This window comes from Bos indicus x Bos taurus, chromosome 24 (assembly GCF_003369695.1).
Source record: "Bos indicus x Bos taurus breed Angus x Brahman F1 hybrid chromosome 24, Bos_hybrid_MaternalHap_v2.0, whole genome shotgun sequence".
Taxonomy (NCBI): domain Eukaryota; kingdom Metazoa; phylum Chordata; class Mammalia; order Artiodactyla; family Bovidae; genus Bos; species Bos indicus x Bos taurus.
In genome coordinates this window covers 3,136,770-3,208,858 of record NC_040099.1, presented here as the reverse complement: position 1 = coordinate 3,208,858, position 72,089 = coordinate 3,136,770, and the positions used below count along the sequence as shown (strand labels likewise).

Sequence of the window (72,089 nt, the reverse complement as noted above, 5' to 3'; positions counted from 1 at the left end):
TGGCCCACACTGAAGCGTGGGGTGAAGTTGGATCACGGGGCACCACCCGCCCCGAGAGCGCCACCACCTGCTCACTCCTGCATCTCTGCTCTGGAGCCAAGCCTTTGCAAAAGTTCACCACATCCACCAGGGAACTTGTTTTTGAAATAACAGGAAGCCTTGGTTTTTCTTTGATAGCTTTTAAGTAGCTATATGCCGAGGTCTTTACTGTGTAATCAAAAAACTAGGAAAATGTTCCCCCCAATTTATAAACCGTTCCTCAGTCTTGTGCCTAAGAGGAGACAGTTGATTCTGGCTGGAAGGAACTTACTGGGCCGGGACTGGGGATGTTCTGGGAACCCGGGCAGCAGTGTTGTCTATCCGGCCACACATCTGCCCGCTGCCCTGCACGCCTGCCAGCCCGAGCTCCCAGGACTGACACGCAGACCCGTGACTACCGTGTGTGGCCTTCACAGCCGTGCCAGGCGGTGGGCGGGGGTGCTGGAGCGCATGCCTGTGTGTGCAGAGTGCCAGGTGTGGCTGGCGGCAGAGAGGGCCCCGGGTCTGAACCTGAGCTTGCCGGCCACATCTGCACGTCGCAGCCTTGAGTGACAGGTGTACATGGACGCCGCATCGGCTGCCAATATGTTATGAGACCATGGTAACAATCGCTCATCTCCAGGGAGCTGTGCTGCCTCGTTCTTCAGTATCAGACATGAAAGAAATAATTTCAGGTGCCAGAAAAGGATCTCCGATAACAGAAAACATTTCAGCTTTCATGCACTGGAGTCTGCCCTGAAGCAACAGCTCTGATATGGTTTTCTTCAGTCTCCTTCTTCATGTTTGCAATTAATCCATGATTATCTGCAATCTTTTGGCCGATAGGGTGCTGGTAGAAAAGAAAGAATTGGTTTGTTTCTTTAAAAAACAGTGTCTTCTTATTTACTTGAATATTCTATATACACAGATAGTAGTGTCTTCTTATTTACTTGAACATCCTGTGTACAAACATAACAGTGTGATCTTATTTACTTGAATAGCCTATATACAAACATTTGCACAGTGCCTTACCATTTCCTTTCACACAGAGAACCTGCTTTTAGTTCACTTAATCCTTACAACAAACATGTGAGGTGAGGATCAGAAGATTATCTCTGCTCTGTAATGAATAACATTAAGCTCCATTCAAGGGGACTGCTGAACACACAACTATCCCTTGAAACTTTCCTGACACCCTTTTGATGAAATTTTCCTGCCACCAAACCTGTCGATTGAAACTGCTAAACAGAATGGGAGGCTAGCAGGAAATGACCGAGGTGTCTGAAGCTGCTTCCTGCGTTTTGATGAAGTTCTGTCCACAGAAATAAGGACAATGGTAGAAAGTGGAGTTCACTTCCTGCTGTGTTCTCCTCCAAGTTTTCTCTTTCTCTTAGAATCTGCTTTGTGTCTAAGAATCCATGGCAAATAGAAAGCAAATTTACACAAATGAAGCATCAGTTTTGGGTCACAATTCCCCACTTGGTAGGGTTTGAAATGTACAAATATTGTAAGTGCATAAGTATGCTTATTTATATATACATCATGGGCTTCCCAGGGGGCTCAGTGTTAAAGAATCTGCCTAGCAATGCAGAAACCACAGGAAACGTGAGTTCAATCCCTGGGTCAGGAAGATTGCCTAGAGGAGGAAATGGCAAACCACTCCAGTATTCTTGACTTCTATGGTCAGAAAAGCTTGGCAGGCTACAGTCCACGGGATCACAAACAGTTGGATGTGACTGAGAACTAACACCCCCAAAAGATGTCCTTTTTTATTATAGGAGACTAATATACAAAAGTAGGAAGTCAAGAAAAACCTGCAAATTTGGCCTTGGAGTAGAGAATGAGGCAGGGCAAAGGCTAATAGAGTTTTGCCAAGAAAATGCAGTGGTCATAGCAAACACCCTCGTCCAACAACACAAGAGAAGACTCTGCACATGGACATCACCAGATGGTCAACACCGAAAGCAGATGATTATATTCTTTGAAGCCAAAGATTGAGAAGCTCTATACAGTCAGCAAAAACAAGACTGGGAGCTGACTGTGGCTCAGATCATGAACTCCTTATTGCCAAATTCAGGCTTAAGTTGAAGAAAGTGGGGAAAACCACTAGGCCATTCAGGTATGACCTAAATCAAATCCCTTATGATTATACAGTGGAAGTGAGAAATAGATTTAAGGGACTAGATCTGATAGAGTGCCTGATGAACTATGGATGGAGGTTCGTGACATTGTACAGGAGACAGGGATCAAGACCATCCCCAAGGAAAAGAAATGCAAAAAAGCAAAATGGCTGTCTGGGGAGGCCTTACAAAGAGCTGTGAAAAGAAGAGAAGCAAAAAGCAAAGGAGAAAAGGAAAGCTATATCCATTTGAATGCAGAGTTCCAAAGACTAACAAGGAGAAATAAGAAAGCCTTTCTCAGCAATCAATGCAAAGAAATAGAGGAAAACAACAGAATGGGAAAGACTAGAAATCTCTTCAAGAAAATTAGAGATACCAAGGGAACATTTATGCAAAGATGGGCTCAATAAAGGACAGAAATGGTGTGGACCTAACAGAAGCAGAAGATATTAAGAAGAGGTGGCAAGAATACACAGAAGAACTGTACAAAAATGATCTTCATGACCCAGATAATCATAATGCTGTGATCACTCACCTAGAGCCAGACATCCTGGAAAGTGAAGTCAGGTGGGCCTTAGGAAGCATCACTACAAACAAAGCTAGTGGAGATGATGGAATTCCAGTTGAGCTATTTCAAATCCTGAAAGATGATGCTGTGTAAGTGCTACACTCAATATGCCAGCAAATTTGGAAAACTCAGCAGTGGCCACAGGACTGGGAAAGGTCAGTTTTCATTCCAATCCCAAAGAAAGGCAATGCCAAAGAATGTTCAAACTACCGCACAACTGCACTCATCTCACACACTAGTAAAGTAATGCTCAAAATTCTCCAAGCCAGGCTTCAGCTGTACGTGAACCGTGAATTTCCAGATGTTCAAGCTGGTTTTAGAAAAGGCAGAGGAACAAGAGATCAAATTGCGAACATCTACTGGATCATGGGAAAAGCAAGAGAGTTCCAGAAAAACATCCATTTATGCTTTATTGACTAGCCAAAGCCTTTGACTGTGTGGATCACAATAAACTGTGGAAAATTCTGAAAGAGATGGAAACACCAGACCACCTGCCTTGCCTCTTGAGAAACCTGTATGCAGGTCAGGAAGCAACAGTTAAAACTGGACATGGAACAACAGACTGGTTCCAAATAGGAAAAGGAGTTCGTCAAGGCTGTATATTGTCACCCTGCTTATTTAACTTATATGCAGAGTACATCATGAGAAACACCAGGCTGGATGAAGCACAAGCTGGAATCAAGTTTGCCAGGAGAAATATCAATAACCTCAGATATGCAAATGACACCACCCTCATGGAAGAAAGTGAAGAAGAACTAAAGAGCCTCTTGATGAAAGTGAAAGACGAGAGTGAAAAAGTTGGCTTAAAGCTCAACATTCAGAAAACTAAGATCATGGTATCCGGTTCCATCACTTCACAGCAAATGGATGGGCAAACAGTGGAAATAGTGGTTGACTTTATTTTCTGGGGTTCCAAAATCACTGCAGATGGTCATTACAGCCATGAAATTAAAAGATGCTTACTCCTTGGAAGGAAAGTTATGACCCACCTAGACAGCATATTCAAAAGCAGAGACATTACTTTGTCAACAAAGGTCCGTCTAGCCAACACTATGGTTTTTCCAGTAGTCATGTATGGATGTGAGAGTTGGACTATAAAGAAAGCTGACTGCCAACGAATGGATGCTTTTGAACTGTGGTGCTGGAAAAGTCTCTTGAGAGTCCCTTGGACTACAAGGAGATCCAACCAGTCCATCCTAAAGGAGATCAGTCCTGGGTGTTCATTGAAAGGACTGATGCTGAAGCTGAAACTCTAACACTTTGGCCACGTGATGTGAAGAGCTGACTCATTTGAAAAGACCCTGATGCTGGGAAAGATTGAAGGCAGGAGGAGAAGGGGACAACAGAGGATGAGGTGGTTGGATGGCATCACCAACTCAGTGGACATGGGTTTGGGTGGACTCCGGGAGCTTATGATGGACAGGGAGGCCTGGCGTGCTGCAGCTCATGGGGTCGCAAAGAGTCAGACACGACTGAGAGACTTAACTGAAGTGAACTGAACTGAGCACCCATGTATGTACATATATTACACCTTCATTTTACCATGCCCTTGTCTTCCTTAATTAAAAATAAAAGCCTCAAACTGTGGTCGCAAAGAAACTCGGAGTCATTGCCCAGGAGCACCTTGGATTCCAGACATCCTGGAGTCTGCCACTACCCAGTGACCAGGTCAGTGATCAGGCCACTTCCAGGAAGCAGCTCGTAGCTCAGAGTCCCGTTGGCTTCAGCATCCCCAGGCCTGTGATAACAGCTCTCCTCCGGCACCCCCCAAGATCGCAGGAGCTTGCAGTCCAGCAGAGAAGGATGCTGTGTGCCCTGTGGGTCCACACACTGGTGGACCGACCTCTGGGCCTTCCCGGGAAGAGGCAGCCAGAAGTTGGGAAGTGGGGGTGCAGTTATTTCAGGTGCCCGGGGAGCTGGCTACTGCACTTGGACAGTGGATGGGAAAGAAGTACAGCAGACTGGAATTCAGGAGGGTGAGGGAGGAGCTCAGATGAACTCAACCACTCTCCTAATGGCCAAACTTTATTCCAAACAGTAGAGTGGGCCTGTAACAAGTTTACAATTCTGGGGATTCTTACTTTGATGATGATTTATCAGTGGAAAGGTGGAGAACAGTGTGTGATGAATGGGGGTGAATACTACCCCCCACCGCCTGCACCTCCAGGCACAGAGGCCTGCGAAGCTGAGCGCACAAAACTGGTATTGCCTCAGGGTGCTCCTTGCAAGGCGTGTGACAATCTTTTTCATTAGGGCCATGGAGGAATGAGCTTAGCTGGCTCCTGAGAGAATGTCTTTAAGACTTGCTCCTAGCAGGACGAGGCCTGGTCCTTCGCCGCGAGGCTGGGCCGGTGAGACCGCACTTGGAGTGGGGGGTGGAAGTGGTCACATTGAGTAGCCTCCCCGCCGGCCCAGGAAGACAGGGGCTCTTCCTTCTGTGTGTTGTGAAACATTTTGTCAAGCTTGTTATAGTGCATTTATCCCAAGATCAATTCCAATTAGACCTCGTGGCCGGCACTTCTGCGGTTGTAATGAGCAGCCAGAGCTGGGCGGTTTTCACATCATGGGAGGCAGGACAGGACAAGGCCACTGTCAAGGACAAGGTCTAGGTCCTGTCGGGGTGGCCCCACAGCTGGTCTCTCAGAAGACGAGGTGCCCTTGCCGGGGTCCTGGAGCGGCCACCCCCTCCAACCCCTGACCCCGAGTTTCCTGCTTCTCCCTCCAGGCTGCTAAAGTGAAAACACGTGTACCCTCTTTTCTTCCTTCCTTTCTGCCTCCTCATCATTCCTTCCTGGGACTCTCACAATTACCTTCTCTTTAATTTTAAGCCAACTTTCATTCAGTCTTATCATTATTGGAGGGAGGAAGGACTTAGAACATTAATGAGTAGTTAATACAAATTACATAAAATTTAATTATCAGCACAATTGGTAACATTTCAAATCAGTTTTGCTTGGAAAAACCTTATGGCAGGAGATCAGTATGGGATGGTGAAGAAGAGCCGTCTGTTAGGGAGCAGCCTGCTCCAGGACCAGGAGAAACTGTCCTAGCTCCTCCGATTGCAAGCTGGGGACAGCAGCAGTGTTCCCCTTGTGGGGCCGGGGGACAGCTCAAAGCCACACCCACCAGGGCACTTGCAACACGCCCTGGGTGCTGGGAGGGCTCCATGGATGTTTGCTCCCATTATGTCAGATGCAGAGTCTTATAATCATTGCCCCCCCGAGAATGAGCAGCAGGAGCAGAGTGGACCAAACTCAGGTCAAGACTCAGATGGCGCCCCACCCCCATCTAAAGCTGGAGTCCACACCTAAGATTTTGTATATTGTGTGAGAAGACTGTGTATAGATTCAAAAGGTGATTATACCAAGTAAACACTTCCCTTGGAGGGGAAACATTTCTAATCCTAAATGGTACACTCTCCATAGTTTTAGATTTTTGCAACTTGACATCATGCTCCCTTCAGGTTGAGTAATATGGCACAAATCCAGTTTTGCACACTCGGCTGCTTTTATTTAATTAAAAGGAACAGAAACCATAAAGTGAAAGTGATCCTTTCTTTCTTTCTTTATTTCCTCTCACTGGAAACTTCCTCTCGCCAAGGTCCACTTGGGAAATTTCCATTAAGGAATTTTTTATGAAGTTATGAGAGACAAATTAGGTGATCTGAATACGTTAACACTGTGTCCGCCGCTTTGAAGATCACAGCACATGGCAGAAGTGATATGTGCTGTTTGCCTTGTGGGGGATGCAAAACTTCATTAGTTGAGATTTTGTAAAGCGTTTACAGATCCTTCATCAAGAGGCCTTTCTGGAAGAATGGGCATTGTGGTAGGAACCCTTGACTGCTGATAGACATGGATATTGAAACCACACTCTGGGTTAGTTTGTGCAGTGACACCACACCCCATAATATTTAAGAAAAGGGCAACAGAGCACGTGCTGTGAAAGTAAGTAGCATCACTCCGGGACCATTTGCAAACCCAGACTTGTTACCTCAGAGTAGCTCATTCAGACATAAATAGCACCAGACTGATTTTCAAGGTCGAGAGTACTGTTCATTCATTCATATTTGCCAGTGTGGCCACCCTGATCACTGCCGGCCACCGAGGGGTTTTCTTCTTTCTGAGAACCAGAAGCAGTAATGCAGTCTCTTGGTTAGGACTCCTTACCTCCATGAGTGTCTGTCTCCCTCCTGGTTGACAATCAGCCTGCCCCTACACAGACATTTACTGTTTCATGGATATTGGGACCCACTGTACTTAGAAGGGAGATGATTTCAGGAGAACACTTTCCTCCAGGATGTGTTAAACAAACAAGATTTTCTCCCCACATTGGGGTTGCTTAAAAATCCTAGCCCGGTATGCCTCCTTCATCTAAGTAGTGACCCTCCACGGTCAGCAGCTCTGGAGTGGACTGGCAGCTGATGCCCTCCAGGCCAGGGCAATGGACTTCTCTGCCCTCCTCATCTAGCAGAGCATGAAAGCGGCAGTCCACAGAAACACATGGGCCACACCCCCGGGTACCAGGATGAGACGGAGTGCCTGGTGGGAGCCCAGCCTTTGGTTTCTATGGCAACAATGGGAGCCATCGGCGTAGGAAGACCTCAGCACCCAGTTGCTGCCCTCTCATAGCCTCCGCATTGCCAAAAACTACAGTCTTGGAGGAAGAGGCACTGTGTGCTATCGGGCGGGGACCACAAACCAGAGACCAGGTCAGGAGAGGAGGCGGAAAAATCATCAGGATGTGTCATCTGCTGACCTGCCATGGGTGTCTATAAGACAGCTGGACAGAAGGATCAAATGACCTGAACACCCTAAAACATTCCAATGTAACTCATGAGAGAATCCAAGTGCAAACCAGCCCTCTCCCCTGCTACATGCTAAGAGCTCATGTGTAGATCACAAACTACTTTGGAGGCTGTGTTGATGTGAGTCTCCCTTTTTCTTATCTTGGGGCTGTTGGTTTTCAGATCCCGCCCCAGCCCCTTGTGGAAGAGGCACCTTCTATTCCCACTCCATTCTGGCAGCTGGACGCCTCCCGGACACAGCTGGGTCCTGGTGCACTTGATTGGGCGACTCAAGGCAACACAAGGGCGGTGGCAAAAGCTGCAGAGACAGTCTTCAAATCTAGGGACAAAAGGCTGGAGGGCTTTCCCATTCTCACCTCCATTCTTCCTCTCCCCTTATCGTCCATCGACCCAGGGGGCTGAGGGGGTGCTTTCTGTGTTTCCTCCCCACCTCCCTCCTTGTGTATCCACGCGCCTCCCTCCTGTCCAGTTTTATGTCACTGTCTCCCAGCTAACCAAGCAGCGATGCTTTTAAGGATGGGCTGATTTATGGAAGGAAATAAAAACAATCCAAAGGATAATAACAAACAGATTGGAGAGATGAAGGAATTATTAAACACCCAGCCCAGGCAGGGTTCTGTGCCATTATACACGGATCGCTCCCCTGTCTGAAAGTCACAAATGTTGGGGGCTCTTCTGCTTTCTCTTTCCCTCCCTCCTCTTTCTTTTTTTTTTCTTTATTGTTTTTCAAAACCAAGATGGAAAGAAAGTAATGCACAAAACAGAGCTTCGATGTATAGGTTTGTTCATGTTTTAGAGGGGAAAAAAAAAAGCAACAAAAAACCCAGGGCATTGTGCGCTCGAGAAGGGCTCGGCGGCGGATCGGTGCGGGTTTATTATTCTGAGCGGCACTCCATCAAATGTGGCCCTACGAACAGACAGAATGCTGGGGAATCGTCCCGGGGGCTCTTTTTCTGTGTGTGAGTGGTATCCATCTGTCAGCTGTCAATGCCAGTGAGAGATATACAGGGCTGTCACTTCTCGTCAGCCAGCGTTTGTGAAGTCTTTTGCAGCTGCTACACAGCACATACTGTCCTTATTGAAGGCCAGCGAGGAGTCGGAGACGATCGTGCTGGCCGGGTGAGAGGCGGGAAAGAGATGTTGGGCTGTACTGGGACAACAGCATCAACTCATCCAAGACACAAGTACAAGCTGCGCTTGTTTCCCTGAAAACAACGACAACCAAAAAGGGGATCGCATTAAAAGAAAGCCTCCAGGCTCAGGGGGTCATGGGGCTCCACTTTGTCCCCAGGGGTCCTAGGCAGGTTGGGGCTCTTAGGGCCTGTGAAACCCATAACAGCGAACAAAATTTATACCCCAGTAAATGAATACATTCAACGTAGAGATGGGGATACACATTTTTTAAATCAGTGGGATATAAGTTTTTTATGGTTCCCCTAAATAAATTAAATTACTGCAAAGATTATACACATGCGTAAAAGTTTGCATAATGGAATGTACGTTTAATATGTGTTTGTAAAGCAAAAATGAGCATGGTGAGCCACGGACATGCCCACACTCTAATAATGCAGATGTTAAAAACTGGGTTAATTTTGATATGGAAACACTCTATTAATCATTACTCTGGTTTTCCATTGGACGTTTCAATATGTTTATTTATAGGGTGACTTCCGCTTAATTGAATTATTTTAAACGGATGGTGGTTCTGGTGTTGCAGTCCTTCATCTGCAGGAAGTTCTTTGTCCAACACCTGCCTTTAAAAGCAAAACTGCCTTTATGGACCCTTAATGCACTCACTGATACGCAGCTACAAATGAAATGGGGAATTTCAATGCACTCTCTTGTTTGATGCTCGTTTTAAGATACTGCGAAATTTAATTATATTTTGGTTTTATGTGGGTTTGGCAGGACTTGAGTTTAAAAAAAAAAAGAAATCCAATATGCTTAAATTCTTATTTAAAAAAAGAAAAAGGAAAGGGATTTACTGGAAAAATGAAGAATTAATTGATAGGATAGAAGAGTCACTGAAACAGTGAAAAGAAGAAATGCAAATAGTCAGAACTCGGAGTATTTTGGAAAATCCTAGTGATGCTGATTCCCTGTTTAGAGAAGAGAAAGGTAAGCCTGTAGCCAGTGAAATAAGTGTATTGGCTCAAATATCTTGGGCTTAAAACCTGGGATGCAAAGGTTATATTCTTACCATGTCAAAACACACTCTTCCTGTGTCAGCTGGCCGATGGTGTGATTGAGGCACTAGAAGAGCAATTGATGGATCACGCCTATTAAGGTCTTGGGTATGCTTCTAGGGGAACCAGCAGGGTAAAATTAAATTCAGACTTTCTGTCTTCAAAGAGGCTATAATCAAGTTGCGAAGCCCACATAAATATGGAAAAGTTGAATAAACCAACTACTTACAGAAGTGTTCATGTATAGGCCGAGAGAGAGTGATACAGTGCGATTTTTGCTTTACCTGAACGTAACCGAGGCAATAATCGTTCCGGTCAAAGAGGGAGGTCTACCCCTTCAGAGGGGAGACACAAAGAAGTGCTGCAACCAGCAGAAAGAGGAGGGCAAGGAGGAGAAGGAAGACAGGATGGCATTTCAGCGTCTCTTTGCTCCCTCTGGCTGCAGTAACAAATTACTATAAATGACAGGTTTAAGAAACCATGACTTTATTTTCTCTGGGGGCCAGAAGTTCTAGAACCAATGCACCTGCAAGGTTGGTTCCTTCCAAAAGTTTCTAGGGGAGGACCTTCTGCCTTGCCTTTTCTAGCTTCTGTAGGCCGCCTGCTTGCTTTGGCTCCGGGCCCCTCCCAGCGCAGGCCAGCAGCTCAGCCTCAATCTCTCTCTTACCTTGGCTTCTGCCTGTACAGCTCCTCCCTCAGCTTCCGCTCTCAGCCCCACTTCTCTGACTCTGACCCTCCTGCCTCCTTCTTATGAAGACCCTTGGGATTAATCATGACCATTTGGATCATTCAGGATAATCTTCCCATCTCAAGGTCCTTAATTCCCGACATCAGCAAAGCCCTTTCTGCCATGTGAAGTGAGATATAGCTTTCAAGGATGAGGACGCAGTGGTGTTTGCAGGGGACCAGCCAGCCACAGACAGCAAATACGATGGAGTAAAGCTTGGGGATTGCAGGCCAGGAGCGCTATTGTGGACTCCAAGTTGGAAGCAGTTCACCTGGAGCTAATGGGTGGGAAGAAAAGTGAGTTCAGACAAGCACTGAGGAATACTGGGACCAAATTACAGAGACTGTCGGATTCCAGACACAGAATGTGGGGACTACTGGGGGGTGGATATGAGTCCAGCATGAGGAGATGTTTTCTAATAAAGGAAAGAAGGCAGGGATGGGAAGGAAGGAATGGGCTCTCTGATGCCAGAGATGTAGAGACAGACACGGATGACAGGAATGAGCAGAGTTTTAAGATACTCCCAGTTCTGAGAATCGAAGGTCCCGTTTCCACAAAACGGACTGCTCATGAGTAGGTTGGACTCAGAAGCAGGTGTTTTACAGGACTGGGAGAAATCTGCTGCTCTCTGCCTTAAACTCTTCAGAATGCTGAAATACATGATAAACAGTAACGTTGCACGTGTTCACATTGTGGTAAAGAATGGAAAACCAGAATCTTTTTTTTTTTTTTTAGATTTAGAAGGATCTGAGCACCCTTTGAAGCAGACTGAGAACTCTGGGTCTTCTCACTGTCAGTAAGCCTCAAACAAGGAGGATGCAGCAGTTAGTTAAAACTTCTGGTATTTCGGCTGTTACTCTGATCAGTTTTTCAAACGCAAAATGAGTCAAGAAAGAATTCAGAGAAAGGAATGAAGGCACCTGAGGGGCTGTTTGTGTCCTGTGCGTGTTATTGGTGATGCCTTCTGAACTGGGCTGTACACAGTATCAGCCCTCTGGTTTGCAGTCTGCATTACAGGAGCGCATGAAAGCCTTGCTCTGCAGGAATAAATCGTTCAGAGTGACCCTTGAAGATGCACTACTCTGGCCTCCATTCACAAAGGAAAATTGACGGGATGACAACAGATTGCCTTGTAAAAGTTATTCTATCCTGGGGGGCACGAAAGAAATGGACTTTGGTGGAGGTGGGGAGGAGTGGGGAGAGGTGAAGGCACCAGTTATCATGATTAAGACGCCCAGGAGGCAAGAGGATCTTTATAAACTTAGTTATTCTCCAGGATAGAAAGCGACAAGCCTGAAGTAAATTGGATCTAGAGAAGCCTGTTCACCAGGTAGAGAAGAGAGCATGCTTTGGACCAGAGAAGCAAGAGTTATGGCTTCTCTCTTACTATTTGAAGTCGCCAGATCATATAGTGTTTAAATGACTCATCACCACTTAACCCTGTTTTTATTTTCCTTTATTCCCTTCCCTCCTTCCTTCTTCTTTTCTCCCTGCCCTTTATATTGTAGCTTCCTGGAGACAGACGTGCCCCTTAAATCACATCTCTTCTTGTGTCTCTGACGCTTATGTGTCCAACTTGCTAAGATTCAGGATGGACGCAGTAAACGGTAAGAGATGGGTCTAGGAACACACGGGAGCCATCAGACGGGTCCCACAGGCAGGGGACTGTATTCTAAAACTTTTGAGTTTGGTGTCATTGATGTGCACACGATATCTAGATTCACTGGCATCTGGACGCTTACAATACATTGTGTGGAAAATATAAAGCGCTAAATGCTTTTGGCATACAATGGAACCAAATTTTAAAATTAGCAGAATATATAGAGTGAAGTAAGTCAGAAAGAGAAACACAAATATATTAATACTTATATGTAGCAGAAATAGAGACACAGATGTAGAGAACAAACATATGCACACCAAGGGAGGGAGAGTGGGATAAACCAGGAGACTGGCATTGACATACATACATTGCTATGTATAAAACACGACTAACGAGAACCTGCTGTACAGCACAGGGAACTCTACTCAGAGCTCTATAGTGCTCTATGGCCTTAATGAGATATCCCTTCTTTTTGGATTTCCTTGGACTGAAGAGACTTAGCACACACACAATATATATATATATGCGTGCTAAGTCGCTTCAGTGGTGTCCGACTCTTCGCGACCCCATGGACTGTAGCCCCCCAGGCTCTTGTCTCCTTGGGGTTCTACAGGCAAGAATACTGGAGTGGGTGCCATTCCCTTCCTGCACAGCCAATTCACTTTGCTGTACAGCAGAAACTAACAGTGTTATGCAGCTACACTCCAATAAAAATTTAAAATAAAATAAAATTAGCAAGACGCATATTGTGGGTATTCTTTGATTCTGAGGGACTTTTAAGCATGAGAGGATACTCAGCAAGTTGCAAATCTTTAGCAGAAATAGTCATAAATTATGATGAGATAGATGCAAGCTTGGTTTGGAAAAAAAAAGGCAACAGAATGTGTTTTGTGTATTGACATTTTTATTAGCAAAATATAACTAAAGGAACAAAATTGACAGGGATAAAATTTTCCAACCAGCAGTGGTACAATTATAGCTTGGAGATCTTGTCAAACATCAGGATACCATTAAGAAGCAATCCCAGTCATCACACACCAAAGAAAACAAATTCACAAAAAAATACCTTGTCAGGGTAAATTCCTTTCTGCTCCAGATACCAAGCATCTAACAATTTTCTCCCCGGGAGAGGTAATAAAGTGAATACATTATAATAATAATAATAATTGCTATGGTTGTAAATTATTTCAGCTTTTTCCCAATTTCCAAATTTCCAGTTTTCCACAAGAAATCATAGGAGAGGACACAAAGAAGTCCAGTCAGGATTGATTGTTGCCTTTTCTGCTTCTCTTCTTCATGAGAATGCTTCTTTGGGGAGGGAGGGCAGAAAAGAACTGCCTCCATTATTTCTGCCTACATTCTGTGGCTTATCTCAATCCACCCTCTCCCCATGGCAGTGTGTGTGTGTGTGTGTGTGCGCACGTGTACAGATATTCTTACAAGGGTAAGAATGGGAAGGTTTTTTATTGTTACCTGGCCTTCTTGGGTTTCTTTTATGGTTCCATATTCTTAGGGTTGAAAAATGGAGAAATTTTTTATTAAGGCAATAGGAGCAGTATTAAGAGAGAGAGTGAAGATAGCTGAGCATCACCAAGTCAAAGATCAAGAGGAAGCTCAGAGGACCACTTAAGGGTCGGACACGGGGATCAAGTCTGATAGGGGCAGAAGCCAAAGGCATCCATTGCACTTCCAAGGTGATCCAGTCACCTTGCCTCGGGCTGTCAACTTTTACACGTTCTTGTCTTAACCTCATCTTCTCCTCTAGTGTTAGGATTCAATCGCTCTAGTCTGCTTCTAAAACATATCCTACTTATTTCCACCCAGAATCTTCCCTTTGGCAGCTTTGTTCTTTCTGGACCAGGAATAAGTTCTTCTTGCATTTTACCTCTCAGCCTCCACTTAGACTTCAGAAGGCTGTGCACCTTCTGCCATTCAGATCTCACCCAGTGTCAGCTCTGTGGTGGGACTTCACTTCTGTCCGAGATGGATTTATTTACAGAGACTGGATTTATCTTCCAACATGGAACAAAATAGTAACAATAAATTAGAGAATAGAAATATATATTTTAAACTGTTTTAAATAAGCTGGACACCAGGCAACAAAGGACAGAGATTCTTGAGAGACAGAAAACAAATGAACTGTACTCTCTGCATCCACAGCTTACTGACTAGAGAGGTTCCAGACCACAGTGCAGAGAGGAGGAACCTAGGAAGAACCAGCAAATACCCTAAGTTGAGGAGATAAGGTGAGATTCAGGAGAGAATACAACTGGCCCACAAAGCCAAGTTTCAGAGAAGAGGTCTGCAGAGGCTCCCCCTCAGTATTATCACAGTGCTGATTAGCACACGCAAGTGAAGAGATGAGCTGAGCTTGAGAGAAACCATCAGCAAGTATTAAAGAGATGGGTAAACTGAAGCTCAGCAAAAATTCAATATGTTTGTGCTTTGAATAGTATTATTAAGAAAATGAAGACAATTAACTGGACTGGATTTGCAAAACACAAATCTAACAAGAGACTTGTATCCAGACTATACAAAACAAAAGCCTAAAAAAAAATTCTCTGAAACAATGTGAAGGTAAGCAACTGAATCAAAAAAAAAAAAAAACACAAATGCTTTCTGTAAGCATTTTATTAAAGAAAACATATGAATGACCAATAAATACAAGATCAACATTGCAGTAGGGAAATGTGAATTAGAAATGCAATGTAATACCATTCCACACCTACTAGAATGGCTCTAGTGAGAAAAAAAAAGACATACAATAAAAGTATTGGCAAGGATAGGGAGAAACAGGAATCCTCATACATTCCTTATAAGAAATACAGCTACATTGGAAAGCCATTTGGTGATTTCTCCAAACATTAAATATAAATCTCTGCTATGAGTCAGCAATTCCATTCAAGTATCTATTCAAGAAACGTGAAAACATACATCCACACAAAGACTTACACAGGCGTGATCTTAGCAGTTATGGACAGGAAAATAACTTAGTCATTTCTTGGAGCAGGGAACAAGGATTAACAACAGCAAATGGCCAAGAAGAATCCTGGCCGTTTGAAACATGAAAGATGAAAATATTCTACAATTGATTTATGAAAATGGTTTTACAACTTGGCATATTTACTAAAAATAATTGAGTTATACACTAGAAAAGGGGAACTACATAACATATTAAAAATATATATTAGAGGGAACAATATCATTACTCACACAGGACCAAGTGGAGTGTCTCTTCCTACACTCTTCACCACTGAGCCACTAAATACATATGAAAGGACAGCGTATCCTCAGAGAGGTCTGTCCTAATCATTCAGGCTAAAGAAGCTACTTGATCATTCTCTATCAATCCGCTAATTTGAATTCCCTGTTTAGTATCTCCTTACACCTGACGTTTTGACATTACCTGATCATTGTGTGTCTTCCACTTTTAGAATCAAGATTCCATGTAAGTAGAACATTCTCTGTCTTGTTCATCACTGTATCCTCAGAACAGTATCTGGAACCTTCTACAGTTCTGTAAATATTTTGCTGAATGGGTAAATGAAGAGGAACAAAGCATTAGGAAAAAGTAAGGACTGGGAGCAGAAAGAGGGAAGGAAGAGGAAAAGGTATGTTTTTAATGAACCAAACTGAAGATAGGATGGGAGTGTGCCTTGCCAGAGAAGAAGAAGGCTGGCAGGAAAGTCCTCCGGAAATCTCACCTAGTAAACACAGATCTTTGAATCTGTCTGACCGTTTTTATAGCTGCCTTTATGATGCTTTGGCAAAGAGAACTTGAGTACTGCTTTCCTGCAGCAGTACCAATTCTGACAATGGGGTTCCGAACTGCAAAGCCCAGGTCTCTACAGACCTGCTCCCTGCTGCAAGAAAGCCTACCTGCACACTTTTTCGCATCTGGCACCTGCCTTTTCTTTGCTTCGAAAGAGCAATGATTTCATTGCACCACAGCTTCAACAACCACCATCTAGGAAATTTTTATCTGCATGGGATACAGGTGCTGTGGTGATAAACACAACATGAATAAAATTAAAATATTACGAAGTGAATTAAGTCACAAGTAAATCTCTCAAGGGTTTATACAAATCTCATAAATAAGCAGTAGTTGAACAGAGGGCTGGGATTAATATATTTAAATTAATCTCAAACAGATACAACTCAGACTGTGTATAGGTAAGATAGTTCTGGATGACCTACTGTCAGAAAAGTGGAAAGAGGCAGGATGGGAGCAATTGCAGGGGTCAGTTGCTGTTGTTGCTGCAAATCTTAAAGACTATTTGATTTTTTTTCCTGTTTTATTGAGATGTAATTGACATAAACTGTATAGTTTTTAAGGTTGCAGCTTAATGATTTGACTGCCATATACGGATACTTTGTGAAATGATTACCACAGAAAGTTTAGTTGACATGCGTCACCTCATATAGATTTAAAAAAGAAATAAAGAAAAATAAATGATTTTTCCCTTGTGATGAGAACTCTTGGTATTTATTCTCTTAACAACTTTCCAATATATCATGTGTCACTTTAAAAATTTATTAATTAAAAAATGAGATACTATTGTACCAAATAATAAAAGAAAATCTCAAAGCATGTGAGTATTCTAAGTTCCTTGATATATGTCTCCCCAGTGTTCAGGCGCTCAGTCATTTTATACTCATAAAGACTGTTATAATCACATTGACATGCATGGTGAGCATTATTAAATTTTTAGAATTTAATAGACAAAAAGTAGGAGTTTCTAAAAATTCATGTTTTTGAGATCTAGCGAAGACAAACAATCTTACATGTCCATTCACCAGCTGATGTCTTGTTTTGGCTGTACCAGGTCTTGGTTGCGGCATGGGGAACATGGGATCTTAGTTCCACGACCAGGATGGAACCTGGGCCTCCTGTATTGGGAGCACGGAGTCGTAATCACTGGACCACCAGGGAAATCCTATCAATTGACGACTTTTTCTGTGAACTGTCTGTTCCACTCTTTTGACTACTGGGTTTTTCATGTACTACTCATTGACCAAAAAAAGTCTTTTTGCATGTTAAGATGAATGGCTTGTTTGCCAGTTTTCAGCAGGTACTTTTTTTAGCTTACATTTTCATACTTGAAGGGCTTACCTAGTGGCTCAGATGGCAAACAATTTGCCTGCAATGCAGGAGACCAGGTTCGATCCCTGGGTTGGAAAGATCCCCTGGAGAAGGGCATGGCAACCCACTCCAGTGTTCCTGCCTGGAGAATTCCATGGACAGAGGAGCCCACGGGTTCGCAAAGAGTCGGACATGACTGAGAAACTGACATACTTTTCATACTTGAAAACATTTTTATGAGACCAAAACCTTTTTGGGGGTAGTTTCTTCACTTATGTGAAGTGCTGTTTTGAGAGAGTAAATGAACATGCACTTCAAAACCAAAAGAAGCAGGAACAACTAAGCAGCCGGTTTCTGATGGTGTTCAAGTGGTATTATTCGGAAAAGGACTCTGGCTCGGTGCAAAGAGTGCTCTCAGGACATGTGACTCTAATGAATGCAGGATGACATAGGCAAACTCAGAGTCACTGGGCCCAGTTACTGGAGTGAACCTTCCCAGCCAAACCACGAGGATTCAGAAACTAGAATAATGGTAATAACTCACTAATGCTGATTGAGCCTTCATTAAATTCCAGGCAGTAATCCAAGAGATTTACATGCGTTATCTCATCAGTATGGAAAGGACTGGAGCTCTGAGTCTGTACTCCAAGTACAGAGCTCCACAACTGATGTACCCGGGAAAGTGCTGGAAGGGGTCAGGATGGGGTCAAGTCATGGTGTGTGACTTTTAAATAAAAGCACAAACTATTGATCATTCTCTGTGAGACAAAAATAATAATCTTTCAAACATTGCAATCAAAATAAGGCATTATTTGTATTTTTCCATGATACCCCTTTCCAAAAAAAACAACCCACATTTTTGGAAGACATTGCCATGAAATAGATGGAGGTTGATGCAGTTCTGAGGTGTGTTGTCCTCTGCCATGTACCTTTGTTTTCTTCTTTGGGATTTGTTTCCTCCTTCACAAATCATAAACGTCACAGCCCCCTGCTTTGTGGACCCAGAGTGAAGCAGAATGATGCTCCCTGGCCTCTTTCTGGTCAATGAATAGTACATGAAGACCCTGACAGGCAAAAGGTACTGCCAGTGGTGCCACAGGTTTTCTGTGGATAATTAGTAAGTTCAAGGTCACACTTAACACAGTGATGAAAAGATGAGGAACTGGGGAGAACGTACTTCTCTCTGTGAGTGTGTGCAGAGAATCCAGGCAGCTCCTGGAGATGCCAGCAGGACCAGCCCCTCATATGGGCTGTATACTCGGGGCATCCCTGTATCCCTCCGCACACCAGCTCCTCTATGGCATACCGAGGTGTCCTGCTCCTTCTCCTAAAGCCCCTGCCTCCTCTCTGCCCTCGCTTTCCCATCTCTGACCTCGGGGTTCACCACGGCCCCATTTGTCCACCTTGGGCCACGAGTCCAACAGCCGCTTAGCCCTTGCCGCTCCGTCTCCGGCTCCCCGAGGGCCCTGCTGGTGGGCCAGGTCCTATCCACTGTCAGGGGATAAGGGTGCAGTTGGTTATTCTAGCCACACATTTGCACTTCAGCAGGTGGGTTCAGAAGGTGGAACCTGGCAGCTCACCTCTGTGGAGAAGGGACAACCTCTGCCTGATGACCACACGTTCAAAGGGGGCCATACCCTCTCCTTGGGCGTCTCACAGCCAATAGAGAGCTGAGGGGGCAGAGGGTATGTCATGGCCCTGACATGTGCCACCCAGAGCTGCCAACAGAGATGGACTCTGAGTGGCGGGACACCTCCTGCTCCCCTTTCAGCTGGAGAACAAGACTGTCTGGAAGGGTGGACTCAGAGGAAAAGCCTCACACCTCACACACACACAGCCCTCCCGAGGCTTGAGGGCTCCAGGGCCTGCTGGAATTGAGGGTCATGGCTCGTATTAGCATTACTCAAGTTTTTAAACTAGAAAGCAATATACAGCTATTAATCTTTAGAAAATATTGCTACTATAGACAATGGCTTTATTTTAACACATAAATTATCAATGCCTTACATTAACATATATAACTATCATATTAATTATAATCACTAAATTTAGCACATTAATTAATAAAATGATTATATAATAATGACATGGTTGTTAATGTGATTTTAATGATTAAATTATTTCATAGTATATAATTGTATTATATAATTGATAGTATGCAATACACACTATTACATAATTAATTAATGCATTTGACATAATTAGTTACCCATCTATATGATAAATCAGTGCACATTATTACAAAAATATCCACTTCTATAAACACAGATGCAGCTATAGGACATATAGATTTTCTCTAAAATGATGCCTACCTCATGTAACTTCTTTTAAAGTCTTTATTGAATTTGTTTCAATATTTCTTTCTGTTTCATGTTTTAGTGTTTTGGCCCTGAGTGTATGGGATCTTAGCTTCCTGACCAGGGATTGCACCCACATCAACCGCACTGGAAGGTGAAGTCTTAACCACTGGACCGCCAGGGAAAAGAGTCACATGTAGCATTTCAATGAAGTACATGGTGTAAACCTGCTTTTGCTAGAACTCTTTGCCCACACGTGATTCGATTCCTTGGCCTACTTGATTGATCACACTGCAGAAATGTTAGACGAGTTGACTGACTTGACTCCTAAAAATCAAACGAGGCTGTCACATTGTTCAGCGGGGGGCCGGCTTCCAGGAGCGGCAGTGTTCCGACGCCTGGGGACAGCCGCTTTCAGATGGCTGTGGGGCTGGGCCGCCCGACCCGCGTGTGACTCTGCAGGGACCGCAGCCCCTGGCTGGCCTTGCTTCAGGCGACCAGCTGACCCTCTCTGCCACAGTCACGCAGCACAAATCGCACGCAGATTGTGAAACCTAGTTAATATTTAAAACATTTTCATGCTAGATAAAAGGGGATTCAAGTTGTCACCAATTAGTAGGAAAAGACTAATTATTATACAGACCTATGATCTTTTATAAGTAGAAACATTAAAAGAATCTAAGAGCAATCACTTTCCATGAAAGAGCAGATGGCCTGAATTAGACCTTAAAATATAGTGTGTGTCTCTGTACAGAGATAGACACACATCATGAAACAGCAAGCTTTCAAAGGGCTATTGGAAGGTGGGTGACAGATAATCAGAAAAGAGAATTCTGTTGTATCTGGTACTGTCTATGGAAATTTATCTAGAAAAAACAAAAAAACACTCTCTACTGTTGCAGCGGCTTCCCCGGGTGCTGAACAGTAGAGAATCTGCCTACCAATGCAGGAGACCCAAGTTTGATCTCCAGGTCGGGAAGATCCCCTGGAGAAGGAAATGGTAACCTACTCCAATATTCTTGCCTGGGAAATCCTAAGGACAGAGGAGCCTTGCAGGCTATAGTCTACGGGGTCACAAAGAGTCAGACATGACTTAGTGACTAAACAACAATTGTTCCAGACTTTTAATGATTTGCAACACACTGAAATTCTCATATTTCAACAAAATTCATAGTTTAGGCAACAATTACTGAATTCCTACTATGGGCCAGGGTCTCAAATAATACAATAAACAGACTGCAGGGCTTGTTCTTAAAGAACTCACACCCTAGGGGAAGAAGACAGTTGAACACATTGAACGCGAGCAGATGTCCTTTCAGCCTGATTTCTGTCTGGTCACACCACCGCCTCCGAAACTCCTGGGAAGAAGTGATTTGTTTCATATCAGCTCCTGTGTTTGCCCCTCAGCCCGTCACGGCCCTCCCCAGGCATCCTAGCTGGGCTGAAGGCCACTGTTGCCTTGGCTACTGATCATCTCTTGAACCCCAGGACGGGCTCCACATGCAGCCACAGACGCCCGGCACAGGCTCGCACCGGTCAGCGCGGACCTTGGTCAACAGCCTGCGAGTCACCGCCACACAGAAAGGTCTCGGGTCCTTTGACTGCCTGGGCCTCACCTCTTCACATCGTGGGATTTCATCGACTCTGCTCCACATTTGGGCAGCAACTAAAGGAACTGGCCAGTGAGAAACATGGCAGACCAAGTGTGATGCTTCCCAAAGACCAGAGGAACGTTTTGCACAGAGTTCCAACCTTCACAGCCTCCCACGCGTTTCCCCAAGAAAGAAACCAGAAGGACATGCACATCCTTCCTGAAAGTGAGGTCACGCCAAGTGGGGGTGGAGATGTTGTGGGGAGAGGCGCCTCCCTCCAAGGAAGCTGGATGCTGAGCCATCACTTGAGGCAGATCTCTGAGTCTCCAGGCCAGTGTCAAGTGGGAAGTTCCCCCCATCCTTTCATGTCTTCTGATGGAAACCACTGGCCTAAGCACACACACGTGCATATGCACACACATTCACACGCACACATGTTCACATGTAAACACACATACACATGCGCATGTGTGCACACCTCTGACTCTACCCTCAGATCCTAAAGATGGTGTCAATACCTGTTTTCCCAGCATGAACCCCAAGACTGGATCAGTGAGGGGAGTAGGTAAGTCTTCCAAACAAAGCAGGAACGAGTGACAACCTCCACAGGACCTTGGCCTTTGGGGAGGGAACCCAACTGAACTGTTTTCAAAATAGATTCTTATATTGAATGACATAAGGTTTTTGTTTTTTTTTTTTCAAATGTGGCTTGCAAATTAGTTAGGAGCATTTTGTTTGACATTTATTCCACAATCTCAGGAGCCACAGAATACTTAACAAACAGATTTAGAATTTGGGGACCAAAGGTTTCGGGTAATAAAGAGTCTTTTCATTGAGTGTAAAATAATCTCTAGGTAAAGTGTGCTAAAATGATGAAATGATTGAATGCGGCGAGTGATAGAGAAACTCTTGCAAACCTGACGATCTTTTCTCAACTCAGCAAAAGACCTGGTGTCCTAACACATATCCAGCAGCTACTAATGTGTCATTATAAGATAACAACTGAGGTTGATCGTTTCATCAGGCATGAATTTCTGTGTGTGGAGGCAGCTGCATTTGTGTGATGGAGCCAGTATCACCCATAACACAGTGAAGGTGCTACTTGGTTGGGAGATGGGTGTGGCTGGACTGACTCCTTGAACCACACATTCATTTATTGAGCTTTTACTCAGCGTTACTCTTCCACTAATTTGACTTTTCTCCATGAGAGCATCCCAATCTCTCTCTCTCGTCCAAGCCTGTTAACTCTCCCCTCAGTGGGTGGATGGCAGATGCTGTGTGTGAGGGGGTCCATTCAGGACGTCCCAGCTGTGAGCACAGGTCTCTCCCAGTCAGAGGGGAACTCCTCCACTTTCCTTTCATTTTCTTCTCTATTTTCATTCCTTTAGAGAATTTTGTCCAGTTACCTCTTTTTGCTCCTGACCTTCTGTGATGAATCCATTGACTGCACATCTCAGCTTTAAGACAATCAGTGGGATTTGTTCATCCAAATTTTTTGGTTTAAACAAAAAAGAAAAGAAAATGAAAGAAAGTTCCATCAGAAATGGAAGAGAAGATGAGACCCCAAGCTCATAACCATTCCAGTTCAATGCAGGCTTGGTCAGTGACCTGGGAAGGAACATTCTAGCAGTGAAAGGTATTTTTAGGCCACTTGAAATAAAAGCTACAGACAAAATCTCATAGAAACAGGAAAAGTAGAGTTTTGATTCTTGAATACACTGTGGCTCTTGAAATATGAGTAAAATTACTTCCTGAAAGAGCTCAAAAAAGGTATTAACCGTTCCCTTTTCAGTCATGATATTGAACAGGGTCCCCAGAGCCCCCCTACAGCTGGTCCCACTAGCTTGAATGATCTAAGCCAGCATAAATCCTGGCACACTTCCACCATGTTAAGTGGCCAGTGCTTGGCACTGAAGCTTAAACATCCTGCAACCGGAGGTAGAATTGAAGGCGTCATTGACTTGCTGGTGCTCCTCCATTCCTCCTTCCTCATTCTCTTTCTTCCGTGCTTTCTGTTTCATTGCATGTTGCAGGTTTTCCCTGCAATCTTCACAACTCTAATTATCTTGGGCTCAAATGTTACAGAAACCAGGATCCTGAGTGTAGGTCAAAAAATAGTTGAAAAAGTCCAAGAAAGGCTCTTCAAGGAAAGCGGTGAGTCCAAGTTAACTTTGATCTCACCAGACTGTCTCTTCACCCTTGAGAGAAGAAAGAGGATACCCTGAATGACAAATACGAACCATGTGCCATCCTACAATATGACAAAGTCAACTTTAGACAGATCAAGTTGAAGTAGTCTGTGAATATGTAGAGCATCAGTTCATTTGTCTCGCCTTTGGATTAGCATTCATGATGTACCTTCTGTGTGATTGGAAAAGGGAACGGCTACCCACTCCAGTGTTCTGGCCTGGAGATTCCCATGGACAGAGGAGCCTGGCGGGCTACAGTCCATGGGGTTGCAAAGAATTGGACATGACTGAGTGACTTTCACTTTCACTTCCTGTGTGATGATCATTGTATTTATGGGGCTACATGAGAGAAAGAAGCTGTGTGTCACTACATACCTTCTAAGTATTTTAGTCATGGTAACAAATTATGGACTAAAATAACATTACACCGTAGCATATTAATGCCCCCATAGAAATATGAGTGAAGCTCTTGAGCATTTTTAGGAGAAAACGGTAGGCTCTAACTACAGGAATGTGAAGTCTTCCAGAAGGAATGGATTTTCCCCCAGAAGATATTTCAAGAATTATTAAGGACTCAATAAGAGTTTGTTTCAAAGCCATGGAAATACTGCCTATAAAGCCCATAAAGAGGTGAGGTTTGGGTGTATGTGGGAAACATTCAGTCACGTCACTGAGATAGTTCACGTATAGAGTGATGATGAGAAGGACACAGATTCTGTCCATGGAGCATTCGAGGCTGATACCACAAATGAGGAATTAAAAAAAATGTTTAATACAGTGTTCAAAGTGCTATATTAGAGATATTCACAAAGGGTACAGAACAGTGGGTCAGAAAAAGCCATAAAGACCGATCATGAAAAATACACATGATTTTTACCAACCCAGAAGTGATTACAGGCATAGCAAGAGTTTATACAAAGATTGAGAGCTGGGAAACACACATCCTGTTGAGCAAATCACAGGTTTTGTTGTCCAGAGCACTGAGGACAGGAGACTGCCAGGAGGGCCCAGATGCCTGGGAGCCTGGGAAATCAGGTCAAGGTCAGACTGGGAAGGACCTTTAACGCCAAAAACAAAGAGAACCTGAATTTATTTACTAGACAACAAAGCCTTCTAAGCAAGGAAAACAAAGAATCACAAAAAAATTCACAAGCAAATACCTTTCTTCTTCAGCCAAAATGAAACACAGAACCTTCTTTTACTACCCTGATGGCTCAGATGGTAAAGAATCCACCTGCAATGTGGGAGATCTGGGTTTGATCCCTGAGTGGGAAAGGTCCCCTGGAGAAAGGAATGGCTACCCACTCCAGTATTCTTGCCTGGAAAACCCCACGAATGGAGGAGCCTGGTGAGCTACAGTCCACGGGGTCACAGAGTTGGACGTGACTCAGTGACTTTGCTTTCACTTTCTTCACCTTCATGGTGACTGCAGCCATGAAATTAAAAGATGCTTGCTCCTTGGAATGAAAGCTAAGACAAACATAGATAGCATATTAAAAAGCAGAGACATCACTTTGCCAATAAAAGTCCATATAGTCAAAACGATGGTTTTCCCAGTAGTCATGTGCAGATATGAGAGTGGACCACAAAGAAGGCTGAGCACCAAACGATCGATGCTTTCCAACTGTGGTGCTGGGGAAGACTCTTGAGACTCCCCTGGACTGCAAGGAGATCAAACCAGTCAATCCTAAAGGAAATGAATCCTGGATATTCACTATAAGGACTGATGCTGAAGCTGAAGCTCCAATACTTTGGCCACCTGATGCAAAGAGCTGACTGATTGGAAAAGACCCTATTGCTGGGAAAGAATGAAAGCAGGAGGAGAAGGGGAGCAACAGAGGATGGATAGAACCACCAACTCAATGGACACGACTTTGAGCAAATTCCGGGAGATAATGGAGGACATAGGAGCCTGGCATGCTGCATGGGGCTGTAAAGAATGGGACAAGACTTAGCAACTGAAAAACAAGATAACCACAAATAGACAAAAAATGAATCTCAGTAATTTGGTTTATAAAGTAACTTTGAAGTTTTTGATCATAATCAAGTACAGGATCTTAAGAGTTTTAAGATCCACAAGGGCATGGATGTCTGTGTTTGTATATCATCAGGCCTCAGCAATTTAATGGATATTTGTGGGGAAAGTGAGGAATATATCTGATAAGTAAATGAAACAATGAAAATGACCCCAAAATAATTCTAATATTTACGAAAGGTGGAACAACTGTGGGGAAGATCAGTGCTCTTCTGGATGGACAGCCTCTGAATGCAAAGATAGCATGGCATGGTCTTCTAGAGAAGGAGGGGGCAGCAGTTCTACAAGCTGCTTCTCCCTCTGGGGAGCTCAGTAACTAGCAATACTATTAATAAAAGGAAAACATCCGGAAGTCAGAGAAAAACAACAGATGCTATTCCTAGTGAATACACGTCTTGAGGACTTTAAACAAGTCTACGCATCTTCACTGGCTTCCCTGGTGGCTCAGACGGTAAAGAATCCACCTGCAATGCAGGAGACCCAGGTTTGGGAAGATTGGGAAGATCCGCTGGAGAAGGAAAGGGCAACCCACTCCGGTACTCTTGCCTGGAGAATTCCATGGACAGAGGAGCCTGGCGAGCTACAGTCCAAGGGGTCACAAAGAATCAGACATAACTGAATGACCAACACTTTCACAACACTCTCACACAGCAAGTAGGTGAGAGTGATGTTGTAACTGACGAAAATAAGAACACTGAATGTATTCATCTGGGTTCCCTGATAAGAAGGGCGCTAGAAGAGATAACCCAAACGCTCCACAGCAGAATATATACAGAGTAGCTAATGAATACCTTCAGCAGAAGCAATATGTAAATACACATAATTCTTGCAAAGAACAATGTAGGGTCTCCTATTCTCTGCTTAAACATATCAGTGACCTCTTTGAAGCTAGGACGACCTACTCGGTGTCTTAGCACAATGACCTAGGAGGCTCATAGGCACTTGATGCGTGAATGACACAAGCAGATGAATGAATTTATACAGATGCATCTTCTGGGGTCTGCAACCATACCTGCCTCCAGGGATGAAGGTGTTGCAGTTCACCTGACCACCTGCTTCTGTCACCTGGGGAGCCTCAGGAGGCTGTCCTTTCTTGGAACCCATCTTACATGTCACCATTAGGACAGTAATTTGGTGGTTTTTTTTTTTTAATTTTTCCATTATGATTTTTTTTTCTTTTTTACTGTTTGTGGTTTGCCAGGGTGCCCGTAAAAACAAGAGCCACGTAGTTTTGGGGGGAATCAGCAAGAGTGACAGGGCCGACTGCACCAGCCCGTCCCTGAGCACTCCACCAGGGCCGTGTGTTGTGTGGGCCACACCTTAAGGCTGCTCCGCGATGGGCTCCGCCCCCAGCATGTGGACTGCTGGCTGGGGCGACAGGCCAAAGCCGCCCTCGGTGCGAGGAGGTGAGCCTGTGTCCACGCTGCTTCTGGATGAGGTCACGGAGGCGATGCTGATCAACACTGAGCTGGCTCTCACCCCACTGGGTAAAGCCACAAGGCGGCCCTGGGCCCAGTGGTTCGAACACCTGAGAGGGCCCAGCGGTCTGCACACTTAAGAACAAATGTCATGCTGGTAAACCCTGCCCTTTGGTATCGGAAGCGTGGTCCAACTCTCGAGGCCGCTCTGCCTCCGGCCTTTCCCCTGCTGAGAAAGCAAAGCCGGCTTGGGTCCTGCACGTCCTGGTGGCCAATCCACTGTGTGCCACGAGCACTCTCTAACCTGAAACTTTCCTCTTACTATTTCCAGGACAGAATCATTTCATCTGCAATAATTTTCCATCGGAGGCTGGGGAGAAGAGGCTGCTGGAGCTTTACCTGCTGTTCCAACCAGGCACGGTCGAGAGAGACCATTTTTCTTTGTGTTTGAAACCAACAGGAGGACGAAAAGGCCCCATAAATACAGCCAATCAGGAGTATTTTATATCTCTTGCTGCAATGAGAAAACCCACCTGTAACAAAATAGAAGAGGGATGCAAGGAAAGCGGGAGAGGAAAAAAAAGAAGACAAAAAGGAAGAAAGATTTAGGGAAAAAAGGCAGCAAGTTTCATCCTTCATGTTGAAATGCTCCCGTGGTTTATAGCAAAATAGTGCTTTCGAGTGTCAGGGCTATTAGTCAGGGGTTAAATGTCGCTCCGATCACAGCCGTCATGAACAGGGAAGTGCGTGCATGTATGTGTGTGTTTGTGTGTCTGTGTGTGTGTGTGTGCACAGACTGGAATGCTGCTTTTCTGTGCATTTCAAACGGAGCCAGGCTGGCCAGGAGATGCCCTGACACTCTGTCGCTCCGATTACAGCCATCATGAACAGGGAAGTGTGTGCGTGTGTTTGTGTGTGTGTGTGTGTGCGTGTGTGTATGTGCACAGACCAGAATGCTGCTTTCTTATGCATTTCAAACGGAGCCAGGCTGGCCAGGAGATGGCCTGCCGCACGATTTTTAAATTATCTCCGTGCGCGCTCTGCTTGTTTTGGAAACGCTCTAAATAAAAATAATGGACTGTCTTTTAATAAGTCTCATTGTGAGGATTCCACATATCAAACCACGCCGAGCAGCTTGGAGGCAAACATCGGGCGTGTGTGATCTCGCTGGAAGAGAGACAAATGGGGCTGCGGGCAGCTCCATCCAGGGGCCACTGACAGGGGAACGGCATCCGCCAACCGGCACATCTGTCAGGACGCGGGGTATTGGCACCTGTCACGCAATTTCAGCCATGACTTTTAATAAAGCCGCCTTCCCTTAGGTAAAATTGGAACTTGACTGTAATATTAGCTGCAAGCCCATCTTGTTTTCCCCTTCAGAGCGCTTTTGTACGTGAGGCGCTTCAAATGGATCTCAAAGCTGAAGTATGGTGTTTACCAGCACCTCCCCTGCGCCCCAGAACTCAGGGTTTGAAAACGATGTTGCATCGAGTTTTTTCCTTCCTTTCTTTCTTTTGCAAAATGTCTGCTTTGGCCAAGGGATGCTGGTTTCCCTATTTATTTTCATATCACTCTCCCTCCTCCCGCCTCCATCTCCTTCGCCAACCCTCTCTGGGCTGTTGTTTGAGTGAATTTAGCCCGGGGACGTATGTATATCATAAAAACCGGGTTGGGATTTGTTGGCTGTCAGTCAATAAATCAGTCAGAGTTTAATTACCAAGCAAGTGATGGGCTGCGGTGACAGGCACCAGCACTGGTGGAGAGCCTTTCTTTGGGAGCAATCGCTATGAAAAACCCTAAAAATGAGGTTACTCTGTGAGTGTGTGTGTGTGTATGTGGAGAGAGAGAGACAGACAGACAGACACACAGACAGAAGTCTAAGAGGCAAGGTAGTGAAGCAAAAACTTAAGAGTATATAAACCAAAATGAAATGAAAAGAAAGGACTCTGTAATTGCAATCAACCCTGCAAACTTTGTGTTCTAAAACAGTCAAAGTATTAGGAGTCATTTTAATACAGTGTTCTTCAGGAAAAGCTTTCCGTGTTGTGCCGGAAACATTGCTAGTTGAGTGTTACATGATTTCTGTGCTAACACATGCTAATTTTACTTCTTAGTGCAGTTCACAGACATGTTTTCTTTGTGATCTGTTGAATTTTAAAACTCCTTCAAACAGAAAATCTCAAATTCCCCCCCCCCTCCACAATAAATCAGAAAATAATGTCTTAAATGCTGTTTCACAAAGTGGAAGTCAACTGGGTTTTCTCCTTTTTTTAACACTGGTCTTATTTAACATCCCCTAATTAACAATTTGTTCCTCTCCTTCACCTTTCACCCCGATTGTAGGCTGGGTGACCCTGAAACACAGACTCCAGATTGTTTTTATTCTTTTTTTTCCCCAAAGGCAATTCACTCTCAACCTGGATTTTATTTTTGACAAGTTCTAAGAAATGCCATTTTATATTTGTCATGTGTCACGAGACTGTACGTGGAGACACCGTGGGATGCTATGACTGAAAAAATATCTATTTTTTTCTAACTGTTCACCAGCGGTATGTCTGCAATCCTTTGGCCAGTTTTGGGAAGTGTAGGAACCTGTGAGTATAGGTAATATATCCAAGACTCAGAGGAAGAACTCCTTGACTGGGAGCAGGGGAGGAAGGGAGAAGTCAAGCCGTCCCAGCAACCCAGGGCGGCAGAGGAGGCCTGGCACATGGGGCTCCCCTCCAGAATTTACTTTACATTGGATTTTCCCAAGCTGGCCTGGATCTTATCCTCCTTCCTCGAATTCTTTTAGAATTATATCATTAGAAGGATGCGGCAATCATCAACCAAAGACAACAGGCTGGGATTCTGATAAGCTTATCACTAAGATTGAAGACAAAAGGCCAGGCAGGACCAACCGGGAAGCTATGAAAAAAATCATACACGCAACCAAAGCAAAATCAGCAGGCTTCTGGCTTTTGCCCATTCTTCTTTGTGAAGAAAATGTCTGGCAGTGTGCCTAAAATCTTAGCAGCAACAGCAGCCACTCCAGCTTAAATTGCTATTCTAAAAGACAAAACCAAAAAAGCCAAACAAAACAAAAACCTGTACCACCTGGCCAGAAAGTGGCCTGTGGCCGGAGCTCTGGAGACTTAAAAGCTAGAGCCCGACACCCCTGCCCCCACCTGCTCTGTGTTGAGTGCCTCCCAGGCCTCGGTTTACCTGGCAAGTGGCTCAAGTGCCAGCCCTCTCGGGGCTCAATAAATTTCTCTATGGTTCCAGTCTAGGTAGCGAGTGATCAATTTCAATAACCTTAAGAATGAGCAGGCTTTGTTTAAATGTCTGTTAAAACAAAGTTTATGGCTGCGTCAGGGTTGTATCAGATAGCTCGCCATGTTCACATAGCCCATAAAACAAGTCACCAGGCTCCCCGAATATGTTGGGTTAAGAGAACCAGAATCTTTCCCAGTCCTGCTCCTTGTTTTGAATGTCTCACCCCATTTTAAACAACCTTTAAGTTCCCAACTTAATAGGCCATTTTAACCAGAAAAAGTAGAGTCAGAAGAAATAATAGTGGTATTGTCTAAGAGCAGAAAGGAAGATGTAACATCATAAAGTAGAAAAAAATAAACCAAATGCTGTTTTAAATGAGCCGGAAGGAGCTTCAATCCATACGGTCTGACATTTTGCAGTGTCAAAAAGCTGCCTGTGTTTTTGCCCCGACAGGATCCTTACCTGCTGCAAAACAGTATTTAAAGCTAAGTCATGGAAAGCTAAAGCATGCAAACCCTATTAAGACAAATCTAAATACGTCCTCAACAGTGAAAAGACGGGCTGATCCTCATTTAATCCCACCATTTCTGTTGAGTGCTATTTCCTTACAGTCTTCAAGTAAAAGAGAAAAACACTGAAATAGTTATTAAAGTGTATAGCTTTCCTCTGGTTCCAAGCAATCAATATTGCACAGAGATGTGGGATGGTGACTTTCTGAGCAACCTCTCATGGCTGTGATTGTTAACATCACCACTGCATTTCAGAACAGAGTAAAAATTAAACTCCATCTTGATGGTATCCCATTTTTAAAGGTCTCCAGGAAGGAGACTTTCACAAATAGAAGAGTATTCTATTATCATGCTCTGAAATTCTTCACCACTTTCATTCCAAAGTGCGGCTCCAGAAGCTCATTTCCTCTTAAAATCTTTTAAGAGAAAGAGGAAAGACCTCACTTACGTGCCATACGTCTAATTTTTACAGAACCGATCACCAAGGCAGGATCAGAGAATTCAGAGACTCATCCCTGAATTGTCAATGCTTCTGCACAGACATGATGCCAATCATCTCTGCCCACATTGTCAAGGACAGCTCACTGGGTCAATTTGAGCACAGAGGTGGCCAGGAAAGCCGCTGGACCACATCCCTGATGGTTGCTGCTCCTCGGTCGCCTGGCGCCCCTGGGCTCGTGGTCAGCACACGTGTGTTCTTTCCCTCACATGCAGAGCCACTCCCTCAAGCATGAGAGCTACACGTTTTGACTTCAGATCTCCTTCTGCTTTAGGAAATACAGTTGTGAACAAGCAAGGCAAGGCCCCTGCTTCAGATGGGCTCGCATCCTCATGGGGATAGACTGAAAACAAGCAAACACGTAAGCAAGAAAAACATCAGATGGCGATGAGTGCTCTGCAGAAAATTAACACGTGTGGGGAGAGAAAGCTCCTGGGGTGTTCTGGTCAGGAGAGATCTCTCTGAAGAGGTGACATTTCAGAGAAGGACTTAGATGAGTGAAGGTCGAGGCAAGCACATTCCCGGCAAAGGCGGTAGCTTGGAGTGTGGGGACTTGAAATAAAGGCTGGAGTAATGAACAAGGGTGACGTGGCCAGAGGTGAGGACAGGTGGGTGGGAGGAAGAGGTGGGCTCTTGGCCCCGTGGGGACCCTGGGCAGCAGTACATCTTCGAGGTCTAATGGGAAGCCAGGGGAGGGTTTCAGGATGGAGACTGTGCGGCTTGATTTGAGCTGAACTATAAAAGGATCATTCTAATATCTATTTAAGTGACCAAAAGTCGAAACAGGGAGGCCAGAGAGAAAGAGGACCCATGGCAAAAGAGGGCTGGGTGGATAGAGGTGTACAGTGAGAAGGGTAGGGACATAGCACGTACCTGGAAGCAGCATCAGCAGGAACAGCTGAGGGACTGCACAGCGCTGGGACATGGAGGAGCCTCAGCTCAGGGTGACCCGGCTGCATCATGGGGCAAAGAGCACCAACATCCTGACAGTTTAGAAGTTCTTAGAGCAACTCCACCTTCAAGTTCCACATTCACAGCAAGTCAGCAGCAAGTCAGTCTCCAGGCTGATGGAGACTCTCCACTTGGAAGCTGGCTGACAGCTGAATTAGGGCTATGAGAATTCAGAGACTCGTTCCTGAGTTAGACATGACACCAGTCATCTCTGCCTACAGCTCATGGTCAAGGATGGGTCACTGAGTCGAGGGGATGGAGAAGTGGAACTAGTCTCTATGGGAAAGAAAGAGGGAAACAGCTGACACCAAGCATTGGAGGTGTCAAGGACAACCCCCAGCACTCTGGTTCTAGGGAAGGACTCTCTCCTGCTTCATAGATGGTGCTGCCGTTCTCGGCTGTGGGAAACTGCTGATGGGCACCCTTTGCTGTGCTTATAGACATTCATCACCCACCTCACCAGGGCATGTTCCTTCCTCTCCAGACCACAGCTGCCCTAGCTTGTCCTCTGGACCCAGACTGGCAAATATAACCCATACTCGGTGACATTACGACTGAGTGAATGAACCAAGAATAAGAATAAATCATTAAGCCATTTGGTTGACTTCCCAAGGGTGGCAAACAATTGCACTTTCATGCTTCCTGTCTGATGTCATCCACATTTGAGTATCTATTTGCAAGGGAGCTCCCCCGCTCAGGGGCTGACTCACGCCTGAGTCCCTGCAGCTGTGTATCTCCCCAGGCCATCATTTGTCTGTCGTGAATTTCTGGGCTCCAACTCCTAACACCTTCCCAGGTTTTGGCAGCCTATTTGATTACCTACCCGGATGCCAGCTAAATTTTCCATGTTTGAGTAAGTTGCACTTCCAACTCCTGCTAAGGGACACTTTGGTCAGCTAAGGCATTTGGACTTTGTCCAACCAGCCGTGGCAGGCACTAACCGCTTTTGGAGTGGTAGACTAGCAGGAACGGCGCCCTAACTGAAAACTCCTGAGGGCAAGCATTGTATCTTGGGATCTAAACCTTCTCAGCACTGATGAGAGTAATGGACATGCATACACACACGATAGAAGTGTGATGCACAAACTGCCATATGATGGCCAAGTGGATGATTGAATGAGGTTTAAGAAGATGAATGTTGTGGTGGGAGCAGGTTGAATTGGGGGAGGTACAAACTTGGGGCAAACAAATGCAGACAATGTTGGAAAAGTCTAGAGGAGAATTTATAAGACTCTCATAAGCGCTGACAAATGCCCAGATACTGGCTGTCTCAGCTCAGTGAGTTCCTGGCTAAAGATGAGCGATATTTAAAATTGCAACTCAATATTCCTTCTGGTGCAATGTCATTGCAACGTGTTATAAAGACACAGTGCAAGATTTAAAGAAATATCTTGTAAAATTTGCATAGAGAGATAAATAAAATTCTCTCATCAGAATGACTAAAGCCTTGACTGCCTCTCCAAGAGTAACCTTGAATACCAAGGCAATATAATTTGATTTCAGGTAAACATTCATTGAGTATAATGTTAAGTCAACAAAGCATATAGTTTTCAAAACCTTTTTTAATCTGTGATATAAATTTAGGTACCTGCTAAAAGGGACCCCAACACCACTTTTGGTACATAGGAATGCTAAAATGTTGTTCATTTTCTAGTACTGTATTAATATGGAGTTTACCTGCAAGAACAGAAATTCAGACTAGCTTAGGGGAATTTGTGTGCTGAAATGAACAAGCCATTAGGCAGGAAGGGGATTCCCAGGTGGTGCTAGTCATAAAGAATCCCCCTGTCAATGCAGGAGATGCAAAAGACTTGGGTTCAGTCCCTGAGTCAGAAAGATCCCCTGGTGTAGGAAATGGCAACCCACTTTAGTATTCTTGCCTGGAAAAAATCAATGGGCAGAGGAGCCTGGCCAGCTACTGTCCACGGAGTCACAAAGAGTCAGGCGCGACTGAGTTACCTAGCACACACATAAGGCAGGAATGCGATATCGTTGGGAAGATGGTGTGCACTTGACCTTGAGGGCCATTGAAATCAGGGATTCAAACACCACCAAGCTTCCCTTCCCTCCCACTTCAGTCTGGTTATTTCTCTATGTTACCTCTGTTTCTTTATACTGTTGCTAGCTTCTCTCACACTAAGGAAGATATGGTAGCCAGCAGCCCTAGACTCACCTCTCCAGCCCAGTTCAGTTCAGTCTCTCAGTCATGTCCAACTCTTTGCGACCCCATGAGCTGCAGCACGCCAGGCCTCCCTGTCTATCACCAACTCCCAGAGTTTACTCAAACTCATGTCCATTGAGTCAGTGATGCCATCCAACCATCTCATCCTCTGTCGTCCCCTTTTCCTCTTGCCTTCAATCTTTCCCAGTATCAGGGTCTTTTCAAATGAGCCAGTTCTTTGCATCAGGTGGCCAAAGTATTGGAGTTTCAGCTTCAGCAGCAGTTCTTCCAATGAATATTCAGGACTGATTTTCCATTAGGATGGACTGGTTGGATCTCCTGGCAGTCCAAGGGACTCTCAAGAGTCTTCTCCAACACCACAGTTCAAAACCATCAATTCTTCGGTGCTCAGCTTTCTTTATAGTCCAACTCTCACATCCATACACAACTACTGGAAAAACCATAGCTTTGACTAGACGGATCTTTGTTGGCAAAGTAATATCTCTGCTTTTTAATATGCTGTCTAAGTTGGTCATAACTTTCCTTCCAAGGAGTGTCTTTTAGTTGCATGGCTGCAGTCACCATCTGCAGTGACTTTGGACCCCAAGAAAATAAAGTCTGTCACTGTTTCCACTGTTTACCCATCTATTTGCCATGAAGTGATGGGACCAGATGCCATGATCTTAGTTTTCTGAATGTTGAGTTTTAAGCCAACATTTTTCCTCTCCCCTTTCACTTTCATCAAGAGGTTCTTTAGTTCTTCACTTTCTGCCATAAGGGTGGTGTCATCTGCCTATCTGAGGTTATTGATATTTCTCACGGCAATCTTGATTCCAGCTTGTGCTTCATCCAGCCCAGCGTTTCTCATGATGTACTCTGCATAGAAGTTAAATAAGCAGGGTGACAATATACAACCTTGACATACTCCTTTTCCTATTTGGAACCAGTGTGTTGTTCCATGTCCAGTTCTAACTGTTGCTTCCTGACCTGCAAACAGATTGCTCAAGAGGCAGGTCAGGTGGTCTGGTATTCCCATCTCTTTAAGAACTTTCCACAGTTTGTCATGATCCACACAGCCAAAGGCTTTGGCATAGTCAATAAAGCAGAAGTAGATGTTTTTTTCCTGGAACTCTCTTGCTTTTTTGGTGATCCACCTGAGTTCCTCCACCCCAAGAGGAACTCAGTTTCTTCTCCATGCTCTGACTGGGTGACAAAGTAAGATGCCAGTCCTGCGTTGCCTCAAAAGGTAATGGAATATGACTGACAGGTTTCCCAAAAACTGCAGGGTGGAGGTCTCAGTCAGCGGGTGAGAACAGGAGGGGGTATTAGTATGCTCACCAACTGGGCAGCTTAACCGACAGGGATGTATGCAGTCATGGTTTTGGAGTCTGGAAGTCCAAGGTCTAGTGATTCTCCAGGAGAATTTATTCCAGGTCCCTCTCTCTCCTGCTTACTTCTGGTTTTCTGGCAATTTCTGGTATTCCTTGGCTTGTAGAGGCATAGTCTTCTCCATGTGTGCAACCCCATCCAATTCTCCCCTTCTTTTAAGGACACCAGTCGTGTTGGACAGGGCTTCCCAGGTGGCATGAGTAGTGAAGAACCTGCTTGCCAATGCAGGAGACACAAGAGATGTGGGTTCAGTCCTTGAGTTGGGAAGATCCTCTGGAGGAGGGCACAGCAATCTACTCTAACATTCTTGCCTGGATAATTCCATGGCCAGAAGAGCCTGGTGGGCTACAGTCCATAGGGTTGCAAAGAATCAGACATGACTGAAGGGACTTTGCACACACCCATGTTGGATTAGGGCCACCCATATGACCTTTTTTAAACTTGATGACCTTAAAGACTTGTCTTCAAATAAAGTCCCACTGTGAGGTACTGGGAGTTAGGCCCCCACCATATTCTTTTCAGGGGACATAATTCAACCCATTACACAGGGTGATGGACAATCCTGCTAAACAAAATAAGTCAACTTGTTGAGAATTAATACCACTCAAGTTACTTTGTTTTATAAAACCCTCTTTCAGTTATTAATTTCTTATGTCTTCTTCACATTGTTACTTATATCTCAGGACTTTTTTTAACCAAAGTTAAACCTGTCAATTTGCATTTAAATCTAGCAACACAAGTATAAGCAACCTTACTTTTGTTGACTCCTCCCAAATACTAAGTCATTACCCATTTTTGGCAAACCTATGAAAAATCAACATATATTATAAAAGTATGTTATTTAGAACTTTTTCAATTGAGTTAGTTTTTCATGAGAGTATTTCTCAAATTTCCATTTGAGAAACTGGTTGTTTCCCCTTCTACCTACAAAAGCAATTCTCAATAAATGTTTTATCGACTGTATAAATCTGTAGTATGCCAGGTTAAAGCTGCTTTATAAATTGTGGTTATCCAATACTGAATCACCTTTCCAACATTAGCCTTCCACATTATAGCACAATTCGTATAAAGAAAGAGGTATCATTCATCATTATCATTTGTGAAGGGCGGAAAATTTTCTTTTCCTATGAAAAGTTATCACAATCAAGAACTGATCTAAAATTTTGTCTTAAAGTGAAAGTGTTAGTCACTCTGTTGTGTCTGACTCTTTGTGATCCCATGAACTGTAGCCCACCAGGCTCCTCTGTCCATGGATTCTCCAGGCAAGACTGGAGTGGGTTGTCATTCCCTTTTCCAGGGGATCTTGCTGACCCAGGGGTCGAACCTGGGTCTCCTGCATTGCAGGCAGATTGGTTACCAACTGAGCCACATAGTTATGGTTAATAATGGTAAATGAAAAGTAACCTTTAACACTTAACATGAATTTGTTTTTTTAATTTAAATAAAAATATGCAAAAAAAAATCAAAGAAATACACAAATAATGTCACGTGCTGGCCCTCATGTGAGCCGTTGGGAAGACCTGCTGGGTCCGGGAAGAGAAGGAACTCCTGGAGACCCCGCTCACCTGTTCTGTCCTCTCAGGAAAGTCGGTATCAAGGGGCCTCTATTTTGGGAAGGCTGTGATGGCCTCCAGCGGCGTCTGCTGCTGGCACGCAGGTAAACATGGATATGTCTTGCCTTTCTTCTGTGAGTGACAGAGGAAGAAAGTGCGTTCTGGATGTGCTGACATCAATATATTGTTACAATATGAGTAACAAGACAGCCCACTGACAGATGGGCACTTCCATTTATAACACTGGCTCAGGGTCCTCTTCTTTCCACACTCGGAGGATGAGGTGCACGCCGTGTGCTGGGGGAAACCTGGGGAACTGAGGCTTTAGCAGGGACACGTGATGACCTCGGATGTTCCCCAAGCTTGTGCCCGCCTGGTCCGGTCCCAGCATCGGGACCGGCGGCTCACTCCATCCTGCAGGCTTGGCCAGTCTTACCTCCCACTGGAACCAGGGCAAACCCGCCCCTCCCACGTCCTCATGGCACTGATGCTCACAGAGAAATGCCACCAACTTAAGAGGAGGCTGCCAGGTCCCTGAGAAACCAGGCCCAAAGATGTGGAACTTAAGCTTTTCTAACAGTTCATTTCTTCCTTCCTTTTCCTGTCTGTTTTGCTTCCACCTCAGTGTCAGACAAAAACCCACCTCTTGTTTCACGTCACTTCAGCTGGAATTTCATCGGATCCAGCGCTGGATATGAGCACGGGCTTTCCGCTCCTCCCGTTCCCTCCTGCAGGTGCATAAACATCAAAGTGGGTTCAGTGGGTGGTGGGGAGGTCCACCAGGTTCTCCTGATCCACACATACAATCACCCTGCACCTGGAAGAAGCAGCTCTTCCAAGCAGCAAAGCACCCCTGACCTGGGAGCACACAAAGTCAGATGTTTTCGCAACAGTTTTCCCAGCAACAATCCACAGATCAAAAGGTCAGAGTCTGGCAGCCCCACTCTGGCACAGGCAAGCCTGTTTATGAGGACACTTAGTGTGGATTTAGTAAGTTCACTGCAAAGCTCCAGGGGTGCCTGTCTCTTTAAATCCATCTTCTCCCAAGTGAAATTTGTGGCCCTGATGAATGGCAGAGCAGAGTCATCCATAAAAGGGCAGAGGAAAATCACATTCATTTGCATACAGTAATTATTCTGTGAATCAGGCCACCTTTATCGCCGGCAGAAAATCTACTGTCAGCATCACTCGATAGATCACGTTTGAAAATCTAACAGCTGAGGAAAGTAATTGTTTGGGATCCAGGCGGTCCAGCATTCCTGTCGCCAGCACGTCAATGATCATGCTTCTAGGGAGAGAGCAAAGTTTGTGGGTGCCAGTCAAGCAGCTCCCTGCTTTCTGCAATACCTGTGTCCCTGTGCAGGGAGGGTCCCCTGCTGACTAGGCTCCACCCCAGACGGCTGCAGAGGAGCATGAGAACGCATGTAGTCAAAGGGCTGTGCAGGGCCCCCAGACTGGACCTACGGGAGCTGCCAGCTGTCGATCATGGTTGAGTCCTGCCTTCTCTAGAATCTGACTCCGCCCACATCTACCCACCAACGCACACACAGGGGTACACACACACATGTGTGCACACACACTCACACACCACCACCACCACCTTCTACCAGCTCTGGCTGAATCCACCTTCTCCCAGGCCCTGAAGTGAGTCCCAGGGCTCGCCCACTGTAGTCTTTCCCCGACATCACGGAGAGGACAAATGAAAGCCTGAGTTTTCTGTGGATCTTCATTTTGGGGGGAAATGAGTGGTGTTTGCAGTTGAATGGGAGAGATACTGTGAGATGAAATAAGTGCATTATTAAAATATAGGCTAGGAAGAGGGCACATGGCACTTATTTCCATCTCCATGGGGACGCTGGGAGGGAATGCTTCCGTTAAGAATAATTTGTGTTGGATATAGTTAAAAGACCAAGACTCGTACCAGGCTTAATTCAAAGAGTTAGCAAGAATAAGGCAAAGCAGAAAGGCCTCACTGGGTGGCCATCAGGAGTAAGGCACACGGGTAATAGAACTGAAACAGGTGAGCTTTGATTTTCCCCATTTCTGTTGTTGCCTGTAATATACAGTTTCTTCTCAGGAGCCAGATCTTAAGGTGCACATTGTAACTGGGACAAAGACTAAACAGAGCCTGAGAAACAGCTCTGTGAACCAATGACTTTCCTTGACACTTTGATGTATCCTTTCTATACCCTGGCCCAAATGCCTCTTGTAAAAACAAAGTAAAGATGTATGTATATCAAACATTCAAATAAGGCCCTTGATGCAGAAAAGGCAACATTTGAAATACCATGAGCTGGAGGGCTGTGTCAAGCTGCTTCACTGCCACCAGGAATTCACAGAGAAAGTTGGAAGCAAAAAAGTCAGTTGGGGCCTCACTGTGATGCTCGTCTGGTTGGGAGAAGGGCTGTGAGCAGAGGTCTGAAACACACGGCATTCCAGCCTCAGAGTTCCCACAGGCTGAGATGTGGTTTGGATCAGTTACTTGAACATAAATGTTTATAAGAGAGGATTTAAATTCTCCATGACTCTGGATTTTCCTTCTTTTCCTTTCACTTTTCTTCCCATTAAAAGAATGCTTTTCACAACACAGATAAAAGTCGAAGACAGGATGCTGAGTGAAATAAGTCAGGCGCAAAAGGAAAATACTGTAGGATTCCACTTAATACTTGAGGTTCCTAGAGAAGCCAAATTCATAGAGATGGAAGTAGAAGGGGGGTGGTGTGCCCAGGGTTGGGGAAGGTAGGAGGGGTTGTTTAAGGGGGGCAGAGTTTCAGTTTGGAAGATGAATGAGTTCTGGAAATGGATGGCCGTGACGGTTGCACAGCACTGTGACTCATTTAATGCCACCGAACTGCACACGTGTAAATTTGGGGTTATGTACATTTTACCACAATAAAGAATAATATCCACCTGAAAAGATGTTTCTCTTTTTGGCCCATAGGAGGAATCCAAAGGGAAAAAGTTATTAAAATTATAAAAATGTCAACATACCAAGATTTTTGATCAGAGACAACATCCACAATGGATTCATTTTCTCTCTTCTTGGAAATGTTTTGGGACAACACATGAGCTGTGATACGAACTCGTCTCTGCCAAGCAAGGGAAGGGTCTGAAGTGTCCAAGACCCAACCACAACCTCAGAGAGCAAACGCATGTATCAGCTGCTGTTGTTGTTCAGTCGCTCAGTCGTGTCCAACTCTTTGTGACCCCACGGCCTGCAGCACGCCAGGCTTCCCCGTCCTTTGCCATCTCCCAGAGTTGCTCAGACTCATGTCCACTGAGTTGATGATGCCATCCAACCATCTCATCCTCTGTCATCCCCTTCTCCTCCTGCACTCAATCTTTCCCAGTATCAGGGTCTTTACCAATGAGTCATCTCTTTACATCGGGTGGCCAAAATATTGGAGCCTCACCTTCAGCATCAGTCCTTCCAGTGAATATTCAGGCTTGATTTTCTTTAGGACTGACTGGTTTGATTTCCTTGCTGTCCAAGAGTCTTCTCCAGCACTTGTTTAAGTAAACATTGTAAATCCCCTAATCTATATGATTTTATAGTATAGGATCCTTTAATAATATAAAAATAATAAGTATGTTACTACTTCAACAACAATCTCTGTCATGATATAGAACTTAAAAAGATGACAACAGTTCATAAAATTGTATATGTTACCATTCCTGGGTTATTTAATAAATACAGTATTGCTCTCACCAGTGTAAGAACATTGATGTCAGGTAACTAACCTGACATAGAATAGTTCAGTAATTTACCAAACTCACAAAATCATGTAATGTTAGAAAAAGGCATTATATAACAAAACAGAACCCTAACTCAATACTTTTACGATCACAGCATTTCTGCTGAATTTGTCTCCTAATTCTTAAATTCCAGAACAAATTTAAGGAAATGTGCAACAAGTCGATACCATCTGTATCACCACAGCTGACATGAGACAATCCTGAAAGGGTTGCATATATATATATATATATATATATATATAGTACTTAAACTTCCAAAATAGTAACATAAGTCCCAAATCAAGAGTCAAAAACACACCGTTTAACCAGTGATCTATCCTAATCCTAGGATTGAGCTGGGGGCCCTGAGCTCTGGGTCCAGACTCTCTGATGAAACATCTGCAGAACTTTGGGAAAGGTATAGACCTTGTCTGAAAATGGTGATGAAATCTGCCTGTTTATTCAATTAAAAACATGTACTGGTGACTCAGATGGTAAAGAGTACCTGCAATGCAAGAGGCCCAGGCTTGATCCCTGGGTCAGGAAGATTCCCTGGAGAAGCGAATGACCACCCCCTCCAGTATTCTTGGGTTTTCCAGGTGGCCCTAGTGGTTAAGAACCCACTTGCCAATGTAGGAGATATAAGAGATGTGGGTTCGATCCCTGGGTAGGGAAGATCTTCTGGAGGAAGGCACCACAACCCACTCCAGTATTCTTGCCTGGAGAATCCCATAGACAGAGGAGCCCGATGGGCTACAGTCCACGTGGTCACACAGAGCTGGTCACGACTGAGGTGACTTAGCACAGCACTGATATTGGTTATGTTCCGATCTCTGTTGCTCTTCCTTTGGGAGCCTCTCATTCCTGAATGGTCTTCATCAGAAGACAGTTTAGCGGAGGGCGTTTGTTCACCAGCACTCAGGGACCAGTTAGGGACACTGCAGTGGGCAGCCGCCCAGCCCAAAGGAGTTGCAGAGTTACCCTTTGAGGACAAAAGGTAAAGCTTCTTGCATTTGGTTGAGAACCCTAGAGTTTGCTGGAGTGACTCTGAGCTCCAGCAGTCAACAGGAGGGGCTGGAGGGCTTGGGTGCTGAGGGGCTGAGCCAGGCTAGGGTAACAAACTGCACGGATTGTCTTGTTTTCTGAGATGATTCATACAGTAAGAGTTGATTTCCAAACAGGCTGAAATCAACCCAAAATGAGGTGTGGTTGGATTGGAGGAGTCAGCTTGCTGTCACTCAAGGACACAAGAATTTTCTTACTACTTCAACTGAGACTCCCTAAAAAGGTATAATCTGCTGAGGTCATGGGCATGAAGAGAAAGGGGAACCCATCAATTGGTTGCCAAATGCTATGAGTATCAGGTCAACAGCCACAAAGCCTCACACCCAACTAGGGATTCTGACCTAAGTGCTCTGAGGTCAGAATGGCTGACATGGTTAGAGATTCTGGTTCAAGGGCAGAGACCACTTCCCATCCAGATTTTTCTTCCCTCCTAATGGATTCAAACAGTTTACTCTGTACACGGTGGGCACTTAATAAATATTTGCTGATTCATTAAATAAAGGGGACTTTCCAGATAGCTCAGCAGTAAAGAATCGACCTGCAATACAGGAGATGCAAGAGATGCCAGTTTGATCCCTGGGCTGGGAAGATCTCCTGGAGGAGGAAATGGTTACCCACTCCAGTATTCTTGCCCGGAGAATCCCATGGACAGAGGAGCTTGGAAGGCTGCAATCCATGGGGTCGCAAAAGAGTCGGACTTGACTGAAAGCAGAGTACAGTGGAGCATTAAATAAAAACTCTAATGTAAGTGACTGATGTGGAGGGTGGTGAGAAAAGAAAAGGCCATCCCACCAAGGAAGTAAATATCAAAGATTTCAGTGTATTTTACACTGAAACTATTATACAAAAACAGGTTTTTTAAGATGGTGCTATTAATTAAATTTATTTGTTTATTTTTGGCATCACCTCGCAGACATGCAGGATCTTAATTCCGCAACCAGGGATCAAGCCCATGTCCCCTGCAGTGGAAGTGCAGATTCTCAACCACTGGACCAAAAAGGAAGTCCCCAAAATCGTTTTTAGAAGTTTAGTTTACATTTCCCATTGTTCTGATGGCCCTATTAACTCAGGCTTTATTGTGGATTTAGAATTTAAGTTTTCTCTAGGGAACTTGATATGCAAGCCACAGTCAGAAATTGCTAACAAGTAATTTTTTTTTCAAATTTCCTTCCAGCACATGAATTTTAATGCAAAAAAAGAAAAGAAAAAAGAATCAGTTTAAAATATTGCCATATACTGTGGTCTACTCCTTACTGTTCAGGGCCTTGGTGTGTCCTCGCTCTGGAGCAACTTCACCCTCCTTGTCTCCCATGCTGTGGTCTCCAGGCCTCTGGAGACCCGTAGGGCCTGGTGGGGAAGTTTAAATGCAACTTAGAAAGCTGCTGAAATTAGTTGTGTCCATCCTGCATAAGACATGTGGATAGATGATGGGCAAATGTACTTTTCAGAGTGTTATGTCTCCAAGGAAGAGCTTAGAACTTAGCATTTGCAAATGGTAGAGCCACTCTGAGGACCAGAGAAAAACCCAATTAATTCCCCGGGGAGTTCTGAGGAATTCGGCCCTCTCTGGTGTTTTCATCTGCTCCCTGTGTAACTGCACACCCAGCGTCCCTGGGAAGGGTGGGATTAAATGCTGCTGTGAAAGCTAGTCACTCAGTCCTATCTGACTCTTTGAGACTCCATGGACTGTAGCCCACCAGGCTTCTCTGTCCATGGGATTCTCCAGGCAAGAATACTGGAATGGGTTGCAATTCCCTTCTCCAGAGAATTTTACCAAACCAGGGATTGAATTCAGGTCTCCTACATTGCAGGCAGATTCTTTACCATCTGAGCCACCAGGGAAGCCCAATGCTGCTAGTCTAAGCTAAAGCTCCAAGTGACATCCAGCCCCCATCAGATACCAGTACAGCCATCAAAGTGCTGGGAAAAGGTGTACAGGGTTTTAGTTTTTTTTGTATTTTTCCTTCTACCAGGAGGTGCTACTCAGGGTTCTGCTATGCATTAAGGCTCAAGCTGCCAATATTGGCTTGCGCAAAAGAGTTCTTTATATAACCGCACCGATACCAGTGTTTGCATTCCTCTTCAACTGAAAATTTGTCAGAGAAGAAAGGCATTAAGCCTGTCACCACAGATAAAGATCAGATGTTTGATCTCAACCAGAAGAAGCAAACACTCCACAGTGGGCTCCATTAGCTCCTGAGCACTCGACCCAGAGTGATACAGGGAGCTAGACGGGACCCAGAGGGGGCGGGTATATCCACGCTTCACCCCTGCTCTAGGAACCACAGAGGACCATGGACTGGGACAGGCACCCAGAGGAGGAGAAGTGAATGAAAAAACTTTCCCCGTGGTCTTCCTTCATTTCCCCTGATTACAACTGTGATGTCACAAAACTAATAAATCTAGCATAGTTTGTCTGAAAAACAAATCAGACTATATGCAATCATTTACATCTAACTAAAAGCATGGGGCTTCCCTGGTGGCTCATACAGTTAAAAAAATATCTGCTTGCAATGCAAGAGACCCAATTTCAATCCCTGGGTCGGGAAGATCCCCTGGAGTAGGAAATGGCAACCCACTCCAGTATTCTTGCCTGGAGAATCCCATGGACAGAGGGGCGTGGTGGGTCACAGAGAGTCAGACACGACTGAGAGACTAACAGTTTCACTTTCACTTTCAAATACATGGGAAGGTGGTTCTGGAAGAGTATTTGGACATTGAAAAAATTAAAGTATTTCGTGATACCTACATATCATCATTAGAAAACTAGCCCCATGTGGAGAAATAAAATGCCTACTATCAAAAGCTTCCCGATCAGTACACCTTTCTTACTTCCATTCAAGTAAAACCAATGTGTTTCTCTAATGCATTGTATAATAGGTGAGTCATTTTCTTTGACCTTGACCTTAACCTTGAATTCATACAGCAGCTATTTCCAAACAATCTGATCACTAGGAAGATTAATGCACATAACATTTCTGTGACAACCTGGATGACAAGTGTCATACAACCCATTTTATGGATTCAGACACCAGGGCAGGGAGAGGTTAAGAGACAGGCTGAGTGCCATAAGGAAAATTAGATGCTCTAATTTAGAGCCTTTGTTAAGATGCTGTTTCTGAAGAAAGGTACAAAACTGTAGATTAGGAGTCAAAAGTCCAGGACTGTCATCTGAACCCAGGACTGACTCACCCACAACCTTCAGTTCAGTTCAGTTGCTCACTTGTGTCCGACTCTTTGCGACCCCATGAACCGCAGCACGCCAGGCCTCCATGTCTATCACCAACTCCTAGAGTTCACTCAAACTCATGTCCATTGAGTCGGTGATGCCATCCAACCATCTCATCCTCTGTCACCACTTCTCCTCCTGCCTTCAATCTTTTCCAGCATCAGGGTCTTTTCCAATGAGTCAGTTCTTCACATCAGGTGGCCAAAGTATTGGAGTTTCAGCTTCAGCATCAGTCCTTCCAATGAACACTCAGGACTGATCTCCTTTTGGATGGACTGGTTGGATCTCCTTGTAGTCCAAGGGATTCTCAAGAGTCTTCTCCAACACCACAGTTCAAAAGCATCAATTCTTCAGTGCTCCGCTTTCTATATAGTCAAACTCTCACATCCTTAGGCAAGTCATTTCTCTGCTCTCTCTTGGCATTCTTACCAACCCTCTCCTGGCCTGCTGTGGGGATTATTGAGGTGAGACCTGTACCTCACAGCTTGTTGCTAGAGAGGCCCCAATAAATACAAAATATGCTGAGTGCCTTCTTCCAGATTCTGCAGGGTCCCCCCTGGCTTCAGAGACAGGCACACCTCTTGCAGTGCATTAGAAAATGCAGTTCCCGTGTGCCTGGGACCAGGGCAGCTCAGAGACACTGTGGCCTCTGACGGGGGCACGTGCAGGCAGCCAGATGCTGTCAGGGGTCGATGCCAGCTGGGCTACTCAGCCGTCACCTGGTTTGTGCAGCTTCCGTGGGGCACCTGGGAGCTAACCGCCTTTCCAGGCCTGCCCTGGAAATTGGAGGAATCCTGTGGTGGGTGGGTTTGTTCCAGGAAATCCCACCAAAGGTGAGTGGGGTTTAAAGCCTATATGGTGGTTGTGAAGGTGGTTTGGAGCTCGCTCCTATCCAGAGACAGAAGGCTGTGACAGAAGGCTGTGATGAGTCGTGTGACTCCTTGTGGGAAATGCCCCAGGTAAATTTCCCTGTGGGAAATGCCTCTGCGGGCGCCGGTAGGTGACACTTCCTGGGCAGGGGAGATGTCAGATTTCCACACTTCAGGGGGCAATGTGTATGTGGTGTCTGCTCAGTTGTATCTGATCATGTCTCTTTGTGACCCCATGGACTGTGTAGCCCGCCAGGCTCCTCTGTGCACGGGATTCTTCAGGCAAGAACACTGGAGCGGGTTGCCATTTCCTTCGCCAGGGGATCTTCCCCACCCAGGGATTGAACCCACATCTCCTGTGACTCCTGCACTGCAGATGGATTCTTTACCACTGTGCCACCAAGGAAGCCTTCTATTAGGGGTCGAAGCCAGCGTGCAAAAACAAGGCAAGGAAAACCTTTTCTCCACCCTCTGCAGCCAGACCCTTTCTGACCTTGTACCTTGAAAAACACTGGAAGGGTCTTCTCACTCCCATCCACAGGGTCCTCAGTAGTTCTGACTTTACATCCAGCATGTAACAAGGCAGCTCAGGTTCCTGTCTCCAGCCTTCCTCTCTGTGCAGCCAACTCCAGGCTCACCCCCACAGCTGCACACTGACCATCTCAACTGGGAGGGGGACAGGCTTCTCTCAACCCAGCGGGCCCAGCTGTGAACCCTGACCTTCCCCCGACCCCAAACCTGCTCCCCAGTGATCTTCCTCGTCTCAGATGTGACAGCCCCTCGGTCCATGGTTCAAAGACACCAGAGTCACCTTCTGCTTTTCTCTTCTTTTCCTGAGCCCCATCCACCCCTCAGGACCTCTGGGCACTGCCTTTCCAGCTTGCTGGAGCTTCCCTGCTCCCCTTCTCCACTCTCACCTCTAACTGGCTCATCTAGTTCTTTTTCTCCTTATTATCTGTCGTCAGCAGAGCGCCCAATTATTCTTTTCAAACCTAAAGGAGACCTTTGTATGATTTTTCACTTACAACCCTTCAGTGGTGCCTCTGTCACTCAGGGGAGACTCCCCTGTGTGACTCAGGGGATCCCTGTGACCCCCGACCACCTCCCCATCCCCTGACCGGCCTCCCTGCCCGCCCCCCAACTCTGCCAGGCACACGGCTGCCACTGTTCCAGCCTGTCCCTTTGCAGAAGTGGCTTCCCCCAACTCCCCACCCACCCCCGGCCTAGTTCCCTAAAGTCCTCTGAGTCCTTGCTTGATCCCAGCATTTTTTAGGCAGGTCTGTATAGACGCACCCCCGCTCATTTCACACCATGGTCTCCCCAGCACCTCGACCACCTGGACTGGGTCTTCACGTACTGCGTTTCTCACCTTCCAGTCCACTGTGTCAGTTTCCTGGGGCTGGTGCAGCAATGCACCACGGACAGAAACGTCTTGTCTGTCACTTCTGGAGCCGGAAGTTCCCTCTGAGGTCTCTGTTACAGGGCCCTTTCCTGGCTTCTGCTGGCCACCGGCAGCGATCCTCCATGGCCTCGGCGTGCCAACGGCATCCCCCTCACGTCTTCACGCTGTGCTCACTCTGCGTTTATCTGTGTCCAAACTTCCCTTTTACAAGGACACCAGTCATGCTGAAAATAAGACTCGCATTCATGAGCTCTCTTCAGCTTGATTCCTTCTGTAAACATGCTCTCTCCCAATTGGGTCACGCTCTGAAGACTGGGGTTTAAACCCAAATAATCTTTTCTTGGGGGAAAGAGCACAATTCAAGCCCTAATATGTAATCTATTCATTGAATGAATTTAGTTTTATTATCTGTTTTCTCTTGCTAGAGACAGTGAACTGTGCGGCAGATATTTTTGTGTGTTTTGGGTTGCTGTTATTTTCCTGATACAAAGCCAAGCATTTAGAATAGTTATCAGGACATAATAGGTATAAATGCACATTTTAATTGAATAAATAGATGGACTTCATCACCATTCTGCAGACAAGTTCTAGTGTCTTTCCCAGAGTCCTGCAGATGTTTCATCAGAGAGTCTGGGCCAGAGCTCAGGGCCCCCAGCTCAATCCTAGGATTAGGATAAATTACTGGTTAAATGTCCGGCTGGTGATGGAGATGATGAGATTATTATCAGATGGAATCTGTGGGCAACAAGAGCCTGGGAGTCTGGCTAACCCAGAGGTTTCCTGGGCTCTGGTCTCAGATGGGACGCTTGGAGCCTGGGCCCTTCCCTGCAGCCTCTCAGCGTTAATCAAACAGCACAATAGTTGCTTGGATACCCTCCTCATTTCATCAGCCATGGTGGCCTGGTACCAATTTTCAGAAAATGAAACGAGACCCCTGAGGACTGTAATTTGGGGAGCGCAATGATTTAGGAATGTTTAGAGGGGTCTGGAAAACCTGTCTAGCTAGTTCCTTCTCAGGCACAAGCAGCAGAGGGCCTGGATGTGTGGTGAATATGGAGGGCTGTGCTGGCTTCCTTATCAGCTTCACTACCAGGACCTTTTGTTTGTTTACTCTCTTAGATAAACTCTCCAATCCTCGGGAATGCTCCAATAAATCTGTTTCCCTAAATGCTTCATCCTTGTTTATAGAACGCCTTCAAAAGCTTTGACAGCTTGCTGCAGACAGAAACAATGCCTCATTCTGAAAACCCATCTTTTTCCCTGGCCCTGAAATATTTCTTGAGAACATTAAAGTCCTTGAAGTCATGATCTCAAGTATTATCCTAAGTGGAAACTTTTTGCTGGAATTCCTTTGGCTAAATGTTTGCATATTCTTTTTTAACTTTTTGTTTTCTGTTTAGGAATTCACTAAAAGTGGTTTTTTTAATGTTTTTTCAATATATTTTTATTTGGAATATAGTTGATTTACAGTGTTGTATTAATTTCTGCTGTACATCAAAGTGATACAGTTTTACATGTATATATATTTTTAAAATATTCTTTTTTGTTATAGTTCATAGGATAGTGAATAGAGTTCTCTGTGCTGTACACTAGATGAACCTATCTATGAAACAGGAACAGAATCATGGACATAGAGAACAGGGGGAGGGGCTTGGGGGAGGGATGGAGTGGAAGGTTGGGGTTAGCAGATGCATATTCTAACTCAGCATTGCTTCATGGAAGGTGAACTCACTCCGTAGCTACCCTGGAATTGTTCAGTTGCTAAGTCGTGTCTGACTTTTTGCAGCCCCATGAACTGCAGCACACCAGGCTTCCCTGTCCTTCACCATCTCCCACAGTTGGTGCAAACTCATGTCCATTGAGTCAGTGATGCCATCCAACCATTTCATCCTCTGTCGCCCCCTTCTCTTCCCGCCTTCAATCTCTCCCAGCATCAGGGTCTTTTCCAATGAGTCAGCTCTTAATCAGGTGGCCAAAATATTGGAGCTTCAGCTTCAGCATCAGTCCTTCCAATGAATATTCAGGGTTGATTTCCTTTAGGATTGACTGATTTGATGTTCTTGCTGTCCAAGGGACTCTCAAGAGTCTTTGCCAGCACCACGATTCAAAAGCATCAATTCTTCAGTGCTCAGCCTACTTTATGGTCCAACTCTCACTTCTGTACATGACTACTGGAAAAACCGTACCCTTGACTATACAGACCTTTATCAGCAAAATGATATCTGTGCTTTTTAATACACTGTCTAGGTTTGTCATAGGTTTTCTTCCAAGGAGCAAGCATCTTTTAATTTCATGGCTGCAGTCACCATCTGCAGTGATGTCACATTTCAATAGGTGGCCTTAATAGAATGACTGTTCCACCTGAAAGCAGCAAACTTATTCTCCATCGTTATGAAAATGATCCAATGGAAAACATTGATCGTTTTGCTTTTATAGAAACAGAGTCCTAGCAAATTGGATCGATGTGCTTTCCCTGCTCACAACTGGGCCAACATCAACCCAAGGTCCTGCACCTGGCTTTTTATAGTTCCTGGGCAGGTGGGTATCATTCCAACAGCCTTGCCTTTATTATCCATCTAATAGATTATCCTGCTCCATATCTCTATAGCACCAGATGGCATTCTCTCCTCAGACTGGCTGTTGCCTTGTTAATACAGAGTTACACAGAAACATGAAAGGTCAGGAGGACACCATATGGTCTGTTCTGTCCTGCCCTTTTACGCCCAGGAAAGGCCAAGTCATCATCAGAGTATTGCTTCCGCCAATAGCCGCTTGTATTTGATTCTCTTTTGGACTCATTATCTGGTTTCTGCTGAAATGCTACGGTCAATAATACCCCCAATGTCTAAACTTTGGCCATTATTTTATTTTATATTTCAAGTATCTTATCGTCCAGAAAACTAAATTATAAAACACATTTTAACTGGTTTACTTTTCTTAATGCTGCTGCATCCTCATTTTGATAAATTTTGCTATTTTGGTAGCAATTCTAATATACTTTACTAATGGTTGAGTTATGGTTATATTCTGGAGCTACCACACCATTGATTTGCAATCATCGCTTGAAATCTGGGTTGTGTTTGTACAATCTATTTCTGTCTGTCATGGATATCTGGGTGTGGGTCTTGCCATTTGGGATTTTAAGTCTTATTCCATTTTTTAAACTACTGCCTTAAATGTCTCCCATTCAGAGAGGTCTTTGCATCTCTCTAATGAATTCCAGTTCTAATTAACATAAGAACAATTGAACTGTTGACTGTGGGGAGAAGCATCTGGGTGAGAAGCATCTTGCTTTGGAACAAGTAGTCATCAGTCCCAGAAGAATCGCCAGAAGGTGTTATTTCAGGGGTCACTGTACCACCAGAGGGTCAGCAGATCAGTAATTCTGACACTGAGACTTTTCCTCTTGACGTACTTCATGAACGTTCATGATGAGCTCTGAAACTCTTCATCCTTCCTGGAAGCACCTTTTAATCCTTGCTCTCTTTCTCTTTGTCTTTCTTTTTTTCTCCAGAAATTTGGATAAAAGACCTGATTCTTCTTAAATACATTTAATATCTATTCTTTATTTAATATATATCAAATTTTTATTCTTTTTTATTAAAAAGAATGTATTCCTTTTAAATGTATTTATACATTTGTTGTTCAGTTGCTAAATCATGTCTGATTCTGTGACCCCATGGACAAAGCACACCAGGGCTCCCTGTCCCTCTATATCTCCCAGAGTTTGCCCAAGTTCGTGTTCATTGAATTGGTGATGCTATCCAACCATATCATCCTCTGCTACCCTCTTCTCCTTTTGCTTTCAATCTTTTCCAGCATCAGGGTCTTTTCCAGTGAGTCAGCTATATGGGCTTCCCTGGTGGCTCAGAGGTTAAAGCGTCTGCCTGCAATGCAGGAGACCCGGCTTCAATTCCTGAGTCAGGAAGATCCCCTGGAGAAGGAAATGGCAACGCACTCCGTACTCTTGCTTGGAGAATCCCATGGGGGAGGAGCCTGGTGGGCTACAGTCCATGGGGTCCCAAAGAGTCGGACACAACTGAGCAACTTCACTCACTTTACTCACTCACTCATAGTATATAAACGTGCATTCATATGTAAAATATACACCTTTAATATTTATTAAGAAGACTATATTCTTCATATATATGTAAATACCTTTAGGTCAAATTCACCTTTTAGGACATAGTGTGTTACAACTATTGGCAGATGTCACTTTAAATTCCCTTTGTTGTTTTTGATTTATAGCAACGCTTAAAGTTATGAAAACTGTTTGCTCCCCATAATTCAGATTAAATAATTCTTCTCAGCTGGTACCCTGTTTTTCTTTTTATTGATGCAAAAGTAACTTGGCTCCACTCCTGGTATTTCAGACTTCAGGAACATGGCAAGTTTTAGATTTCAACTTAGACAATTGTAAGCTACTCACTTTTCTGCAGCACTGTGTTGTCACCTATATGGCATAATTGGGTTGTTTGAAGAGTCATTTGTAATCAGGGCATTTAAAATTCTTTTTCAAGATGCTACAGATCAACTCGAAGGCATAAGGGTTATAAGGATTATAACAATCAGTTCAGTTCAGTCACTCAGTTTTCTCCAACTCTTTGCAACACCATGGACTGCAGCATACCAGGCCTCCCTGTCCATCACCAACTCCCAGAGTTGCTCAAACTCACGTCCATTGAGTTGGTGATGAAATCCAACCATCTCACCCTCTGTTATCCCCTTCTCCTCCTGCCTTCAATCTTTCCCAGTATCAGGGTCTTTTCCAGTGAGTCAGTTCTTTGCATCAGGTGGCCAAAATATTGGAGTTTCAGTTTCAACATCAGTCCTTCCAATGAATATTCAGGACTGATTTCCTCCAGGAAGAACTGGTTGGATCTCTTTGCCGTCCAAGGGACTCTCAAGAGTCTTCTCCACACCACAGTTCTAAAGCATCAATTCTTCGGTGCTCAGCTTTCTTTATAGTCCAACGCTCACATCCATATATGACTACTGGAAAAACCATAGCTTTGACTAGGTGGACCTTTGTCAGCAAAGTAATGTCTCCGCTTTTGAATATGCTATCTAGGTTGCTCATAACTTTCCTTCCAAAGAGTAAGCGTCTTTTAATTTCATGGCTACAATCACCATCTGCAGTGATTTTGGAGCCCCCCAAAATAAAGTCAGCCACTGTTTCCATTGTTTCCCCATCTATTTTTTTCACTCTCCTCTTTCACTTTCATCAAGAGGCTCTTTAGTTCTTCTTTGCTTTCTGCCATAAGGGTGGTGTCATCTGCATATCTGAGGTTATTGATATTTCTCCCAGCAACCTTGATTCCAGTTTGTGCTTCATCCAGCCCAGCATTTCGCATGATGTACTCTGCATATAAGTTATATAAGCAGCGTGACAATATACAGCCTTGACATATTCCTTTCCCAATTGGAACCAGTCGTTGTTCCATATCCAGTATTAACTGTTGCTTCTTGACCTGGATATAGATTTCTCAGGAGGCAGGTAAGGTGGTCTGGTATTCCCATCTCTTTAAAAATTTTCCACAGTTTGTTGTGATCCACACAGTCAAAGGCTTTGGTGTAGTCAATAAAACAGAAGTAAATGTTTTTCTGGAACTCTCTTGCTTTTTTGCTGATCCAACAAATCATCGAAATTTGATTTGGCAATTTGATTTCTGGTTCCTCTGCCTTTTCTAAATCCAGCTTGAACATCTGGAAGTTCATGGTTTACATACAGTTGAAGCCTGGCTTGGAGAATTTTGAGCATTACTTTGCTAGTGTGTGAGATGAGTGCAATTGTGCAGTAGTTTGAGCATTCTTTGGCATTGCCTTTCTTTGGGATTGGAATGAAAACTGTATTAATGTATATATAGCAATACATTAATAAAATAAAGACTTCAAAGGACTGACATAGGAAGAAGATTTCAACTACCCTAAGCATTTTGCCTCTTTGTCTGGGAACAGTAGTAAAGATAGAATTGACCACCTGGAGTCATGACATATTTTAACTGATGGCTCAAGGAAAACATTTATCTCAGTGCCTAGAGAGTAAGTTAACAAGGGTTCAATAAACATTCTTTTTTATTGCATGAGCTCCAGTTGTGATTTCAAGGTGATTATAATTATTCCTGTGGTTCCTGGGTGGCGCTAGTAGTAAAGAACCCACCTAAAAAAAAAAAAAAAAAAAAGAACGCACCTGACAATGCAGGAGACGAAGGAGACATGGAGACATGCATTTGATCCCTGGATTAGGAAGATCCCCTGGAGGAGGGCATGCAGCCCACTTCAGTATTTTTGTCTGAAGAATCCCATGGACAGAGGAGCCTGGTAGGCCACAGTCCATGGGGTCGCAAAGAGTTGGACATGACTGAAGTGACTTAGCATGCATGCACATATGATTATCCCTGTTTCATAGATAGATACACTGAGGCACAGAGAGGTGAAAAGACTCTATTGGATTCAAACTCTGAGCTCATGAAAAAAGGCAAGACAAAAGCCCAGGTACTCTAAATTTTATCTGATTTATACGCAGCACAACCCTACAATATAATACAATATCTATTACAGAAAGAAATGAGTCTCTTGGTTACCATTTCCCCAAACAGAAATAGGAGTCATTCAACCCTGAAACCTATATAAGTGCAGGTAGACGTTAAGTGTTCCTGTCTAGATCCAGCCGAGCAGGATGGAATCTTGGATCCAGGCTGAGAGAGGATCAGATGGTGTGGGCGAGGGCAAGGCTAATTGACTGAAGGGTGCTCGGACCCCTGAAGAAGATGGGCGACGATTAATGCTCAGTGTTTCAGATTATTGAAATAAACCTCTGATGTCCTTAACACTTATCTAGATGAAGCCCCCTCCTGAACCCCTGCACTCATCCTCGGCTCTAATGGCGTGTCAGTAATGGTGACCAGTAAATTAACCCTGGAAAACACTTATTGATCTCTAGCTCAGATTGCTGACTTCAAAAAAATGTCATTGTTTCATCACACACTGTTCCGCCTCATTAGCTGCTGTCACTGTGTTCGTGGCACCAGGGACTCATTATTCCTGACATAGTAACTCGCCATGAACTTGCTGGGTTGTTAGGAACCCAGACAACAGGTGGTCCCCCCAGCCCGCCTTGGTCTCCCTCTATTTGGGGTTGGAAGGGATACCTGGTCCTGATCACCAGACCAATGGACAAAGCGCCTACTCATCTAGGAATCATCCAAATAATTTGATTTCTTCTTTATAGCCTAGATAAGTACGAAAGATTATGTTTCCTCAAAGGCAACTTTTAAGACCTAATAAAGCTTCTTTTCATACAATAATTGGCATCTCCTAGGCTTCGATGACTCTAGGAACATTTTATGGTAGAAGTTGCTGAGCCCCATTAGATGGTTCTTAATTAGGTAAGAGCTAGCCAGAGATCTGAAATGTAAATTAGAAAACCATGCTAAGGGAGAATCAGACCAGATCATTAAAGACCAAGCCAGGAAATGGCATAAGTGTGTAAAAATAAGAAAGTAAAGGCAAAAAAAAAAAAAAAAAAGGAAATTCAACTTTCCAAGATGTAGGAGGCAACAAGGAAATTTTTTTAAATTCTAACACTTAAAATTTTATCATTTGCTTTTAATAGGACAGGTAAATTATAAAGGAAAAGATAATTTTTACTTTTCCTTTTCTTAAAATAGCATGCCATGCTGTGCTTAGTCACTCAATCGTGTCTGACTCTTTGTGACCCCATGGACTGTAGTCCCCCAGGCTCTTCTGTCTGTGGGGATCCTCTGGAGTGGTTGCCATGGAGAATAACTAAAACAATTTTATGATAGATTAAAAATCAACAGAAGTAGGGAGCACCTTGGTCGGACCACTTCTTGGTCCAGTGGCTAAGACTCCCAATGCAGGGGGCCTGGGTTTGATCCCTGGTCAGGGAACTAAAATCCTTCATGCCACTACTAAAAAATCTGTAGGCTGCAATGAAGATGAAAAGTCCCATGTGTTGCAACTAAGACCCAGTGCAGCCAGATAAATAAATCATTTATAAATCAACAGAAGCATTACAGATAGAAATGTGAGAGGCATGAGGCATGTCAGTTTCCGAACTTGATGAAAACTGTTTCAAGAGGATATGAAACTTAACTTGAGGAATAGGCTTAAACCAAACACCCCCAAAGCAAACATTTGTCCAGGCAGACGATCATCTCCTTGCATATCCATTTATGAAGTCACGTGCCATCCTTCACACGTTTCCACAGCTTCTCTTTCAGGTAAAGCCTTTACTACACTCCTCTGGTGATGAGCAGTAATAAATGCTTGCTCTTTGAGGCTGTTTTGAAAACAGCCAAGAGTCTTTCTCAACCAATATTTGTGAAACCTATGTGTGATTTACTCTGGTAATGCTGTGGGGATTCCTGGGGGAGAAAGGGATGATTGCTTGGCATTTTTGGTTTTAATGATGCAAAAGAAATTTTCTTTTATGGCTTGTAAAATATGGTCCCAAAGGCAACTGATGATTCATGGAAACTAATCATTGGTTTTAATTCCAATGAAGCATTGTTTTTCTTGCATCTGAGCTGCCCTGTGGCTTGCTTAACCGGAGAATGAAACAATCCAGTGCTGATTTCAGGCCTAGTCTTTAAAAGGCCTGGAAGCTTCTGTAGTCACACTCTCAGGAGCCAGTCACCATATAAACTGTCTATGCTAGACCCGACAAGGAGGGTGGTAGTGCCCCAGAGGCCAGCCACCCTTGCTCTCCCGTCCTCCTCAGAGCTCAGCTAAGCCCAGATTCCAGCAAACCCAGGTGCTCGAGAGGAGCCAAAGGTCAGCCAGTGGGTCCACACAGTCCGAAATAATGTTTCTCTTATGCTAATGACTTGGTCCGGGGGACTACAGGGAAAGATGTTTTAAATAATAGAAAAACAAGTATAAGAAATTTCAACATGATATGCTCAACATTCCACAAGTTATGAGGCAAAAGTAAGTTGAGTGTGAAAATAATGCAATTATACATAAGTAGTGGAATTGACATAAGTGACCAAACGGCCCAGCACTCAGATAAACTGACTTGAGAACAAAATTGGCTGGGCTGAAAATTCTCCATGACTGTGGGACTTGCCTTGTTTCCTTACCGGTACTCTTGCCTGGAAAATCCCATGGGCAGAGGAGCCTGGTAGGCTGCAGTCCATGGGGCCGCGAAGAGTTGGACACGACTGAGCGACTTCACTTTCACATTTCACTATCACATTTCACTTTCATGCATTGGAGAAGGAAATGGCAACCCACTCCAGTGTTCTTGCCTGGAGAATCCCAGGGATGGGGGAGCCTGGTGGGCTGCCGTCTATGGGGTCGCACAGAGTCGGACATGACTGAAGCAACTTAGCAGCAGCAGCAGCAGTGGGACTTGCCTTGTTTCCTTACCTGTAATATGCAAATAAGTTATCTACCTTAAAGGCTTGTCAAGAGAATCAAACGAAATAATGAATGACAAACACTTAAAGCGACTTAAATAATGTCATCAAAGCCAGAAGAGTAGTTTGTAAAGCTAAGAAATCAAAATTAGCAAATACTAGCAAATATTGGGCTTCCCTGGTGGCTCAGATGATAAAGAATCCTCCTGGGTTGGGAAGATGCCCTGGAGAAGGGAACGGCAACCCACTGCAGTATTCTTGACTAGAGAATTCCAGGGATAGAGGAGCCTGGTGGGCTATAGTCCATGGGGTCGCAAAGAGCTGGACATGGCTGAGCAACTAACACTTTCACTTTCACTTGGCAAATATTGATACTGAAAAGAAGAGAAAGAGATTGAGGTAGAAAATGAAAGTACACAAGGCAGAGAAACAGAAACAGTAAATATTATGAACAAAAGTAATGTATAATACTTACCAAGTAGGGAAAAATTAATCTACCAAAATATGAGAATTTTCCATACTTTTGCAAATTTTTCTCTCCTTGAATTATGCTTTTTTCCAATACTCTGTTCTTATTGGGCTTTTCTGGCGACTCAAGACTAAGCGACTTTCACTTTTGCTTTCTTATAAAATTTTATAAGAAGTATGCCTCTCACACAATCCAGAAGAAAATCTAAACATGGTCTGGGAGATAAGTATCATGATTATGAGAGGTAATTTTTTTCTATATGACATAAAGCATATTGAAGGTGTACAGTAATTAAAAGTATGCCATTCTGGCACAGTATACTTTAGTATGCTATTGGGAAGCTTCTTTAAAACCTATGTGATGGACATGCATCCATCTATGTATCTTTCAGCTCTCATCTGTATCCATCATTTTTTACTTTTCACCCAGCAACCGATCGCCCTACTGCTGCCCCACTCCCTTCCAGGGGCCCACTCCTTGCCGAACTCTAATTCTTGTGCTATTTTTATGGATCACTTTGGAAAGTGACTTTGGCTTCTCTTGACAGATCTGCAGCTTCAAGGTGGTGAGCTATGGAGCTACTTCAGGGAGCAGAGAGCTTCCAGAAGCCCCCCTGAACCTTTCAGAAGAAGGGAAAGGCTGCAAGATGGAGAATGGAAGAGTCTTGTTATTTTCTCAACTGGGAATTCAGGTACGCCTGGAGTTCATTTCATTCTTGGCCTTCCAATTGGATAGACTAGAATCTTCCTTTTTTACTGGAACCAGTTTGAGTTACATTGGTCTTAACTGCTATAGGTTTACTTTCTGAACTTTTTTCTATTTTTAAATAGAAAAAATAGCTATACACCCAATAGCTTTATTGGGTGTATAATTCAGAGACCACACAATTAATTTAAAGTATGGAATTGAGGAGCATTTAGTATATTCACGTATATTTGCATCCATCACAATTTTAGATTCTGTTCTTGACTCTGTACTCCCAAGCCATGATCCCCTTGAGCCCTAGAAAATCACCAATCTACCTTCTGTCTCTATAGAGTTGCCAGTTTGGGACTTTTCTTTATAAACAGAATCATAAAACATGTGGTCCTTTGTGATAGATTTCTTTCCCATGGCATAATACTTTCATTGGAAATACTGAAGCTGAAGCTGAAGCTCTGAGTCAAAGAGCTGACTCATTGGAAAAGACCCTGATGCCGGGTAAGATTGAGGTTGAGATGGTTAGATGGCATCACAAACTCAATGGACATGAGTTTGATCAAACTCTGGGAGACAGTGAAGGATAGGAAACCCTGATGTGCCTCAGTCCGTGGGATCGCAGAGTCGCACATGACTTATCGACTGAACAACAAATGCTTTCAAAGTTCATGCTGCTGTAGCATCTGTCAATACACCATTCCATCTAATCACCAAATAACATTCCATTGTGTGGAAATACCATATTTTATTCACCCAGTCATCAGCTGATGGACGTCTGACTAATGAGAAAATGATCCATGGATGAAACATTTGGCAGTGTTTTACTCCTTCTGGATTCTTGTGTTGAGCAATCTCCTCTGGTTCTCAAACTGGCCAGGTCTGCAGGGAACGTCCATTATGAAGACGCAAGGCTCTTGGCTGCAAGCAAGGTCCTTGGTCCCTCTGCGAGTGACAAGAACAGATGAGTTGAGTTGACAGATGCTCTTATCAGCATCTATGGAAGTTGATGGCACCTGAAGCAAACCTCCACCTTTTGAAATTTCAGAGCCCCAGTTTAGCAATTCTGGAACATTAATGATCTGTTGTGAGGGCCATGCAGCCACTGCCTGTTTCTGAAACACTGACTCCTCTTAGCTTGGTAGCAACCCAAACAAAAACAGACTGCTAACCAGGCAGTCCTAAATATTTTATTTCATTTATCAATTCTTACATTTTTTTCCCCAAGCACTCCTTTCATGCCTGCAGTCATTGAGTTGTACAGGAGAAGAATACTGCACACCAAATCCTGTTGACATAACTGAATTTTCCATGTCTTATTCACACCTCTGCTAGGCTGGGTCTATTGTTAACATGATGCCTGGTTTTGTTGTTGTTGTTCTGGGATGCAGGTTACAATCTATCAAGAGAAAACAATCATAATGAGATTTCTCTCAGTTTTAAACCTAAGTTTCCTAAAAGAATCTGGGAATTTTAACTATTTGTCAATACACGCTTCACTTCCCTCTTTGCTTTGTCTTTTCGTTTTGGGGTCCCCTCTCAAGCCTGTGGGATTCGCCTGCCTCTGGGGCCAGGATCTGCCATTCCTCTGGAACAGATCATCATCTGGGTATGGCATGTACCTTTTATGGCACTTTATACAGACCAGCCTGAGTGAAATAAATACACAGGATGCAAAGCTCAAAGTGACACATCCCAGATCTCTGACATTCTTACCATGGCTTTGAGCTTCAGGCACTGACAAATCTCCCACGCGTACCAGCTCTCCCAGAGGACGGGCTGTAATGATGTTTATGTTATACAATATGTAAAATATTTATACCCGGGCTTCAGCACAAACTGACTATCACTTAAATCAGGAGCTAGTATTTACATTCGGGGCAAGGGGGGCTCTCTGTGTCACTCTTTGCAGGCAGAAAGGGAGCCCGATAGAATAAATGATCAGTTTATGTACAGAATCAGATTCCAGCAGTGTCTCTGCTTTAAAAATAACAGTTATGGGAAAGGTTTTTAATGTGCATGCTTCTTTTAGAATTGTTAAATTACCAAGAAGGGCAAAATTTATGCCTTTCTGACTATTGCCCTTATCTTTAGAATGGAAAAAGTCTTTTCTTTTGACAAACCGTTCTTTCATGAATAACCTCTTCAAGAGCATTTAGTTATCATTATTAATAAATTGTTACCGTAATAAATTATATTTTAAACATTTTATTAAATGCAGTTCTCATGTACTTAAAATAAATTGCAAAGCCGGCTTTTTTCAAGGTATTTAATATATATGGTGTGACACAATGTGCTTTTAATATATTTAATGTTATATACTTTAAAATGTAAGTGTGTTGTACTTTTATGGAACTTACTTTATATTCCTTTCTGTATGGAAAATGTATTACTTTTTAATACGGGTTCATTGTGGAGTGCCATTAAGAAATAGAGCACGGTTCTTAAACGTGGTAACTTTCAGAATTGAAGTACATTAAGTGTGGGGGAGGGGCAGAAACTGCATTATGGTAACATCAAGCATCTAATTGAAACTGACAAAAGTAAGGGGAGAAATCTCACACTGACATTGTAATGGCACTTGCATTTGCATTGACATCATAACAGGTCTCATGCAAGTGCAGGAGACACTGCCACTGACAAAAAAAAACTTCCCCTGACATTCCTCTGCTTTCGCACTTTCTTTGGACATGCTATCACTGTCATTCACAATAAAGATGAAAATATTATGAAAAACATCCTCAGTCCATGCTTGTTAGATACCTTCCATGGTTGAAATGTGCTGGTCGTTGTCGAGAGCTTCTTCTTTTTCAGCCTCAAAAATACACTGCTTGAGTCCCTGGGGAGAATGCATCACCAAATTTTCCATCACTTAAAACGATTCTGTAAAAAAGGAAATTTAAAAATGGATTTTGCAGAAAAAAAATAGTTTTGCATTAGATCCTTAAGGCAAGAGAGAACGTTGGTTCTTCTTTGGAAGCTGCAGTAAATCTTTTGGGGGAGTACGTACAACGGGACAACAGCAGACACGGGAGACAAGTGTGCCCCCTCCTCCCAGGGAGGCAGAATCGTCCCTCAACTTCAAGGGAGCCACTGAACCCACCCATGACGACAACTACTAACCAACTTAAGTTAAAGAACTGCGTTTCCAGGCTGGAGTTCTAGAACACTACTTTGTTCTTCTGGGACTTCTAAGGTGGCTCAGTGGCAAAGAATCTGCTTGCCAAGCAGGTAGATGCCAGTTCAATCCCTGGGTTGGGAAGATCCCCTGGAGGAGGACATGGCAACCCACCCCAATATTCTTTACCTGGGAAATCCCATGGACAGAGGAGCCTGGTGGGCTACAGTCCGTGGGGTCGTAGAGAGTTGGACACGACTTAATGACCAAACAACAACCACCTTTGTTCTTTCACCTCTGCTGGTTACCAGGCTCCAAGCCCAATAGCCCCTCTGGAAGCAGCACGCCAGCCTCAGAACGTTGTCTGAGACCATTTCTCCATCCACCGGGGCCCCTCTGCAGGGCCGAGCGCTTGCCTTCCTCACTGCTTTGGTCCTCTCTGTTCCTCGGCTGGACCCTGCTCCCTCTGACCAGCTTCCCTGGGGCCCCCGGGGGCTACAGGGCCAGATTCCTCCCCCACACCACCACCGGGGTCTGACGTTCCAGCGTCTGTTCCTTTCGGGAAGGTAGTCTCCTCCTAGGCACTCATCTCCTCCCATCTCACCTGTCACAGTGCAGGCTGCCAGGTTCTGCACGGCCCCGTCCTCAACAGATGTGAGAAGGATCGTTTGTGCCCCTGTCACATTTTAATATGAAAATGTTAGATTCTTGAGCGGAAGGTGAATTTTTTCTTTTGTTCACTTTTTCCACGTCCATCCCCTGGATATTTATCAATGGCTACAGCTCCACGTTCGGCTGTGCCTTTGGCAGAGGGGTCCATCAGAGGATAAGAAGGGCCTGGCTTCTGAGGGACAGCAGTCAGACGGTAACTCGCCAATCCACGAGCGCTCTCAATCATGGTGACATCAGTTGGGGTCATCAGCTGGCGGGACGGCTCTTCCGGCTTTAGGAAAATAAGGGTTTGCAACACGGAGGAAGGAACGGAGGGGCAGAGGCAGGAGCTGGGGAGACTCTGGGGAAGCATAAAGGCCCAAGCTGAGGCTCGCAGGGTGGGCGGGGCAGGCAGGGCGGCGGTGAGGACCGCGGTGAGGACCGCGGTGAGGACTGCGGTGAGGAGCTGCTGGGTCAGCTGCAAGTCCGCAGTTCAGCCCGGGGCCTGGGGTTGCGTTACTCACAGTCCCTCTGCTGCTGTCACCTCAGGGATAAAAACAGGGACGATTATAATATTTACTCCTGAAGGTCACTGACAGCGTTAGAGGCTGACGCCTGGAAGTGTCTGGGCAAACAGCCCTGGACGAACGCTGCTGTTTCTGTCGCGACAGACTCCAGCCCCAACGCGCTTTAGTCTGTGCGGCAGCCCTGGTCTCTCCCCCCGACCCAAGGGCCCACACGCCTGCTCTTGCAGGCTGACCCAGTCGGTAAGGAGTCAACGTGGGAAAGGGAACGTTGTGGGTGGAGCTCTGGCCACTGTTCACAGCATGGTCTCAGGCTACACACCTCAGGATCCTACAAAGACTTCTGTACTATCAAATACATCGAGTTTAGTGCATCGTATTTTAATCTGTTTACATCCATTCTCTATTGATGAGCTACACAGTAACCCTCTATTAAACACCATATTTAATGAGTCCTAATTCCCTCGATTTGTCATATGACAAGGATTCACTGAGGCTGCCAGATAGCAAAAAAAAAAAAATCAAATTTTAGAAGCATGAATTACTAAAAATATTGAAGTATCATTGGAGCCTATTATGCAAAGTAAGCCATCATCTCTATTTTCCTCAGTGGGTTGGATTTTTGGATGTTTTGAAAGCTGCAGTGTTTCCTCTCTGCTAAATAAATTTCTTTCTGTGTAGCTGAATGTCATGGATCCAGACGTTTGGGGAGGGCCAGTTCCAAATACTGTAATTTTGTGTCTCTTTTTGTATCGACTAATGTGGTGAATGGAGGTAGTACACTGGCAACCAGGAGAGCGGGTCTCTAGTCCAGCCAGGAAGGATCCTTCCCAGAATTTGCATTTCATAAATTGTATTATTCTTCCTTAAATAAAGACTTTGTTCTCTTCGCCTGACCCCTGCCCTGTTTCCTTAATTTAACTCATTTTTCTCCTTTCTTCAAGTATATCCTAGGTTCTCAGTGGCTTTCCAGACCAAAAGGGACCCTCTTGCTTGGAAAGATCCACCATAGGAAAAAGAGCCTCAGAAAGCTCTAGAATCACCAAGAGACTTTCCGCAGCCACAGGCGTGGAGAGTTCCACACCGGGTCCTGTGTGAGCCTCTCCCAAGCAGGATGGCCTCTGACCATGGGAAGGTGTCCAGGAAGCAGGCTGCCCACAAGCAGCCTGGGGACCCTTTATGCTAAGTTCCCCAGGTGCTCAGACCTTTTCAGCAGAGGCAAATCAAAAAGCCGTCTGATGCCCTGGTCTCCTGAGAGCACAGGCCCGGGGTGGTCGTGGTCCTGGGAAGGCCAAGAACACACAGGAGCTGGTTACTAGAGAGAAAAGCAACCTTGGAAGCCCAGAGTGGGACTAGCCATGCTGGGTTGAACAGTGTCCCAAATTCATGTCCATTATTTGACAACAGGATCTTTGTAGATATAATTAAGTTCAAGCTGCTGCTGCTAAGTCGCTTCAGTTGTGTCCGACCCTGTGTGACCCCATAGACGGCAGCCCACCAGGCTCCGCCGTCCCTGGGATTCTCCAGGCAAGAACACTGGAGTGGGTTGCCATTTCCTTCTCCAATGCATGAAAGGGAAAAGTGAAAGTGAGGTCGCTTAGTTGTGTCCAACTCTTAGCGACTGCATGAACTGCAGCCTCCCAGGCTCCTCCGCCCATGGGATTTTCCAGGCAAGAGTACCGGAGCAGTGTGGGCCTAATCCAACATGTGTAGTGTCCTCCTGAGTAGAGATGCAGAGAGACAGGTGGAAATGCCACAGAACAAGCAGGAGGAATATAAACTCAAGTGCTGAACACTGTTTCCCAAAGCTGGCATTGACCATTCCCCCAAATTACGAACTTTCACAGTCGGCATTCATTAGATCCGTTTCCAAACATTTCTAATTTGCAGCATATATTTTAACTTTATTGATGAGGCATATTAGGGTAATAATGTGCTGTATTTTTCACTTACACTCTGTTTTTGAAGAAAAAAATATTTAGCAGATGAAGAAACAGATAGGAGAAGATAAAATGCTCAAATAAATCACCCAGTTCATGAAAAATAAATCATCACTCTTAACTTGCCTTGCCTGCTCAAGCCATATCCCATGGCTACATTTGCTCTAAAGCAGTCTTGATAGGCATGTAAGGAATAAAAAAGTTATTTTGATTCTTCCGTCCCCCTGATGATTCATGTTTCTTTGTAAACTGAAATGTTGAGAGTCAAATAGATTGTATCAGAAAGAACAAAGTGGTTAAAGAAACAGAGATAGAAAGATGTTAGAGAGGCAGGTCTTCGGGACTGTTTGTAACGGATGCTATAAAGAGAACACATCTTTTCTTTAGGAATGCTTCTTTCCTAACACAAAAGAAATAAGAGAAAGAGTTTTCTGGTGCCTGCATGACATGATGTAATGCCCCATCATTTCTATTAAGATCTCACTGGTAATATGGAAGCATTGGCATTTAATAGAAACAGATTCAGGGTCAGGTGGTTTTTTAAAAATAATTCTTTCCTTGCTTGGAAAGGAATGTAAGTTAGACCATAATCCATCAATCTTCCAGACTGGTTTTAAACTTCCAGCAGCCTGGAACATTTCCCCCCATACTTACCAGAAGTAAGGCAACGGCATATCTGACGACACCAGGCTTCAGAGCCATGGGTTTATTTGGAAACGCTTTTCAAAGCACTGCTCACTCTGTCTCAGTTCTTCAAAACAGGACTCTTCTTATTGCATCTCCTGTTCTGAAGTCTCAATCAATTTGTGTCCTGAATATGTGCAATTTTACTGCAATTGACAGAGATCCTTTCTCACTTATTTACAGTGTGAGAGACACCACAGAATCCCATGTTCCTCTTTCTAAATTTCCAGTGTATCGGAGGCTCAAGGGTGAAAGTGTGTTGATCCAGGGTTTACAGGGATATGCCAGGTTGTTGTTCTGATCATGTGCTTCAGGGACAGAGAGGAAACGCAGGATTTAAGGACATCTCAAGTGTAGATATGCTAGTCTACCTTTATTGCAGCAGCTTCTTAACTCCTCAAAGGGCCGAACACCCAAGAAAAATCTAAGCTAATAATAATGGTGGTAGCTGAAGTAGACTGTTATTCTTTAAGGATGAGGTATGGTGTATTTGATATCCTGTTTCGCTCTAATTTCTTTGGATGGGCACCCAGAGGGGGACCGCTGGGTTGTAAGGCAACTCCGTTTTCAGCGTCTTGAGGAACCTCTGCGCTTTTCCCATCATGGCTGTGTCCATTTACATGCCCACCAACCGTGTCCGAGGGCTCCGTCTTCTCTGCACCCTCACTGACACTTCTGGTCTCTTGACCTTGAGTTACAAGGTTATATATCAATTGTGTGTGTGTGCCCAGTCACTTGAGATGTGTCCAACTCTTTGTGACCCTATAGACCATAGCACGCCAGACTCCTCAATCCATGGGATTCTTCAGGCAAGAATACTGGAGCGGGTTGCCATGCCCTCCTCCAGGAGATCTTCCCAATCCAGGGATAGAACCCATGTATCCTACATCTCCTGCATTGCAGGCGGATTCTTTACCGCTGAGCCACTGGGGGAGTCCATATACCAATTACATCTCCTTTGGGAAAAGAAAGAGCTTTCTGGGACCCTATGCTGTTCTGTCTTTCCTAATATGTGTGATGAGTAAGAGTATAGGGTGGAGGGAGGGCTGGGTTGAGCAGTACCACCTAATGCATTTCTTCCACCCATCAACCTCGAGGCTCCATGGGCTTAAGTGTCCAACCCCATGTGCGGTCTTCCTAAACTCTCCCTCTCCCCTTTATGCAGGGAAAATTATCATAGTGTCTCCAGTTGAGAGGGAGACAGAGAGAGGGTCCCCTGAACCTGTGACCCCTCAGAGATTCTGTGGGGCAAAGACACTCTCAGGGCCCCCAGAGGCAGTTTACCTTGGACTTGAGTTGGTTTTCTTTGCCTTCCCCGTACTTGGGTGGCTGCTGTTACCTTGTTTGAGGAACGGATGCACAGAATTGACTACCAGCTGGGAAGGCAAGAGGAGGAAGAGGCAAACATAAGATGTGAGAAGCATGAGTGACCCCGATCTGAATAATCCTCTCTTAACTGATTGAACTCTGGCTTCACAGAAGGCACGCTGCCCTGTCTCCCCTCCCCACTCCCTGCAAGTTTCGCATTTCTATTTGAGTGCTGCTCCTCATGAAAATGAATTGTAGTGTGAAAACAGTGTTGGCCTCCCTCTCCCCGCCTTCTTGAAAATGTAAAAGAACATTACCCCCCAGAATAACTTCATCAGTTTGCAAATATGGTAAAATGTGTTTCCATCATATACTCATCTCTGGATCTTATCTGTCTATCAAATTCAGTCTGAATAAGCCAGGCAGAGCCTATGCCTAACTCTTATTTTTTCGTACAGTGCTCAGAACATAGATCACATCTAATGTATGAAAATAATAATAGCAAATGTATAAAGTGATCATGAAGATACATGGCCCTGGCCAGTGCAGATAGTAAATCCTCAAAAGAGAATTTCTTCTTTCCTGCACATTACGAGATGGGTCACACGGGCTGCAGGTACCAGTTGTGCAAAATGGCCTGGAAGACAGCTGAGCGCTGCCCACGTCGACCTGACTTTCATCAGCTCCACAGGTAAAGGAGGCGAGGCTGCTTCGGTCCCTGGGTTTACTTAGCTATTCCTCTGAACAAGGAGCTCAGGCTCCGCTGTGGACCGAGGGCAGGGCGGTTGTTTTCTCCCCACTCATCTTCAGAAGACGAAGGGACAGAAGTCAGCGACTTTTACATAATTTCCACAACCACCTTATGCTAAAGTTTCCCAGACCTCAATGAGTCAGCTGATGTCTGCTGTTTCATGCAAAACACAAACTAGATACACCATTTTTGAGCACCTCTTCCAGCCTTTCCAAACAGGCAGGCTTCTGGCGGAATGAAACACGGTGTCTCCGCTCAGCAGCTCCCAGACCTAAGATGTCACTCAGGGAGGCAATAGGTCATACTCTGGTTACTATTTCTCCAGATGTCTAGATGGTTTATTAAGTGGTTTTCTCCACAACTTGGATGTCCTACATATTTAACACACCGGTAGGGATTTATCTGTATGTTTATTTATTTTATTCTCTGCCTTCTTCTAAAAGTAATTTAAGCCAACTTAGAGGAATATAAACAATGCGACAGAATGACAGTAAAGAAGTAAGTGAGGATGTTTCAGGGCAGGGAAAATAAGGAGTCAAGTTCGTAATGGAATGAATTAGTGCACAGCCTGTGCCTGTCAGGGCGGGTGCGACTGCGGCCCTGAGTGTCCTGACAGCCGATACAAGGAGAGAAAGGACACAATTTACATGATTCATTACATCTATAAAGTTAAAAAATGTTTGCTTAGGGGATGCATAATCATCCCTACCCCTACAGCTGGTGAGGATTCTTTCACGAGTCCACATGACGAGGACACCACGTAACACAGGAAACAACAGCCTCAACGGCCAACCCTCCCCGGGGCCACTGGTAGGAACATCGCTGAGAGCAATCTGGAGACAACACGTTGACGGGTAATTCACTCCAGCAGTTCTGCAGGGGAAGAAAAAAACTAGTCTGCGTACAAAGGTCCCCTCTGGTTCGGTTAGTCCAGAAGCAGATTTCAAAGTACCGAGGAGGTGGGTTGGCATGCTCTTCAGGTTCCTGTTCATCTCCAGGCTTTGGGTAAGCCTTGCGCAGTGCTGAGTTTGAGGTTACACCTCATGGCAGCATCTGAAGTATGATGACTCTTCGTAGCTGGAGGCAGACCTGCCTGCTTTATGTGTTGGCTGAGCTGAGAGGAGAGCAGGACCCCACCCCCACCCCCACTGCAACAGGAGAGATGGAGTCTCATAAGAACATATGCCTGGGAAGACGTCTTTCTACTTCCCCGTGAGGAGGAACTGAGCAGGTAGACTAGATGGACCACCTTAGCTAAGAGAGAGAGTGTGTGTGTATTCAGTTATTCAGTGATGTCCGATTCTTTGTGATCCTATGGACTGTAGCCCACCATATTCCTTTGTCCTTAGGATTTTCCAGACAAGAATACTGGAGTGGGTTGCCATGCCCTTCTCTAGGGGATCTTCCTGACCTAGGGATTGAACCCACATCTCTTATATCTCCTGCACTGGCAAGCAGGTTCCTTACCACCAGCACCATCAAGGAAGCCTAAAGGTCTTTCATAGCAAGACATATTCACAAATGACCTAAAGCACTGACCCAGTGGTAGGATCATGGGGTACAGAGGAGCCAGAATAAGCAGGGAGGAAGAGCTGCCTTTGGACAAAGGTGTCTCGTGGTGTATGAGACAAGGAAACACTGTTAAAATGCACTGTGGTTTTTTAGAAGCTATTTAAGGCTAGAAATCAAAGGCCTTGCAGACCCATGTGGTCATTTTAGCCACAAGCATAGAGATACTACACACTGGCACACGTGTGTGCAGACACACACACACACACACACACGGAACACTGAGAGTCAGGAGATACGGATTCCAATGCCAGCTCCTTCCTTCTCTCACCACATAATTTTGAACTGCATTAACATCTTTGTGCTTATATGTCTCGTCCTAAAAACAGGCACTGTTGAATCAGACATTTTCCAAGAATCCTTAAAATTCAGTAAGCCTTTGGAGATGGCTTCATTGAAGTTGATTGTTTTCATTCCTAAAATAGATAGTTGAGAAGAACAGGGAATATTTCACTTGATAACAAATACAAGTAGCATGGTCATGTCTCCAAACAGCCCTTTAACAGACAGAGAGATAATATCTAATGACAGTTTTCTAACTTAATGCCATTTTATACAGAAAAATAAAGTGTTTTTGCCTTTATAAAACCAAGTTAAAAAATAATGCATATGATTCTCATTAATAAGTCCAAACACATCTTATTGTGTGAACTCATCTTACGGTGCTATCTCATTGAAAGAATAGGAAAATGTTGCCAATTTACTGCAATAAGGTAATTACTGTAATAAGATAAATGTTAACTTTTTAATGAAAACCACTGTACTTGAGTAATTACCCTTCTGAGGACTATTCCATATATGATTTCTTCGCAATTATTAAGATTAATTCACTTTTTTAGTAGGAACAGACCAAAATTCCAAGCCAAATGATCATTTTTATAAGCACATTTTCCAATGTCCTAGAACTTTAAAAAGGGAGAAGAGAAATGGATTTAAGTCTTTTTTCCAAATCTATTTTATTAAGTCACAGGCTGTCAAGTTTCTAGGTTCAGTTAAAGGCAAATAAAAGCACCATAAGCCTGGTAAAAATAGATGTGATTAAACATGAGATTGTCCATTGACCATCAGCTTCAGCATGGCAAAAAGGGAAGATTTAATTAGAACTTTCTTTGTTCACAAATCCACTCACTTTCTATAAATAACTCCTTGCATGAACATCCTCAGTGCATAAGTAGATGTGTGACAGCACCACGCCTTGTGCACGCCGGTGACTCTGAACGCCTCCAAGATGCTATTTCCGGAAGATTATCACAATATCAGCTTAGTGTTTAAAGCAGCATAGTTAATGAAACAGCAAAATCCAACCAGAGTAGTACCTGGAGAGCACAAACTTCACTTCAATTTGCTCCATCTCCACGTTTGCTTCTACTGTTGGGTTGGCTGTGCCTGGCGTTGCATCTTCGTCTTAGACAAAAGGTTAGGGCAGCATTCTTTCCTGAGCCTCGAGTGTCACTTCTATTTTCTAACCAGCAGGGGAGCCCAGAAGGAAAACGTGGCCCTTTCTTGTTTTATCAGCTTCGTGGATTTCAGCATAGCTTTCTGGAAAGCATCACGGTGCTCTGTGTGAGCTAGTTCCCATCTGGATTTGCTGTAGCAAGGTCTGAGGGACTCCAGCAAACACTTGGCCTAAAGAAAACACTCCTGTAAAAACAAAAGTTCTTTGCCCAACTCTTACTTGGCACTGACTTTTGTTCATGGCTTAGAGTCACTCAGGAAAATACAGGAGTAAAATATTTATTAAATCTATCTCCATCTATCATATCTATCTATCTAGGGCTTCCCTGGTGACTCAGCTCAGTTCAGTTCAGTCCCTCAGTCGTGTCCAATTTTTGCGACCCCATGGACTGCAGCACGCCAGGCCTCCCTGTCCATCACCAACTCCCAGAGCTGGCTCAAACTCATGTCTAAGTCAGTGATACCATCCAACCATCTCATTCTCTGTCATCCCCTTCTCCTGCCTTCAATCTTTCCCAGCATCAGGGTCTTTTCCAATAAGTCGGTTGTTCGCATCAGGTGCCCAAAGTATTGGAACTTCAGCTTCAACATCAGTCCTTCCAATGAATATTCAGGACTGATTTCCTTTAGGATTCACTGGCTTGATCTCCTTGCAGTCCAAGGGACTCTCAAGAGTCTTCTCCAACACCACAGCTCAAAAGCATGAATTCTTTGGTGTTCAGCCTTCTTTATGGTCCAACTCTTACATCCATACAGAACTACCGGAAAAACCATAGCTTTGACTAGACAGACCTTTGTCAGCAATGCAGTGTCTCTGCTTTTTAATATGCTGTCTAGGTTGGTCATAAGTTTTCTTCCAGGGAGCAAGCATCTTTTAATTTCATGGCTGCAGTCACCATCTGCAGTGACTTTGGAGCCCAAGAAAATAAAGTCTGTCACTGTTTCCATTGTGGCTCAGTGGTAAAGAATCTACCTGCCAAAGCAGCAGATGTAGGTTTGCTCCCTGAATTGGGAAGACCCCCCTGGTGAAGGAAATGGCCAGCCACTCCAGTATTCTTGCCAAGGAAATCTCATGGACAGAGGAGCCTGGCAGGTCACAAAGAGTCGGACACAACTGAGCGATTATCTATCTATCCATCTACCTATCAATTTTCCGTTGTAAGTGTTGCACTAAAAAAGTCAAGAAGAGCAGCTCGTCATTTGTCTGTTGAGTCTGTTCTGGTCTTTGCTACTTTCTTCAATTAGAATTAAACAATCCAATTCACTTTAGTAGTGCTTTTCCTTATTTTATAGCCCCATCCAGACGGAAATGGAGTTTTGAGAGAATATGGTTTAAAGAAATGCTGGTTGGGGCATGGGGGATCCCCTGTTGGTGTTGGTTCTTGAATCTGTTTCTAGAGCTCAATAGAAAGGAGCCCAGGGTGGTGGTTAGGGTGGACACCAGGGCCAGACTTCCTGACGCACCACTGTACAATCTGAGCCACAGAAACCGGCCCTGACCACACCTTGGTTTCCTCATCAGCCTAATGAGAAAACCAGCACTCAGCTCACGGGCTTACTCTGAACTGTGGCTGCACGTTGTAAGCACTGTGTGTTAGCTATTATTACCAAGTGAAATTCAAATAGAAGGCAGTTAGCCTATGTGGACTTCCCTGGTGGCTCAGACAGTAAAGCGTCTGTCTACAATGCGGGAGACCTGGGTTCAATCCCTGGGTCAGGAAGATCCCCTGGAGAAGGAAATGGCAATCCACTCCAGTACTATTGCCTGGAAAGTCCCATGGACAGAGGAGCCTGGTAGGGTAAAGTCCATGGGGTTGCAAAGAGTAGGACACGACTGAGCGACTTCACTTTCCTTTCCTTTAGCCTATGTGGCAGAAAGCCTTCTGAAGATGCTCCCAAAAGTCCCCGACTCCCTGCTTATTCAAACCCTCCTCTGAACACTGCTGTGAGTGTGGCTGGGAGATGACCAAGGTGGGCAGGTCCAGTCAAGTAGTCCTTTAAGATCAGGATGTCTTCTCCTGCTGGAGGCAGGGGGAGACGGCGAAAGATCTGAAGCTGGAGAAGGACTCAATATACCATCACCAGCTTTGTCGATGCAGGCGGGCAGCATAGGAGGAGATGCAGGTGGTCTCGAGCAGCAGACCCGGGCCCTGGCCCAGAGCCAGACAGGAAACAGGCCCCAGCCCCTGTACGCCTGTGGCGGGGATGGACAACAGCCTGGACCCTGGGTCACTGCCTGGGGAACGGCCATTCTGGAAAGTGGTTTGGATGTTGGACGAGT

At 44.5% G+C, this 72,089-nt stretch overlaps 1 long non-coding RNA gene across 4 annotated transcripts; it reads right to left on the bottom strand.

The window, feature by feature from the left end:
• Positions 1 to 20,515: 20,515 nt before the first annotated feature.
• Positions 20,516 to 47,487, bottom strand: LOC113882913. Of its 4 annotated transcripts, none has more exons than XR_003508483.1 (3): positions 37,601 to 37,927; positions 36,970 to 37,089; positions 20,516 to 23,196 (listed from the first exon to the last, which is right to left on the bottom strand). It is a non-coding gene; the product is annotated as an uncharacterized LOC113882913 (long non-coding RNA). The 4 variants fall into 4 exon arrangements; XR_003508485.1 differs by lacking the exon at positions 20,516 to 23,196 and adding an exon at positions 35,106 to 35,616 and having other exon boundaries at positions 37,601 to 38,205; XR_003508484.1 differs by lacking the exon at positions 20,516 to 23,196 and adding an exon at positions 47,225 to 47,487 and having other exon boundaries at positions 36,810 to 37,089; positions 37,601 to 37,685.
• Positions 47,488 to 72,089: the final 24,602 nt, after the last annotated feature.